General features: G+C 42.4%; 1 gene segment (V, D, J or C); it reads left to right on the top strand.

The window, feature by feature from the left end:
* The first annotated feature begins 23,297 nt into the window (after positions 1 to 23,297).
* LOC144480697 (Ig heavy chain C region, membrane-bound form-like) lies at positions 23,298 to 58,011 on the top strand. The segment is given in 11 exon segments: positions 23,298 to 23,343; positions 23,464 to 23,782; positions 24,189 to 24,229; positions 34,266 to 34,565; positions 34,767 to 35,084; positions 36,431 to 36,739; positions 39,675 to 40,004; positions 46,344 to 46,471; positions 46,612 to 46,619; positions 54,816 to 54,924; positions 57,817 to 58,011. Coding segments are annotated over 11 exon segments (2,103 nt in total).
* Positions 58,012 to 72,089: the final 14,078 nt, after the last annotated feature.

Here is a 72,089-nt window from a genome sequence, read left to right as displayed (position 1 = left end):
CAACAAACCAAATAAATTTTGGAAATCTGAATACAGTGCATCCACCTGTTCTCCTTATTATTATTTAATTTCTCATTCCTCAGTTACTCTCATGGGCAAGTCACAGCTTCCATCTACTGCTCCGAACCTTGGGACCGTGTGGAGCAGAGCAGGGAGCAGACTATTCTGGATGAGGTATCATGAAATGAGGTAGGGCTCATAAATAATTCCAAAGTTAAAGATCCAAAGTAAGGAGATCATAACATACTAGAATTTCAACATCATGTTGAGGGTGAGAACTGGAGTCCCACGCTAACATGCTGGAATTAAACAAAAATGACTACATAGGATGAGGACAAATTTGGCCCTCGTGGACTAGGCAGGAAGATTAAAAGGTGAGACAGTTGATAAACAGTGGCAACTATTTATGGGGATATTCAAGTCCAACTAAAATATATTCCAGAGAGCAGGAAAGGCGGTAAGAGAGGGGCAAGAAATACATGGCTAAGCAATCAAGTTAAGAATAATAAAGACAACAACTAAGACATAACTTATTGCAGAGTCCAGTGGCACAGCAGAAGATTGGGATACTTTTACACATCAACAAAAGGTCACTCAAAATTTGTAATAGAAAGAGTAATGGTCAATAATTAAAGAAAACTAGCGCAAAATATAAAAAAAGAAAGCAAAAGCTTCTGTAAGTACATCAAGAGGGAAAGAGTAGCTAAAATGAATGTTGTTCCCTTGGAAGATGAAACTGGGAATTAATAGTGGAGAGTGCAGAAATGGCTCAGACTCTAAATCAATCTTTTGCCTCAGTTTATGCCATTCGCACCATCCAAATAGCCACAAAAATGCAGAGGTAAGAGATAGGGAGAAACTCAGAACTATCATCATCACTCGGGAAAATTTACTGAGCAAACTATTGGAATTAAAGGCAGGCAAGTCCCCATGGCCCGATGGCCTACATTCTAGGGTCTGAATGGAAATGACATTGGAGATAATGGATCCAGCCGTTACAATAGTCCAAATTTCGTGGATGTGGTAAACTTTCTGCTAGTTTGGAAAAATGCAACTATTACACCCTTATTCAAAAAGGGAGGAAGGCAAAATGTAGGAAACTTTAGACCAATTCGTTTAACATCTAATTGTTGCAATCTGTCATTAAGGAAGTAATAACAGGACATTTAGAAAGTCAAAATGAAATCCATCTGAGTCAGGGTGATTTTTATCAAGGGGTAACCATGGTTGATTAATTTGCTTCCGTTATTTGAAGATGGAACAAACAAGGATGGTAATGTGGATCCTGTTGATATAGTATGGGCTTCCAGAACGCATTTGAAAAGATGCCAGTCGAAGGGTTAATACGCAAAGTGAGTTCACACGGGATTAGTGATCATTTATTATCTTGGATACAGGATTGGCTAATGAACAGAAAGCAGTGTCGGGATTAATGTGTATTACTCACATTGGTAAGGACTGGAATGCCATAGGGTTTGTTGCTTGGGTCCCAACGACTTACAGTCTATATTAATGATTTTGATGCAGGTACCATGGCCAAATTTGCAGATGGCACGGAAATAGGTGGGCAGTAAGTTGCAGTAATAAGCAAGAAATGTACAAGTAAATATGGATATTTTAAGCAAATGAGACAAAATGTGAGAGATGGAGTTTAACATGGATAAGTGTGAAGTTATCCAGTTTGGTAGGAAAAATAGAAAGGCAAATTATTTTCTAAATAGAAAGAAGGTTTGCAGTGCTTCAGTGCAGAGGGATCTGGGTGTCCTTGAATTGTAGAAAACTACTAAGCAGGTTCAGAAGATAATAAGGGAGGCAAATGTAATCTGGAAACTTATTGCTAAAGGAATAGGATATCCAAACAGTAAGTGTTGCTGATACTGCACAAAGCATTAATGAGACCACAGTTAGAATACTGTGGGCAGTTTTGGTCTCGTTACTTGAGGAGGGATGTAGTTGCATTGGAGGAGGTTCACGCGATTGATTCCAGAGATGAAGGTATTTTCTTTAAAAAGTGAGTTTGGGCAGTTTAGGCCGACTCCCTGAAGTTTAGAAGAATGGCAGGAGATCAAGTTGAAGAGTACAACATTATAAAGCCCATTGACACAACAGATATGTAGAGGGCGTAACCTATTGTAGGACAATCTAGAACAGGAGGTTATAGAGTAGCAGAATTAAAACAGAGATGAGGATAAATTACTCCTCTCAAAACGATGAGTCTTTGAAATTCACTACCCCAGAACATGGTGGATGCCGGGACATTGAGTAAACTTAAGGAAGAGTTGAACAGATTTTTAACCAGTCATGGGTTTGAAGGGCTATGGTGACTGGGCATGAAATTGAGGCTGAGTAGAGATCAGTCATGATCATATTAATTGGCGAAGCAGGCTCAACGGGCTAAACTGCCAACTCGTAGTTCTTATAATCTTCCCACAGTCAGAACTGGTGCACAGTCTCGCCACTGTGTTAACTCGCTGTTGTACAGTGAGCTCAGATGATTGCCTGAATTCAATCGCACATTGAGAACATCTGTCAGCAGATGAGATAACTGAGTGACTCCCTTCGCATACTCTGAGCATGTGAATGGTCTCTCCCCAGTGTTACTACGCTGGTGTCTCAGTAAGTTGGATGAACCAGCATCTCCTTCTTTAAAAAGTGCAGGTGAATATTTTCTCTAGTGTGAAAATGGTGGTGTATCAGCAGAAAGCGGCGACAGCTGCTTTAATCAGTGGGTTACTGCCCATCTCTGGGACACAAGGCACTCCATCACGGATCAAAACTCCCAATACACCGAGCACAGGCTCAGGAAAATGTAGGTAGATGATATGCTGCTCCAACATCTGAGCAGCATTTACACAATACCCGAGTGAGAACATCACACATAAAATTGCCGCAATTTTCCTTCATTTGATTGTGTCGCATGTAAAGATACCTCTGAGTCTATTCGTAGGTCAAAATACTTTGGTTCATTTGCACAATTGTGGGAGACCGTCCGATGCCTAACATGGCCTCAGATGTCTCAGCAAATGCATGCTAAACACATACATTTATAGCCCACCTTGCACGTACGCAGGTTCCCAGGCTCACACAGGTTCTCAGGCGATTGAACATCTTCCTGTGAGAACCTTGCTGCCGTGGCTTTCTCTTCACGGTTATCCCAAGGCCATAAGTGTTGTTCTTCTCTGTGAGCACAGGTGGGGTATCTTACTAATGTACAAAGTCACAGTCTTCGCTTAAACAAGTTAATTGGCGAACAACAATTTATATACGTTCGTAGGTACTTGTATAATGTATATCGGTACAGATAATATATGTGAAGGCTTCATTATACGTCACAAAAGACCTAGATATAGGCTCCCATTGTTACACAGCAGTACATAATTAAAGAATACAAAATGGCGGATTAGCCACATTCTTCACCAGAAAAACAAAGGACAGCTGTGCTCGTATCTGTCCTGGAAACATGAGCAAGAAAGCACCCTAACATAAACATGAGTTCTACAATATTTCGCACACAAGCTCTAAATATCACAGAGGTCACTTTGACACTTCGAGTATTGAAGTTCATTGCCCCATTCCCGACTTCACTCCCCCCTGATGGTCGGGTGCCAGGTGGTACATACATGGCCCCATGACCAATTCAGAACCACATGTTATCGGCGAATGGGCCTAGCTCTAGCTCCTTTGTCGGGAGGCCTGCCCCCTCTGCCTGTACACTTGCACTCGGCATAATCCGCGCTGTCACTGTTTTGCAACGGGCGTTCAATAATGCCATACAAACACAGCAAGTAATTACAATTACAATTAATACAATCAATCCATGCACCAGGTACGCACCCCACGACCCGAATCATTGCCCCAGCCATCCCGGAAGGTTATAATTGTGATATTGGTTCCCTTCATCCTGTGTTGTTTTCGCCACGTGTTTAATATGATCTGCTAAGCGAGTTATATTCTCCGAAGCATCGGGAATATACGTACAGCATTCCGAGCCAACAATGGCACATGTTCCATCTTGGGAGGCTAGCACATAATCGAGTGCCAATCGGTTCTGTAAGGCCACAGTCCGAATAGCTACGACCTCTGCTGATATTTCAGAGATGGCCGTGCTCACCTCCTCGAACCCATCCTTAGTCTCGTTCGCAATTATCTCTAGGTTCGAGGCCATCCGTATAAGTTCTTGTGCTGCCTTTGCTGTCCCATAAAATGGGTAGACTATCATGAAGAACCTATCTGTCTCTCTAATGGCTCGCTTAGCGCTAAGCAGGTGTATCTCGGGGTGGTCCCGTAAATCAGTGTAATGGTGAATATAGGGCACCACATATGCCAAATAACAAGATCCTGTCCAATTACAGGGAAGCCACGGATAGGCATTGCTTCCACAGACAAAATAGGTACCATTATATGCAGTCATCTCGCTTACATAAGCGGAGGAGAGGCTAACCGGGACGGTGGCTTTGGGGCACTGGACTGTGACCTGTATCATGGCCCAAGCATCATTCGTGATATCAATCTGCTCTATACAGTAGCTACGGCCAACAGTTATGGTTCCATTTCTTATCAGGCAGATGGATCCCCTCTGTTTATTTTTCACAAAGAAGTAGGGTGGGGAATCTGATCTGTCGTACCTGGGTTGCGAATGCATCTTAAAGGACGATAAAATGCACCCTCCGCCCCCTAACTTTAACATAATATCATTGTTACTAATATTAAACGTACCCTGCATGGTGGTACCCAATGGGGTTTTGAATGTCAGTTGCCTTGACCCTTTCTGGGTTCCATTCTGATTTAAATTACTTCAGGAGCTGACAAAGGGATAGGGAATAAAGGAATCCCTCCCTTTCCTCCGTGCATGGGAATGTGTGAACAGACCCAGCACTTGCTCAGATTCGATTGTGATGCATACAGTTAAGACATAGACACAAAGGTGTTCATACAATAGACAGAGTCATCATTACAGAGATGTTCACTGTGTCCCATCCCTAAATTCTGATAATTCCATCGATATTTGCCCACTATAGCTAACAGGGCCAGGGTCGTGAGAAGTAGCATGAAAAGCATCTTAGCACTTACTAATAACCTGCGCCACCGTTATACAATGGTCCAAAGGCTATACCGCCCACGCGCAACACCGGGCACCTGTCCAGCTTGCTTGGAGGTCAGTCGTTGTCTGTACATTCCTGCAATGGGAGTATATCGCATCATTTCCCAATTAGTTTCAACATATTCTTTCAACTGAGTTTAATGACATTTCCCCCTTATGTCTATACAGGCAAAGGTATCTTACTAATTATAACTTCATACGGCCCATCCCATTTTAGTACAATCCCTGATTTGTCAGGCAGTGTTTTCGAAAGGATGTCAGGGAGCATTTCAAGCTCTCTCTCTCTGCGTCACTTATCTACAAATTGTCTTTTACCAATTTCCGCATCCCTTTCAGTTGGGTGCTTAGTTCCAAAACATATCTCCTGATTTTATATTTTAGTGGACCTACATCGGTCCCACCTGTTATGATGCTTTCTCCATTGATTTTCTTCTAAGACTTGGTTTCGTTTCTCCAATTCTCTTATTTGGATTCTAACTCTCTATTTTTTTCTCGACCTTACTCAATTAGTCCAGTTAACTGATGTATTAGTACTCTTCCTATCTTCTTTGTCTGGTTTCTCTTTTCTTGAACTTAAGCTCAAGATGCACGCATCATTAATTATTTCTCTTAAATGGTTAACTCTCCTCACAACTCTTCCGCTGTAATGTAATGCCCAATTGTACAGTATCAACTGGGGAGAATAGTTTATTAAACTTTGATCTGCTACACCCTATTCCACCACAGGTGGCTCCGGATCGCACACTTTCACTCCTCTCTCTCTCTCTTTCCCTTGTCGAGAGAGAGAGACAGAAACTTACAGCCTGTCTGTGTTTAACCCTTTACTATCACGCTCCAAATTAACCAAGTGAGCCTGATTTGAGTTCCTTCTGTCTTTGCAGTGGCACCGGAGCTGGTGTCTGTCATATTTAACAGGGCAATGTCAGCTACCTTAGATTTCTGGTGATTATCTACACTAGGTCGAGGCCACCACTCCTCTTCCTGTTCACCCGTATTGGGATTTTGGAACAACATTGGCAAGCCAGATACCTCTTTATCTTTCCTTTGATTCTCACATACACTGATCCTTCTTCCCCCTCTTAATTGTTTTGTTGTGGAATTTCTACTCCAATAAGTGGGGCATTCCCTTCTACTCTCTGAATCTCCCCTCTGAATCTCTGTTTTACACTGGGTGAAGGGTTTATAATTAGCTTTTGGCCGCGCACCAGTTCCCCTCCGGGTTACTGGCGCTAAGTTGTATTCCAGCGCTTCCCACTCCTTTGGAGGAGCGGTTGGTCCTTGCGTGGACTCATTAGGAGGTAGAGGAGCAGTTTCCCCTCTTCATTGTTTTACTTCTAAGACTTGGTTTCGTTTCTCCAATTCTCTTATTCTGGATTCTAACTCTCTAATTTTTTCTTGACCTTGCTCAATTAGTGCACGAAGCTGATGTATTAATACTATTCCTATCTTCTTTGTCTTGTTTCTCTTTTCTTTATCTATCCACGTTTTCTGCTGCTGTATGGTCTGGGACGTATCCCAGCCATCCTTTTGCATCCTCTCTATTGATGTTTTTTTCTTTGACATGTACACTTTAATGAGAGAACCTGCAGCTTCCCCTATTACTTCATTATCTGCCGTTTCGCAGACTTCACTACCACCCTTCGGAGCCCTACAATCTCGGGCGAAGTGGCCTGGTGTCTCGCAATTGTAACAGGTACCTTCTGAACTAGTGGCCAACTGGTGAACTAAGAGAACTCCAATTTTCACAAAATTACATAGTATTTTTTAACTTCTCGACTATATGTTTATTTTAACTTCAAGACAAGGAAAAAAGCACATAGTCCGCCCAAGGTTTCACTTCTTCCTCAACATTAAAACATTAAAGCGAACACCAACAAAACATTCACGCAATCACGTTGTTAAACACACAGATACACATGGAAGCTTCCAACATTGATTCAGACTTAAAATCTTAAACTGGGATGAAAATAAAACATGTAAAAATACTGAACGTTGATTAACATTCGCTTTTATTCTGCTGTTTTCCAAACTGTAATTCAATTCAAAACAGAAGTAAATTCAATAAATCTTATCACTTTAATTTTGAACAGTTTGTAACAAACACTTTCCCGAGCATTTTCTTATCTCAATTATATGGATTTGTCAATTTGGTATTATAGGCGGGCACTCCCTTTTAGCGTGTCTGGCATTTAATACAGTTTCATGGTTGGTCCATGTAGCACATTTTAATTAGAATGCATTATGGCCGTATAATGATTCCCAGCATTATACACACACTCTCATCCTACCTTATGTAACTCCCTTCTCTGTTAAGTTTTGACTCTATATCTTAAGATTACTGCAAGTCTTATAACACAAATTTCCTGTCGCGGAAAGGATGGATTAGTTCTCTGCTCATTTCAGAGAGGCGGAGGGGTAAGTTCACTCAGCTGAACATAAACAAGTGATTAATCATCACTTCAAATATGCAGGAATAATTCTTTCCATTTACCTTTTCATTGTCAATTCTATCAAGATTACATTTTGTAACAAAAGCCTGATCCAAACAATCCATTTATGTTCATCACTATTAACGATCTCTACTAATTACGACGTTTGCACTTTCTCACAGACTCTCCACATTCATTCAGACTGTCTATGGCCTCTTGAATCATCCTTGCATTCTCCTCACAATTTACATTCCCAATCAGTCTGGTGCTATCTTTGACAAGATGAGCACGGAGAGAGCATGACAGGATATGAGAGGGAGGCTGCAGCAAAACCCGAGTTCAGACTGAAGGCAGGAGAACATTACAGACAATTTATCCTGGTGGTCTCGTGGAAGGGTTTTAAGCAGCCCAGACAGCTGATGGGATTATCCAAACCTTAGTGACAAAGAAGCTCCATGAACTCCTTACACTGGTTGATGGAGGAGACAGGGGAGAGGGAGAGCCCGTCAAAAGGAGCTAACTTGTCTTAGAAATATTAAAAAGAGCCAGCACAGTGTGTTTCACACAAAGGTGACTTGCTTGATTGTTATCCAGAATATTAACACCTATTACGGGCATGAGTTTAGTAACATCAGCAGAATGTGCCCCCAATGAAAATTATTCAGCCCTGGACATAATTCCCCATTGTTGCATTTTCTTGTGAGCTTAAAAAGACACAACACTGTGTCTATGTAACACAAAGTTGAACATTAACATACATAACTAAATTGGATTTTATTCACCTCAGCAGAAAAAGCCTCCTTTGAACATGGTTCAGTCCTGGATTTGATTGACAACAAAATCCAAGCATGACAGTTACTTGTGAACTCGATGGTGTGTCAGCAGTTTGGACAACTGAATAAATCACATCCCTAACTCAAAGGAGATAAACAACTGCTCCCTTGAGTGAATTCTCTTGTGTACAGTGAGTTGAGATGATCGTCTGCACCCAGTCCCACAGTGCGAGCAACTGACAGGTTTCTCATCAGTTTGTGGATGAGAGGTTGGATAAGAGACATCAGGTTGCTGGAATTTTGAAAGCACTTCCCACAGTCTGAGCATTTAAATGGCCTCTCAGTAGTGTGAATTCTCTGGTGTTTTAGCAGGTTGGAGGAGTGATTGAATCAGTTCCCGCACTGGGAGGAGATAAATGGTCTCTTCCCAATGTGAAAACGCTGGGCTGTCAACAGGTTGGATAACTGAGTGAATCTCTTCCCACACTCAGAGCTGGCGAACGATTTCTCCCCAGTGTGAACTCGCTGGTACAGAGTGAACGGAGATGATCGCTTGAACCCAGTCCCACACTGAGTGCACGTGAACAGGTCCTCATCAGTGTGAACACGTCGAAGCCACATCAGGTCCCTGGTACCTTTAAAGCACTTCCTGCAGTCTGGCCATTTATATGGCATCATGTCGATGTGAACTCGCTGGCGTTTTTGCAGGTTGGATGAGAGAGTGAATGCATTCTCACACTGAGAGCAGGCAAGTGGTTTCTCCCCAGTGTTAATTCGCACGTGTCGTTACAGCCCTGTTGGTCGAGTGAATCCTTTCCCACATTCAGGGCAGGGGAATGGTTTCTTCGCTGGTTTTGCAGTAGGTTGGATGACTGAATGAATCCCTTCCCACATTCGAAGCAGGTGGATGGCCTCTCTCCTGTGTGACAACGCTGGTGTATCTGCAAGGCAGAAGAACAAGTGTATCCCTTCCCACACTCAGAGCAGGTGATTGGCCTCTCTCCACTGTGAATCCGCTGGTGTTGTAGCAGGTCAGAGGAATGAATGCATCCCTTCCCGCACTTGGAGCAGGTGAATGGTCTCTCCACACTATGAATTTGCTGGTGTGCCTGCCTGTTGGAAGATTAAGCAAATCACTTCGCCCACAAGCAGCAGTTGAATGGCTTTCCCCAGTGTGACTCCAGTTTCCAGATGTGTTTCCAGTTCAGGAGGGGATCGGAATCCCTCCTCACTGTCCCCACATTTCCATGATTGCTTCCTTCTGTAACCAGTGCATTTTCCTTCCATGTTCAAAATCCGATGGTATTCAGGTTACGATAAATTGGGCGATTCTGTCTGATACCTGAATTGATGTTCAGTTTCAATTTCCTGAATGCAAATGCTCCCCTTCTAATACCCTGTGAAAGTGATTTAAAACAGAAAAAAAGGAGTGAGGGAAAACCCATAGAAACACAAAGGCAGGTTGTGAAATTGAGCTGAATTCATCTGGAAATCTCTGTGACCGACACAAGAAAAAAAGTGACCATGAAAGCTTCTCGATTGTTGTAAAACACAACTGGTTCACTAATGTCCTTCAGGGAAGGCAATTTCTCACCCGATCTGTCCTCGATCAGAGCAGATATCAAGAAAGTGTGACAACGACAGAAAGAGAAACAGCAATACGAGTGTAGTAGAAACATAGAAACATAGAAAAACTACAGCACAAACAGGCCCTTCGGCCCACAAGTTGTGCCGAACACATCCCTACCTTCTAGGCCTACCTATAACACTCCATCCTATTAAGCTCCATGTACTCATCCAGGAGTCTCTTACAAGACCCTATTCAGTTCGCCTCCACCACCCCTGACGGCAGCCGATTCCACTCGCCCACCATCCTCTGTGTGAAAAACTTACCCCTAACATCTCCCCTGTCCCTACCCCCCAGTACCTTAGAACTGTGTCCTCTCGTAGCAGACATTTCCACCCTGGGAAAAAGCCTCTGAGAGTCCACCCGATCTATGCCTCTCAACATCTTATACACCTCTATTAGGTCTCCTCTCATCCTTCGTCTCTCCAAGGAGAAAAGACCGAGCTCCCTCAGCCTATCCTCATAAGGCATGCCACTCAATACAGGCAAGATCCTTGTAAATCTCCTCTGCACCCTTTCAATCTTTTCCACATCCTTCCTATAGTGAGGCGACCAGAACTGAGCACAGTACTCCAAGTGGGGTCTGACGAGGGTCTTATATAGCTGCATCATTATCCCCAGACTGCGAAACTCAATCCCTCTATTGATAAAGGCCAGCATACCATACGCCTTCTTAACCACCTCCTCCACCTGCAGGGCCGATTTCAGAGTCCTATGGACCCGGACGCCAAGGTCCTTCTGATCCTCTACCGTACCAAGAGTCTTTCCCCTTATATTGTACTCCTTCATCCCATTTGTCCTACCAAAGTGGGCCACGACGCATTTATCTGGGTTGAAGTCCATCTGCCACTTGTCTGCCCAGTCTTGCATCCTATCTATGTCCCTCTGTAACTTCTGACATCCCTCCAGACTATCCACAACCCCACCAACATTCGTGTCGTCGGCAAACTTACGAACCCATCCCTCCACTTCCTCATCCAGGTCATTTATGAAAATGACAAACAGCAAGGGTCCCAGAACAGATCCCTGGGGCACACCACTGGTGACCGACCTCCATTTAGAAAAAGACCCATCTATACCCACTCTCTGAAAGTGAGGGGGTGAAAGTGATGGATTAATATCAGGTTCACAACCTGATGAGAAATTTGACAGAACCTTCCAAACCCTGAAACTTCAGCATCAGGATCGGGGTAGCAGGTGGATGTGTACACCACCACCTCCAAGTCACCCACCATCTTGACTTGTCTGACATCCAGCACTGGGCTAACGGGCGGCATGGTTGCACAGTGGTTAGCACTGCTGCCTCACAGCACCAGGGAGCTGGGTTCGATTCCAGGCTTGGGTCACTGTCTGTGGAGTTTGAACATACTTCGTGTTTCTGAATGGGTTTTCTCCGGGTGGTCAGGTTTCTTCCCACTGTCCAAAGATATGCAAATTAGATGAATTGGCCATGCTAAACTTCCCCGCAGTGTGCCCGAACAGGTGCCTGTGTGTGCGACTCGGGATTTTCACAGTAACTTAATTGCAGTGTGAATGTAAGCCTACTTGTGACTAATAAATCAATAAACTTTATTCTACTTTAATGGAGATTTCCTCCATTTAAAAATTGTGAAGACTGAAGTCATTGTCTTCAAACCCTGCTACAAACTCCACCCCATAGAGACCAAATCCATCACTCTACCTCACAACAGTCTGAGGTTGAACCAAACTGTTCACAACTACAATGAAATATTTCATCACTACCTCACCTTCTGGCGACTTTTCTGTGTCATCTCCAAGAACGGGTTTCCATCACAGTTGCACAAATCGACATGGCCCTGCCTTGTGCTTCTGAACTTCTCCAGTCATTATCTATTCATTCACCCATCACTCTGTCCTCACTTATCCGCACCGGGTTTGTCCAAACCCCTGTTCTCTTCACTGAATCCCTTTCACTCACCTATCACCCTGTCATTGACCTACACAGGCTCCCCATTAAACAGCATCTCAATATATCAATCTTATCCTTCTATTTAAATCCCTCCATGACATTGCTCTTCTCTAATTCCAGTCACACACAGATGTTTGAATCTTTTTTCCACAGACGCACTGACATTCGGGATCTGATGAATCGTGAGACTCTGTCCGGTTTGGATCTGAAGTTTGGTTTGGGATTAGAATCTTTTAATCCTGATCATCAAAACTCCTGCAATAAAACCATTACTGTCAGTCCAGGGTAAAAATTAATAGACATGCATTTCTGTTGTTTTGAGTTTTGTTTGTAAGAATGCTCCCCTTCTAATCCCCTGGAACAGCAGATTTCAAAAGCCATGAGTGAGAGTCCAGGATAGAAATTCACAACATTCCTGGAGCAGAATGAGCCCGCATGCGTCCTGCTGTCTATTGCGCCGATAAAGGTGACGGTCGTTACCCAATGGCTTCCCCACCCTATTTCCAGTCTCACAGATGTTTGAATCATCTTCCAGACACATTTACATTCAGGTTCTCATGAATCGAGTGACTCTGCTCAGGTTTTGACCTCGTGTTTGGTCTGAGATTTCCACCTTTAAATCCTATTCTTCAAATATTCTGTGAGATAATAAGAACACAAGAACTAGGAGCAACAGCAGGCCATTTGGCCCCTCGAATTTGCTCCGGCATTCAACAAGATCGTAGCTGATCTTTTCATGGACTCAGCTCTACTTACCCGTCTGCTCGCCACAACCCCTAATTCCTTTAATGTTCGCAAGTTTATCTATCCTTGCCTTAAAAAACATTCAATGAGGTAGCCTCAACTGCTTCACTGGGCAGGGAATTCCCCAGATTCACAACCCTTTGTGAGAAGATGTTCCTCCTCAGCTCAGTTCGAAATCTGTTCCCCTTTATTTTGAGGCCATGCCGCCTAGTTCTAGTTTTACTTTCCAGTGGAAACAACTTATCTGCTTGTATCTTATCTATTCCCATCATAATTTATTTGTTTCTGTAAGATCTCACCTCATTCTTCTGAATTCCAATAATTGCAGCCCCAGTCAACACAGTCTCTCCTCATAAGCCAATCCTCTCAACTCCGGAATCAACCTAGTGAATGTCCTCTGTACCCATTCCAGTGCCAGTATATCGCTTCTCAAGTAAGCAGACCAAAACTGTACACAGTACTCCAGGTGTGGCCTCACAACATAATCTCATTATTTTAAACTCCACAACTCCAGCAATGAAGGACAAAACTCCATTTGCCTTCTTAATTACCTGCTACACCTGCAAACCAACTCCTTGAGATTCCTGCACAAGGACACCCAGGTCCCTCTGCACAACAGCATGCTGCAATTTTTTACCATTTAAATAATAGTCCATTTTGACGTTATTTTTACTGAAATGAATGACCCCACATTTGCCAACATTATACTCCATCTGCCAGACCCTTCCCCACTCACTTACACTAACTATATTCCTTTGCAGAATTTCAGCTCCCTTTGCACACTTTGCTCTGCACTTATCTTTGTATTTTCTGCGAATTTTGATACACTGCACTTGGTCCCCAACTCCAAATCTTCTATGTAAATTGTAAACAATTGTGGTCCCAACACTGATCCATGAGGCACACCACTAGTCACCGATCGGCAACTAGAAAAAACAACCATTTACCCCCAGTCTTTGCTTTCTCTTAGTTAATTCGTTAATTCTGTTCTGTTAATTAAAGAAATTAACTAACAGAATTAATTAAATTAGTTTAATTAGTCTGTTATAAGTCCAAAATAGAAATTCAGAGACAAACATGTCTTTTAGTTTCAGTTTTGTATATGTCCCCTTCTAATCCCCGAGAAAAGGAGTTAAGTGACCCTTGTGGTAAAATTCGCTTTTCCCCATTGAAGAAATCATATTCTGGTTCACCCTTTTCATTTTCCAATAACTACCCTAAATCTAACTGAATTATGGTGACCATGTACAAAATGAGAGCCCACTGATACGTTTTGCACCTGCCAGGGCTCATTTATTTGGTCCCGAGATAGAATTTGACAACATTCTCTCTTCCTGATGCCTGGAGCAGGATGAGAGCGCCCTGCTCTTTATCTCCCCATGCAGATGGCGGCCGGTAACTGGGGTCTGGGGGCGTAAAGGCGGCCCTGCAATTACTACCCGGGTTTAATGCAATACTGAGATCTATGTGCTCTTATTTTTGGTTTTATGTCTCTACTGAATGATCAATAAAGCCGCCGCACCCGGTCTGCCACCTCCTTTTCCCTCCAAAATTGCACAATTTCTCTCCAATCCGGACTCCAGTTCACCGCTTCCCAGAAAGAGCAGCACCCACGCTGCGCATGGGGCAGTGCGATGTGTGCTCCGCATGCACTCCATGAGACTGCAATGTGCATGTTCAATTCCCAATTTTCCATGGTCAAGTGAGCGGCATATTCAGTTCAGAGTCCACTACTGCGCCTGCGCCAGGAGCATCTTTGCTGACGATTGAGGTGCCGATGTCCAGCAATGGGACTGAAATTCACTTTGTTCTGACTTAGAGCTGAGAGTGTTAACAACTGAAACGTTAATGTCCCTGGGATTTATGAAAGCATTCGATGATGGTTCTGGAGTTAACTGTTTTATTCAGAGAATGATTGTGTCTGGAACTCACTGCCTGAGATCTTGGCAGAAAAGCCCCATTAAATTAAAAGAATACAGCATTTTAAATGTTGCGTCTTACAGAGAAACTGAGCAAGAGCAAGAATATGGCGTTTAAACTGGTTTGCCTGTTTTCTGTCAAAATGGAGTTGATGAACTGAATTCTTTCCTCATGTTTGATTTGATTTGATTCATTATTGTCACATGTATTAGTATACAATGAAAAGTATTGTTTATGTTGTTGATATCGTTATGACCCCCCAGGGACTGTTGATGTTTGAAGTGAAATTCAAACTCCTGGCGATTTTAGAATAGAGTTATAGAATGCCTGTGGTGCAGAAGGGGCCATTTGGCCATCATGTCTGCATCGACTCTCTGGCAGAGTATCCTGCCCAGGCTCTCTTGCTCACCCTATTCCATAGTCTCGCACATTTCCCATGTTAATCCCATGTCTCTTGTAACATTAAGGGACAATATAGTATGGCAAACACACCTGATCTGGACATCTTTGGACTGTGGGTGTAAACCGGGGCTCCAAGAGAAAACGGACACAGACACGGAGGAGACAAGCAAACTCCACATATACAGTTATCTGAGGCCAGAATGGAACCTGGGTCCTTTGCACTGTGAGGCAGAAGTGCTAACCAATGGAATAAATGTCATAAGATTGTCGCTCTCTTCATTCTTTGTGCGGACATTGCTTGAGATGTCCTGGGGATTTCTACTACCCATGTGTCTCCAGACCCACAGTCCTGTGGCTGACTCCAAACTGACTTCTACAATGGCAGCGCAAGTCAGGTTGTTCATTCACAACTATAATTGGAAAATAAATGCTGAAATTGACAGCGACATTCACATCCCAGGAATATAAATATTTTATAAAAATTAGCAATTGGCATTTTATTTATTTTGTTGTGGTGCTAGGTGACAGCAACTATTGCCCCATTCTTTAAAAGTTCCTTTAATTTCTTGAATTAGGTCTCGTTATTTGAGAGAGAAATGATTCACAATGCATAAATCAACTGCAGATGCTGCAAATTCCACATTTTAAAGGAAATGTTGGAACCACTCAGCAGATGGGGGGAAAAAGAGCGGAAATAATGTTTCAGATCAGTGATCTTTTATATTCAATCTATGATAACATCGATTGAGAACACTTTAATTACAAGTGCAGAGTTGTGGGAAAGAGAGGACGTGAGCAGGCTGAACATTGTTAGAGGATGGAAAGCTGGAATGATTTCGTGATAAAAGGGATGATGGTGCAAGACATAATTTACTGATGAGGCAAATAACAAGGAGAACAGGGAGGAAATAAAAGATAGATCTAAAGGAAGTGTAAATCGTAACCGCAAAACAATTACTCGCACCAATATCCAAAAAAAAAGAAGTACTGGTATGAATTGACCTGGATTTTGATTCTACGATATTTTTCAACTGCCTGATCAACAGATGAGGTTATGACCCCTGAGCTTCCACTGAGCTCCAAAGGAAAAGTTTGAGAAGGCAAGGACAGAGAGGTCAGCCTGAGAATCAGAGTCAGATAAGTAAAGTAGAAAACAACTGAATGTTCAGGATCATGTTTCCAAACTGAACGATAATCCTCAAAAGAGTCACGTGATCCTCAGTGCGGAGGAAATCATACTTTGAGACACAAAAACAGAAAAGTAAAAGATCCAGATGTGTGCAGGTTAGGTTGATTTGCCATGCTACATTGACCCTAGTGTCAGGGATTAGTAGGGTCAATATATGGGGTTACAGGAATAGGACTTGTGTGGATTTGTGATCAGTGCAGATTCGATGGGCCGACTGGACTCCTTCTGCAATGTAGGGATTCGAGGAATTAAGGAAATTGTAAAAATTACTGGTGAATACTGTGTCACCCGGGATTCATATCTGGATCCTGGAGTATGGGAAAGGAGGAGGTGAAAAGGCCGATGCTGCATCTGCTGTGCCTGCATCAAAATGTACTGGAAGGATGCCAGAACTGGAAGGTTAATTCCCATACAAAAAGATTAAACAGGGAAAACATGTTTTTTTCTCCTTCAGGAAAAGAGAGGGCTAACCTAATCGTGGTCTTTGAGCTTAATGAAGGTATTGACAAGGTAGACAAGTGGACAATGATTCCACTTGTGGAGATATGGAAATCACCCTCTAATTTAGTCAGCAAAAAATCGCGGGTGGTAAAAGAAAGGCTTCAAATATACAGAATATCTGCGGCATTTGTGAATTGGGAAACTGATTTAAGATGAAGTGTGCACTGATATAGCGCAGTTCTGATGAAAAGTCACATGCCTGAAATGTAGGCCATATGTATCTCTTCACAAACACTGCCAGATCTATTTTCAGCATGTTTTACTTCTATTTAGGATAATCTGCATCTGCTGTATGCTAAGTTCATCAACTAAAGACTGGTCAAAGATCGAAATTCATCACCAAAACGGCTTGTTCATTCTTCTCATAAAGATGCGATCTTGGGGGCACAACAAACACTTGTTCTTCTCACCTGCTGAGACTTCAGTCAGTTTATATTTAGTATCTCAGCAGATCACACTTGGCTCATTTGTTACCGTCACCGAAATGTGATCTGTATGACACTGCACTGACTCTGCGGCCAGATATATACCGCCTAGACAGATGTTTCCATCGGATTGTGGCCTCTGGATTTATTTTCTATTCTAAAGTGAGACATGCGGTTTTGAGGCAGTTGCAGAGAAACAGGAAGTTGTGTTACTCGAGAATGTAACAGTAGGTGTTCGTTGTATATTGTCGCCGTGAACAGTCTTCGTGCCTGAGAGGGTAAGTTCACTCCGGAACATCAAGGAGCAAACCATAGATTATGTTTAGTTTAAGCATTACAATCCCCTCAATTCTCACCTGGAATGGTAAAACATGAACGTTGTCTGCTTCTCACACATTCTGTAAAGGTGGAGGTTGCATGTGAGTTAGCACTGAGAAAACTAAGAGAATATTAACGACATCAAAACTCACATGTGTAATTATTGTAAAATAGAATGATTTAAGTAAATCGTGTGCTGTTGGGGAAAGGAAAGAGCCCAGTTAAGTGAGTTAAGTGACCCTTGTGGTAAAATTCGCTTTTCCCCATTGAAGAAATCATATTCTGGTTCACACTTTTCATTTTCCAATAACTACCCTAAATCTAACTGAATTATGGTGACCATCTACAAAATGAGAGCCCACTGATACGCTTTGCACCTGCCAGGCCTCATTTATTTGGTCCATGATTGCCCCATTCCTTATTGGGCTCTCTGCATACTAACTGAAAACAAAATGTTGTATGCAATTTATGTATCTTGCTCCCTCATTAACTTGCACAATTAAACTATGGCAGTTAATATTTCGTCATTGAAATCACCTCGTGTCACTGCTTTATTGTTTCTAAAGATTGGTGCAATTAGATTACATATTCGACTAGGCTCTGACAATCAACTGAATCAGTCTAAGACTGGACCACGATTTTGACGTTTCGATACACAGCCAAATATCAGAATGTTAAAACACAAACATTGATCAGTTTCAAGTCTTATCTCAGTGGTATAGATATCACCTCTGAGTCAAAAAAATAAATGTTCTATTTCCACAATAGATACCGGACCCTATGATCAAGACCTGTGTCCCACTGTGAAAGCAATGTTTTATGTTCAGTCATTCAAACTTTAAATATGATAGTATTTCGGCCTTAGAAGTAGGATATCCATATTATTACGTGACTGGTAATCCAGAGGCCCGAATTAACGCGCCAGAGTCAGAAGTCCAAATTCCACGATGACAGCTGAATGAATTTCAATTCAAGTCATTAATAGATCTGAAATACAAAGTCTAATGTCATTAATAGGAACCTTGGAAATGACAAATGTTGGTAAAAGCCCATTTGGTTCATTCATATCCTTTACCGATAAGTCCTGCATGTGACTCCAGTTCCAGGTATAGGTTGAGAGGAGGTAGATTTAAAACTGAGATGAGAAATCATAGAAACCCTACAGTGCAGAAGGAGGCCATTCGGCCCATCGAGTCTGCACCGACCACAATCCTACCCAGGCCCTACCCCCACATATTTACCCGCTAATCCCTCTAACCTACACATCTCAGGACTCTAAGGGGCAATTTTTAACCTGGCCAATCAACCTAACTCGCACATCTTTGGACTGTGGGAGGAAACGGGAGCACCCGGAGGAAACCCACGCAGACACGAGGAGAATGTGCAGACTCCACACAGACAGTGACCCGAGCCGGGAATCGAACCCGGGACCCTGGAGCTGTGAAGCAGCAGTGCTAACCACTGTGCTACCGTGCCGCCCGGTACTTCTCTCAGAGGCTGGTGACTTTGAGGACCTTGCTTCCCAATAGCGTCGTGGAGTCCGAGTCGTTGAATAGTTTCAAGAAGGAGATAGATATATTTTGAATAAAAAAGGAGTAAGTGGATATGGGAAACAAGTGAGGAGGTGGATTTGAGAGCAGAAAGAGATCAGCTAAGACCTGATTGAATGGCGCAGCAGGCTCGAAGCGCTGAACTTGCTTGCTTCTTCTCCTAATTCCACTGCTCCGCTGTTCCATAGTGATGTGGTTTATTTAGGATTGGTAATTAATGCTGAGTTTCTCAGTGTTTTTCACTTCCCGAGAACGAATATAAACATGCAAACACAAAGGTAAAATTCTGCGGATGCTGGAATCTGAAACAAGAATAGATCATGCTGGAAAATCTCAGCAGGGCTAGCAGCAGCTGTGGAGAGAGAATAGAGCCAACGTTTGGAGTCAGGATGACCATTTGTCAAAGCTGAACAATGGAAAGTTTTGCCGACGCTGAAATTCTAAAACCCGAATACTGTCCATCAAGTCAGTGGTCACCAATAGAAAGGGAAACAGATTAATCTGTCAGTTGCATGAGCGGATGTAGAAAACTAATAGATAAAATATCAAGAGTAGGATTGTTCTCCTCAGTATCGTCGGGTAATAGTTATTCTGCAACAGAATGTCATATTACCTGGTCATTTATCACATCTCTGTGAGCGATTGTGGTGGACAAATCATCTGTTGTATTTCCAACAATAAAATAGCGACTGAACTTCAACAAACATGCTTCAAAGGGTTTTAACAGTATTGCCACGTGCTGGGGTCGGTTAAAGCTCTCTTTAAATGCAGGTTCTTTCGCCAGGCAAACATTATAAAAAGCAAGATGTGATGTGTTGAAAGTTCTGAGACAACTGTGATTGTCGATCGTTCCTCAGGCAGCATTTTTTATTGTCTTGATTAAATAGTATGAATCGTCAATCAAATTGATATACAGGCATCCTCAAAGATGTTTAATTTATTGCAGCAGCAGAATTTTCAGAACCGAATTCTCAATTCAGCGTGTTTATCTGTTTGAAATAAATAACATTTGCTTCAAAGGTTGAAATTTCTAATAATGTTCTATACCCACCATCAATATTTTTAAACAAAACTGTTTTCAGAAGGAACTGACCAACAAGTGACTGTGTTCATTGAAGTTTGCTTGTCTGAACACTTCATTGAAACAATTGAGGTGTTTATGTAAATAAACACAGAAATAGAAGTCCCAGATTAGATTATGAAGCACAAAAACAGCACAAATATTTCCCCACCAAGACAGAACAGAAATAGAGACACGCATGCAAATAAGTTACACTATTCCTGGAACAAAACAGAAAATGCTGGAGAAACTCAGCAGATCTGACAGCATCAGTGGAGAGAGAATAGAGCCAACGTTTCAAGTCAGGATGACTCTTCATCAGAGTGTTTGCCCTTACTCTATTCCTGTGGCAATAGTTTGTTTGATTTTTTAAAATCATTTAGATGAGAATAAAGAATAGAGTCATGATTATATCTCTGTTAAGAATGATTCTCGTTAATAAAAAATATGATAATACGTCAAATATCTGTGTGGAAATGTCCTTTATTCCAGTCCTCTCTGTCTCTTTTTTCCATCTGCTTCTGTGTGTTTTCTCTCCACGATGACTCTGTTGTTTGTTTCAGCTCTGCTTGTTTCAGCTCTAGGAATGATTGATGGGGGATTTTTAGATTAGAATTCAATCTGTATCCAACCCGTAGAATGCCTGACAAGGGGCTGTTTAATGTGACGATTTAGAGGATGTTTTACATTATTTACATCACTCTTTGCTACACCTGCCCTCGGCGTGTTTGTTAGGGCCACAGTTCCTGTCTGTACACTGCACAAGGCCGTGTCCTTCACTCTGCTTACCTTACATTGACCAGCCCCTCTTTCTGTGGATGTTAAATTAGGGCCGTGCCTCTGTTTATATCAAATAATATTTTGTCCCTGTGCATTTTCAACAAAATTCTCTCTCTGCTCTTAATTAAATGGACACAGTCTGCGTGTCTTGATACCAAATATAGCACTGCTGTTTCACAGCTCCAGGGACCTGGGTTCGATTCCCGGCTTGGGTCACTGCCTGTGTGGAGTTTGCACATTCTCTTCGTGTCTGCGTGGGTTTCCTCCGGGCGCTCCGGTTTCCTCCCACAGTCCAAAGATGTGTGGGTTAGGTTGATTGGCCATGCTAAAATTGCCCCTTAGTGTTCTGGGATGCGTAAATTAGAGGGATTAGCGGGTAAAATATGTAGGGTAATGGGGGTAGGGCCTGGGTGGGATTGTAGTCGGTGCAGACTCGATGGGCCGAATGGCCTCTTTCTGTACTGTAGGGTTTCTATGATTTCTATGATTCTATGATATTTCACATAATACAATTTTCCCTCCTCAATTAGTCATGTACCCATGTCCTTCAGATGAAGATTCACCATCAGCAGAGAAGAATCCTCAATGCAGCACCAGTGCCTTATCCTGGTGTTCAGCTCCATAGTTCCCGATGGGGATGGAAGGCATCTAGAACGTCTGGATGGACTGTAGGTATTGGACTGACACATATTAATCCAGGGCCAGTTTCAATCTGTAGTCAAAAACAAAGATGAGGAAGTCGAAGAAGCTCTTTCAGCTGCATCCTGAGCTGCATCGATCAATTTAATAATTCCTTCCTTCATCAAAAATATTCAGACAGCCAACTAACATCTATTCGTGCATCACTGCAGTGATAGTTCCATTCTTTAGTAGAGGCTGTGCGCCAGAGTCCCTGTGCTCATATTACTGTATCCAGAGGATTGGGCTAATGCTCTTTGGACACAGGCTTACATCGACTGACGGCAACCATAAAAATCCATTGATTGTCGGTCAAGTTCATTTGATTCACCAAATCCTTTAGGAAAGGGTATTCCGTCACCCGCACTTAGTCTGGCCGACAGGTGGCTCCAGGTACACAATAATGTGGCTGAATCTTAACAGCCTTCTAAAATCGTCCAACAAGCTACTGAGACAAGGAAGTCTTGGGGAAGGCAACACATACTGTCTTTGCTGGTGACTCCCCATCTCATGAAAGGATAAAGAACAAAATAAGCAGCCAATTTATTACAAAATGTATCCCGTCCATGAGTCCTTCCTGACAGTCTGTGTGCATTTGTTCCTATGCAGTCAAACTTCGCAAGAATATCATTTATTAGAGTCAGCTTTGTAAGGGCTATGGTTGCTTCACACAAGGTCCCAGAAGAGCTGAGTATCATTCCTTTTGTGTGGGATAGAAGGTTACAGTTTCAAAACTTAAAAATAACGATTCCACTATTGTTGCTGGAAAGATTCGTTGATAAATCCCCGTCATTGGGAGGCACGGCAGCACAGTTGTTAACACTGCTGCTTTACAATGACAGGGAACCGGGTTTAATTCCGGCCTTGGGTGACTGTCTGTGTGGTGGTTGCACGCGTTCCCCGTATAGACATGGGTTTCCTCCGGGTGCTCCGGTTTCCTCTGAGTCCAAAGATTCGGTGGATTGGCGATGCTAAATTGCCCATTAGTGCCAGAGACACGAGCAAGGCAACGTTTCGTGGCGTTACGGGGATACAGCCTGTGTGGGATTGTTGTTGGTGCAGGCTCAATGGGGCGAATGGCCTCTTCCTGCAATGTAGGAAGACTATGATTGACATTGCTATCTGCTTGAAGTTGGCTTGTAGCCAACATGTCAACTCTGAGCAGATCGATCTCTGATTTACACGATAATCATCAGAAGCGTTCTATATGTGACATTCGAGCCATGGGGGTCTGCAGACGGCTGGCTTCTATAATCTGAGGTGTTTTCATTTTCCTTATCTCAAGTCCCACATCGCATATTAATAACCAACTAAACTGCAGACAGAATCATTCTATTCATCACCAGCAGTTAGTTACAGAAAATGAAAAGAATTCCGAAAGTACATGATCATATATTGCTGATATATGGCGGGATCGAAGCCCACCGTTGTTTTAAAACAGATAGCCGCTTTATCGCCTGATAATGTAACTGTTTATTTTATGTTCATCTCATTGATAAGTGTGGAAATAAGTGGATAATTAACCAGCGGCATTTGTTTCCCCAAATAATCCACTGTAACACACAATTTCACACTGAGAAACAATGGAAATATTATAATTAAACCATTCAGCTGAACGAATGCCCCGATTGAGTTCAAATTTACGCTTTTAATAATATTGTAAATCACTGAGCCCATACTTTTGAGGATGTGGAGGTTGGATCTGGAACCAGTCGCCACCTCCATCAGGGAATCAACAGGCGGCGCTGAGAAACCCACGCCATTCTGCCGGGTATTTAAATGCCACTCACCAGTATCGGAACCCAAAATTCCTGGAGCTGCTTTGCTCACTGAATTCCTAACTCAATCATCTCCACAAACTAACAGAAAGATGATATCTGCGATGGTTCTGAGTTTGCTGCTGGCTTTCTTCTCCCGTGAGTAGTTCAAATTCTCCAATTCACTCACTATTAAAGTCACAGTCGATATCTAGAATGTTACAGCCAGCAGTAATTTAATCAGAATTAATCCTCTGTCTTTCAAAATATTTCTTACAGATGTCCATTCGGATGCTGTTTTGACTCAGACGGAGGAAACAACCGGGCGCCCAGGAAGCACGCTGAGAGTGACCTGTAGAACCAACGGGTTCAAACTCGGCAGCTACTACATGCATTGGCTGCGCTATGTTCCCGGGCAGGGCCTGCAGTGGTTAGTTGCCTACTACAGTTCATCATATAAGTATTACGCCTCTGACATTGAGAGCCGATTTACCGCATCCAAAGACACTTCAAACAATATCTTCGCTTTGGACATGACAAACATGAAAACTGAAGACACCGCCATCTATTATTGTGCAAAGGACTACGGCAACTGGGGGGAACACAGCAGTTCATGACAATACAAAAAGTTCCCTCAGTGCAAATTGACTGAGGCTGGCTCAGTGCTTGCTTTTGCAATCCATTTTACCAGTGAAGTATGATTTTTGTTCTGCACTATACGAAGAAAATTGCCTTAAGTTGAAAAACCTGTAATCATTATTCCCTTATCAGTTGATGTTTTCAATAACATGCTCATGCGTTACTCTGTGAAAGATAAAACATTCGGGTCAGCAATCAAGAGTGAACTGGATCCACAAATGCAATTATAGTTTATTAATGATCTATTACCACTTCGCTTTGCCTCTGGATTAAATATTTAAAAAATAATGGTGGTTTTCTGTGTACTACCTGTGGAGCTGTTTTTTGTAAGACCCAGCCCAGAGAATGAAACACAGTGAATCTTTCGACTTCTGGGGGCAAGGGACAAAGGTGACAGTTGCTGCAGGTAAGAAACATGCAATTACATTATTGCTGTTTTATTGGAGCCTTTCTTTTATATTTTGGTCTCTTTTAAATTTTCAGTATCTTTCTGAAATATGAGTTTGGTGGATTTAACATCGAGATTGACTGCAATGTTTAATGTGATTCTGCTGAAAGCGGATATAAAATTTCATTGTTTTTTTTACGAAATGAGCTGCTGTAGGAGTTATTCCCTGGTTGTTGTGATTTGATGTTTATCTGCTGAGATTATTATGTAGCCGGTGCACTTTAAATACCAAATGCTTGTTAAACAATTTGGTCTGTCTGCAATACCTCTCATGGCTTTTGCGTTTTACACGAGCTGCAATCATTTGTTCAAAGTTATAGAATTTCTCCCAAAGTTAAGAAAATGTGTCAATATTTCAATGCTGATTTATTGAACATGTTGTATTTATCGAAATGGTGGTGTTATTATTCCACTTTTTTTATTTAGTTGCGTAATTCATACAGATGGTGACGGCTCGTTTTGCTATTTTGTTGGGGTTTTGTGTAAAGTCGATGAGACTGAGTGGTTCCACGTTTTGTGATCAAATACAAACAGTCTACACATTTCAAACTGTTTGAGGCACGATTGTAGGGAGTTAATGGGCAATTTAGGAGATGGTTAAAAAATGATGATACTTTGGGTCATTTGTTTTTAAGCTTACGATCACAGGTTAAAATAAGGATGGCTTCCTCTCATTCAAAGTATTATAAGTTGTTGCAATCAAAAACTTCTTCATTGAAAGGTTTGCAAATTGGAGAGTAAATCGAGTATATTTCAAAGAATTACCATACTAAGAATTACCATACTAAAACGCCAAAAGTGCTTTTCTAATAATATAATTAATAATCTACCACCGTTCACAATTCTGATTTACATGGTTGGAAAAATTACTAGACTGGGAATATTACTGATTATCCCAGAAACAGCGGTTTTCTGTTTCACAAGACATTTGGAATTATTTTCTTCTATCCGTGATTAAGTTTGCATTCAATTAAATCAGTATTTTATTTAGTGAATTTCGGCAATATATGTTTCCGGTTATGACATCTTTTCCATGCAGCCACAGTTAAAATATCCATTCAATGTCATCTGCAGTTTGATAGCGGGATAATTGTCCCTACAGTAATGGTAAACATTGTCCGAGAGGTGGAAACGCTGACAGTGAATGGATTGCTCGTGTGCTTTTATTTCATGTGTAAGAAGTTACAAACTGCACATAACAAGCATAAGCTTAAAATTCAAACAGGTACATTTAATTGCAAAAGGTTAATATTAGTTTTGCACTTAATAGCAACATCCTCTCTCCAATGGATGTACTGTACACAGGATAGAATTATGGGGAGAAAATCTCAATGAATAAATGAACTGATTATCTATGAGCATGATGCTTATTTTTTTATGAAATGTGACATTAACCAACAAAATCACACTTCTGTTACTGATTCTGTTTCCATGTTATAGATAATCTGAGCGAATTGTTCTCATTATGTTGCAGGAGAATTAATTTGAATCTGATTGAATTAAATATATTATTAGGTTATAGAGATTGCCTTGTCATTATATATAGAACCACTTTTATTGACCACAACCTGCCAACGATTGTATTTATTTACATAGGTAGTTTTGAGTTATGGCGGCATATAAACTCAGTAAGGAGTCTAACAACACCAGGTTAAGTCCAACAGGTTTATTTGGTAGCAAACGCCACTAGCTTTCGGAGCGCTGCTCTCCCACTCACCGACGAAGGAACAGCGCTCGGAAAGCGAGTGGCGTTTACTACCAAATAAACCTGTTCGACCTTAACCTGGTGTTGTTAGACTCCTTACTGTGTTTACCCCAGTCCAACGCCGGCATCTCCGCATATAAACACGACAGTATAAAAACCATTCAAATCATCACGTGAATTGCTTGCTGACAATCGTTGGAATTTATGATTTTAAAGTGTTTTCAGAAATTTGCATATTTTACCACTTCAGTTGTTTCAAACAGGGCAGTTGGAGCACAAGTTCAACACTAAAGTGGAATCAAATTTACGTAAAAATAATATGCGCATCTGAATAATGATTTGAACTTTATATTTAAGACGATAGGTCATGTTGACCGAATTGAGTTCCAAATATTTCACAAATTGACAGGCAGAAACAAACTTTCGAATTATTGAAAACTAGAAAAAATGTTTTTACGTGGGGTCGAAGTCGGCTAACAAGACAACTAACTAGTAATTAAAATAACTTGCAATATATTATTGCTCTTAATTAATTAAGCGCTAATTACCTCATACAATTAGGTAGTTTACTGGCGAGCAAAATATCTAAGGCTTTACTAATAATATCTGCACTGAATTTAGAAATGATGTGGAGATGCCGGCGTTGGGCTGGGGTAGGCACAGTAAGAAGTCTCACAACACCAGGTTAAAGACCAACAGGTTTATTTGGTAGCGCGAGCTTTCGGAGCGCTGCCCCTGATTCACCTGGTGAAGAGGCAGCCTTCCAAAAGCTCGTGCTACCAAATAAACCTCTTGGACTTCAACCTCGTGTTTTGAGATTTATTGAATTACGAAGATATAACATGTCTTTTCGCTGTTTTCTCGTTCAGATGTTTTGTCTCAAATATTTTGTTGATGGCTGATTAATTCATAGAATCACAGAACACCTACAGTGCAAAACTAGGCCATTAGGCCCATCGAGCCTGAATCGACAACAATCCCACCTAGGCCCTACCCCGTAATCCCACATATCTACCTCGTTAATCCCTAAAACCTATGCATCCAGGGACACGAATGGGCAATTTAGCATGACCAATGTACCTAACCCGCACATCTTTGGACTGTGGGACGAAGCCGGAGCACCCGGAGGAAATCCACGCAGACACAGGGAGAACGTACGAAATCCACACAGACAGTGACCCAAGCTGGGAATCTAAGCCAAGGTCCCTGACGCTGTGAGGCAGCAGTGCTGACAACTGTGCCGCTGTGCCGCCCTGATCAGCTTAGATTGTTTTTAATGTGAATAGTTCCTGGTTTGTTTAATTTTTACCCTATCAGCAACCCTTCGTTATGGTTATCGAATTAAGCCATAATTATGATAGCACAGTGGTTAGCACTGCTGCCTCACAGCACCAGGGACTCCGGTTCGATTCCTGCCAAGTCATGTTCTCTGCATGTTCTCTCCATGTCTGCTGGGCTTCCAGCTAACGTCCAAAGGATGTGCTGTTTAGTTGCATTGGCCATGCTAAATTCTCCCTCAGTGTACGTGAACCGACGCCAGTGTGGCAACTCGGGGATTTTCACAGTAACTTCATTGCAGTGTTAATCTAAATCTACTTGTGACGGTAATCAACAAACTTCAACCTTTATGGAGTGCTTATTTTCAGCGAATCTTATCTTTTCCCAGTTTCGTGAATTCAAACAGCGAGGAAGAATTAGTTCAGGTCGAAGGAAGTTTTGAAATGAATATCAGTTTAATTTTTTTTAAAAGATGTACAAAAATGTTTTATCATAATTTAACCGGTGACCAATTTAGAGTCAAAAAGCTTGAATGATATTGACAGTTTGAACAACTCTGTCTTACAGTTTTTGCCTATTCTGTTTCTGGCACTGTGCTGGAAGCAGCAACCTTCCTGAAGGAAAACTTTTGGTTCGTTTTCTCTTGCATGTCAGGGAGAAGAATTTGATGAATATCTTAAAGAAATACTGTATCTGTAAGAAAAGTACAAGAGTGACTTCATGTTTGACCAGGCTGCTCAGAAACGCAGATTGTAACAGCCAGAAAGAACGGTTCAGAAACGACTGTCAGACAGTAAAATGAGATTGGATCGATTATAAAACAGTGCTGTACACGTTTTCCGAGTCTTCGATTCGGCAATGAAAAGGGAATTTTACTCTGTTTACTCCACTGTGTATCAGTTCTGTACCTATTTAACGGAATAGTGTGGGCGGTGAAAGTATTCAATATCTTAATTTTAATCCAGCACGATTAGTTCGGGCCATTGGCAAGCATTTGCTGTCTTTCCCTAAATTCCCCATGAGAATGTATTGATATGTAGCCTTTGAGTAGTTGCAGTCCATGTGGTTTTTGCACATTAACAGCACATTTAAGCAGGGATCCCCAAGGATTTGATTCTGTGACAGTGAAGGAACAGCGATGATATAACAATCAGGGTAGTGTTAGAAACATAGAAACGTAGAAAATAGGTACAGGAGTAGGCCATTCGGCCCTTCGAGCCACCACCACCATTCAATATGATCATGACTGATCATGTATTTTCAGCATCCCACTCCATCTTTTCTCCATATCCCTTAATCCCTTTAGCCGCAAAGGCCACATGCAGCTTCCCTTATCTATATCACCTTAGAAAATGGGTGCAGCAGTCGGCCATTTGGCCCATGCGTTCGCATCTGCTGCTCTTGTCCTTCCAGGTGGTAGTGGTTCGGGGTTTGCAGGTACTAGCGAATGTAAGTTAGCCAACTGCTGCAAACTGAATGTTGTCCATTTGTTTCGCTTGTAAAGTGAGTGCAGATTTAAGGTGGTGGGTTCTGAGCAACCTTTGAGGCACACTTTCTCCTGGACAATGGTAAATTTCTGGACTCTACCATCTTGCTGTTCTCAGCCACCCTCACTCTATCGACATTAATCACATTCATTCACGGACCCTCACTCACATTTCCATACTCACTCGCTCCACACACTCACGCACTCACATACCTGTCTACCTTCACTTACATGGACTCACTCATTCATTCACTCATTCACTCAGTCACTCATACATCTTCCCTGCTGCCATCAGACATTTGAATGGACCTACCTCGTATGAAGTTGATCTTTCTCTACACGCTGGCTATGACTGTTACACCAAATTTTGCGCCTCTCTCCTTTCCTTCTATATGTACGGTAGGCTTTGCCTGTATAGCGCCCAAGAAACAATACTTTTCACTGTAGAATAATACATTTGACAATAATAAATGAAATCAAATCAAATCACTCACTCAATCACTCACTTACTCACTCACTCCCTCACGCTTAATTCCACTACCCGCAACCACCATCTCCAATCTACCTGCTGCTGGACTCCAACCACGCCATCCTCTATTGCTAAAGCCAGCTTGCCAAGGACGAAAGTGATCGGTGTGCTAAACATGCATATTCAACTTGCATATTCAACTTGCATATATTAGAAGTTCAAAGGACTGCAAAGTTACAAAGTTTCGGCACCAATCAGTCTTTGGCATTCTGCACATCTCTCTTCCCTTCTCGCCGCACTGGGCCCAGTATTTAGTGAGTGAGATTAGATTGACTGATTGGGAAAAAGAGACTGAGGGCGAGTGAGTGTGCGTGAGTGAGCGAAGTTGAGTGAAAATGGATGAGTAACTGAGTGAGGCAGCTTCAGTGAGGGTGATGGGCAGCAATGGGACAGTACACCACCATAAACGAAACGTTTGCATCACTGATCCTACGGCCCCAGCCACCCGGCTTCACATTCCCATGCTACCATTGTGCATTTGTCAACCGTTCCAGTAGTACTCAGTGCCTATTTCTAGTGAATTGGCACAAGTAGGGCCTTTCAGGCACTGTAGATGTGGTTCACCCGAACAAATGACTCACATCACTGAAAACTGACTTCTCACAAAATTCAGCGGAGGGTTCGGAGAGATCCACTTCGCCACTGTGGCAAGTATCGCCCAGCTTGGTGATTAGTGAACAAGCTAAATATCTCACTCACTCACATTCTATGGATCAGTACTCAAATTCACGCACCTAAATTCAGCCACGCACCCACGCTTGCTCAATTCACCACCCTCACGTGAGCATTGGTTTTACTAACACATCCATTCCCACCTTCATTCGCTCCTCCACCCATCCACAGCAGCTTACCTACACTAACTCACTCGCATGCCATCGCCATCACACTCAATCTTACTTACACATTCACCCTCACTGAAGCTGCCTCACTCAGTTACTCATCCATTTTCACTCAACTTCGCTCACTCACGCACACTCACTCGCCCTCAGTCTCTTTTTCCCAATCAGTCAATCTCATCTCACTCACTAAATAATGGGCCCAGTGCGGCGAGAAGGGAAGAGAGATGTGCAGTATGCCAAAGAATGATTGGTGCTGAACTTTTGTAACTTTGCAGTCCTTTGTACTTCTATTACATGCAAGTTGAATATGCATGTTTAGCACACCGATCACTTTCAAGCATTACATTTGTATGAATTTTGGCTCGACTAATGTATTTTTGTAACCTTGTAAGTTTAATTAACTGATACTAATTGGGTGTCATGGTGGCGTAGTCGTCGCCACCCTTTGCCAGGTTTGATTCTGGCTTTGGGTAACTGTTTGTGTGGAGTTTGCACATTCTATCCATGTCTGCATGAGTTTCCTACAAGTGTTCCGGTTTCCCCCAACAGTCCAAAGCTATGCAGGCGAGGTGGATTGCCGATGCTAAATTACCCCCTCATGTCCAAAGATGTGTAGGTTAGGTGGATTAGCCAAGATAAAATGCATGAATAAGGATGGAGGGGAAGGCCTATGTGTGGTGATCTTTGGTGTGGCCTATTTCTGCACTGCAGTAATTCTAATCGTGTCCTGATACCAAGTAATGTCAGATGTAATAAAATCCACAACAACAATAGCAAAATCGCGACTAATTCCTTTCCAAGTCAAGATTTGTCATTCGGACAAGATTTGAAAAATATAGCCTTAAACTATCTTAGAATTTTTAACTGCCCGTTTTTTGGGGGGAAACATTGCTGTTATTTTTTTTCTTTCGCTGCTGGATACTACTTCCAACATGATATTGGAATGATGTTCCAGTTATATATTAGGTTAAAAAAAACTATTGAGATGAAGTCATGTGATACACCTGTTTTAATAATGTCCAACAGGACATACTGATATCTTTGGAAAATACGAGAAAGTTGGGCATATTAATTTTTGTTCCACGATATTGCATCCTGTTTCATCTAAAATAAAAACAATCATCAAAACCATTCTCACTTCTATTATATATAAACAATATCACACACTTTATAATACTCATGACTAGTTTTAAGGGAATACAGAAATTAACCTTTCTATGTTTCTTTTGATTTAACATAAATTAACTCATGCCAGGTAAAAAGAGAAAAAAAGAACATCAAACTTCCAATGACTTGTACCAAACATAAAGTCATTGATATGTGCCAGTTAAATAAAGTCTGAGAGAACAAACTCAATATATCAATCATGAGGGCGGGGCAGCATATTTTCCACATCCTAAACACACGAGCAAGGAAGATATCACAAAACATTGTTTTATCTTAACAATAAGTAACAAAAGTGACAAAAACAAAGGATAATGAGATGGATAGTCCAATAGATAAGTGACCCCATAGAAGGTCAGTCAAGCAATAATGTTCAGGCACTCCAGAAGCCATTTAAGAAATTGCCTTGCCTCATTTTACCCAGTCAGAATGCAAGGGCATTATTGACCACATTGCAAGTTGTGGCATCGAATGAATTACTAAGCAGCAGCTTTCCCTGAGCAAGTTGGGCAGCAAATGTGTCCAGAGGGAAGCAGGAGTTACGGGGAGGGAACCTGTGCTACGGAAATGGAAAACAAAAGCTAAATAAACCAGTCCTGTTTTTGATAAGTATTAATCTGCAACTTATTTAGCATGCCCTGAGTTACATAAACAAATGGTCTCATGTTGCTTGTATGGTGAAAATCTCGAATGAACACAATTCGAATTTAAGTTCAAATTATACCAGAGATTACAGTGGGCAGAGAGAAAGTTAAATGCAATCAACAAAAGCAAGCGCACAGATATGGGGAAAAGCATAAATGGGGGGAATAGAAAGAGACTGGGAAAAGCAGAGAGCAGGGAGATATGGCAGTAAGCCGAGGGAAAGCACAACGTGACGGTCATGTGGCAGGGGTTTGGGAAGAGAGCGTAGGAAAAGTGCAGAGAACAGGGTTGACTAGGGAAGCAGGCGAAAGTGCAAATAGGTAGGGGAAAGAGCAATCAGCCGGGTGAAAACGCAGAGAGCAGAGTGAGGAACCCAGGAAAAAGAGCGACGAGAGAGGGGCTGAGGGTGGTAGGGGGTGGTGGGGGGGGGAGCGTGGAAGGGGGGGGGGTGGGCGGGGCGGGGGGGCGGTGGTGAGGGGGAAGCAAATTGTAGAAAACAGAAGAAATTGCAGATAATGAAAAATGCGGAGGGTTGGTGAAAAGAGTAGAGAGACAGCGAAATCGCAGAGAGTGGGGAAAAGTAAAGAGTGCCGGCCGAACGTGCAAAGAGCTGTGGGATGCACAGGGGAGGTGGAGGTAGCACAGAAAACCCAGAGAGAACGGGGAACTTCAGGGAGAGGGAAAAGTGCGGGAGATGCGAGCAAAAGTGCACAGAGCCTTGGAAAATCGAAGAGAGCGGGAGGGGGCGGGATGGGGCGGGGGTTGTTGCGGAGGACTGCGTAGAATTTGGAAAAAGTGCAGATTGTTGAGGGAAGGCGAATAAAGGTGGTGAAAACATTGCGAGCCTGGGGGAATCTCACCGAGAGCATGGTTGCAGGGAGAGTATGGGTGAAGGACAGAGCGATAGACCGCTTCACGGAGCCAGGTGAAAGCACAGGGTTCTGGGAGAAATTGCAGAGAACGGGTAGAAGCACCGAGAGTCAGAGAAAGCATATAGAGCCGGGGGTAGAGCAGATACCGGGGCAAGGTACAGCGCGCCAGGCGAAAGGACGGAGTGCCGTGGAAATGCGTAGAGAACACAGGAAAAGCTTCGGAAACGGGGACGGTGAATGGAAATTGGAGAAACGGCAGAATGCGCAGGGAGCAAGGGGAAGTACAAAGAGAGGGAGAAATTGCAGAAAGCTGGGGGCAAGTGCAGAGATCTAGTGGAAGCATTGATGATTGGAGAAAGGCGCGGAGAGCCGAAGGAAAGCAGAGAGAGCCGGAGGAATACAGAGATCTGGGGGGGTGCGCACAAGTCGTCAGATAGTGGGGAGAGTGTTGTGGGAAAATGCATGTAGCCGGGCGAAGATCTTCATGTTGAATAGCTTAGGAGACTCTATGACAGGATCTGCCAACTGGTAGTTTGTATTTCAGCATTAACGTGTATTTCAGAAATGTTGGAATGACTTTGACTCGTACATATTTTAAAATTTCTATTGTCATTTTTTAGTTTCCATTACGCAACACTCCTGAAGCATGGACATTATTACTTATTATTCACATGTGGTTCATTGTTTTAGTGGTATGTTTCTAACATTTAGGATTGCCATCAGAGAGTTTGTGAGAGGTCGCGGGTTCAAATCCTAGATGAACACTTTCCTGTACAGCCGGGACGGTCGCATGGTGACACAGTGATTAGCACTGCTGCCTCAAAGCGCCAGGGACCCGGTTTTGCACTTTCTCCCTGTATTGGCGTGTGTTTCCTCCGGGTGATCAAGTTTCATCCCCCAGCCCAAAGATGTGCAGGGTAGGTTGATTGGCCGTGCTAACTTGTCCCTTACTGTTCAAAGATGTGTAGTTTAGAGGGTAAATTATGTAGGGTTGCGGGGATGGGGTCTGGGTGGGAGGCTCTACTGGAGTGGTCGCCTTCTTTACTGAAGGAATTCTATGCGTGAGCGGGCTGGGGTGGGATTAGAGATTGGAGGGGAAATCCACCAATTTGACAAGATCCAATTTCTGGAACTGCGGTTAAGTGACGAGATAACTTCTTTATCACAAAAGGCTGACTGAGAAATTGTTCCCAAAATAATGGGTATATTCCTCTGCTCCTGCATTCTGATCCAACGTCATTCGGATGTTGTCATGAGATATAATTGTAATGTGATAGGGGCGGAAAAAAGATGTGAGGTTCTAGAAAGGGAATCCATCGGTACTGATCGAAGAGCCAGTGTAGAGTTTAATTTTCATAGGTTTCAACTTGAAAATGTAAGGATGTTTTTATAAACGTACTCACAATTTTGAATTATTTGATTACTGAATGCACACACATATCAGTCTTACTTGTTCAGTCCGCCATTCTTTCCCAGTGACAACGTCTCCGCCCACTCTCTACAGCCTGGTCTCTTCCTGTCAGCAAGAAGACACATACGGATCCGTCACCTATGGCTGTTTAGCGGTCGACTACACCCCAGAAATTACCAGCCTCATCTGGAGGAAAGATGGACAGTCAATTACCACAGGAGTGAAGACTTTCCCGTCAGTGAGAAACATGAAGGGAACATATACCCTGAGCAGCGAGTTAACCATCGCCCAATCAGAGGAGGGATGCAGCAATATCAGCTGTGAAGTTCAACACAGCGGCTCAGAGAAGAGCATTGAAATGCAATGTAAGTATTGCGGAACATTTGAAAAAGAAACGTTATGATTAGGCTTTATTTTAGCGTCCTGGTTATAATGCTTTTATTTCATCCTTATCCCTGGAATGTCCAGGTATCTGTCTATTGGCTACGATCTGCTAAATTATCAGAACTTTTTGTATATGCTATCAATTTCTTGTGCAAGAAATATCTATAGTCTGTTTCTGGAAGGTCCTGGACGCGTCAACTTCCCTCCAACTGTCATCGTCACGGTGGCATCCAGTAAAGAAATTACAAGCAGCAAATTTGCAACCATCGTCTGTTCAATCATTGATTTCTATCCGAAGTCAATGACTGTTAAGTGGTTGAAGAATGGGCAATCAATGGATTCGGGAATTGTCACGTCGCCAGCCTTCGAAGTGAACGGGAACTTCTCGGTGACAAGCCGACTTACAGTCTCCGCTGGGGAATGGATCAACAACGAGGTCTACACATGCGAAGTCACACATCAAGGGGTCACCAAAAGTCGAGATATCAGCGGAGTTGGGGGTAAGAAATATAATCCCAGGAAGCAATAGATCGTTCAAGAGTTAATAAAAATCAGTATTTTTGAAGGTAGTATAATGCACGGAAAATCGTCTAATTTATTATCACGGAATACATAGAAACATAGATGATCGGAGCAGGAGGAGGCCATTCGGCCCTTGGAGCCTGCTCCGCCGTTCAGCACGATCATGGCTAATCGTCCAAATCAATAGCCTAATACTACTTGGTAGTCAGTGTTTCATTTCAATTTAAGTGCTCTCTTCATATTCAGAGCTATGAAGACGAGCTATACGACGCAAAACAATTAGTCTGTTTATCTCTCCGCAGATACTGGCAGACCTGCCGAGTATTTTCAGCAGGCCCCCTTTTTATTGTAGCTAAACGTCATACTTAAAAATGAGCCGTTCAGGACTGTTTGCCAGAGGGATGTATTCAGACAGACGGTAGGAAAGACCAGAATTGCCTCCACAAATTTGCGCTTGAGAATGGGCATAAATTCAAACTTTCAATGTTGTCGGTAATCTTCTTCTGTGGGACGAATATTAAGGGTGTTGGATAGAATTAAGGTAGCGGCCAGCTAACATTTAATAAAACCTAAGGGATTGGTTTGAGGGGATTAATGGTCTATAAGTTCTCCAATGTCATTATCAATGCTCTGGGGTCAAATCCTCTCCTGAAGGCAGAATAATATGAGGTATATACACTGACAGTTCATTAGCAAATGACCTAATACTGACATTGAGATTATTGTCTACCATAAAAAATACACTTGAATTTTCCTGGCCTTTCACCCCTCCGCCCACATTTCCACCGCATCAAAAAGCTTGAAAGTATTTTCTTTTAAACTGAAACAAATAGAAGCAAAATCATGCGGGTTCGAATTGAAATCACAAATGCTAAGGCAAAAAAACAGAACTAACAGGGTCAGGCAGAGGTTATGGTTAAAAATTCTGGATTTCATTTGACAATCAGTTTGAGTCGACAAAATTTTCATGTTTGACTCATTGGACGAGGGAATATTATGTTCAGCTGAGACATTTTTTCGACCGCACCGATTGATGGAAAGTCATAAATGACTGAGAGATTTTGGAATTCAATGTGCAACATAATCATCACGCAATTATTTAATTTAGATGCCGGGTACTTCAGAGCAAGTACAAGCATGTAGCTAATAATTTGGGATCACACTGAAGCTTTCTTCTAATTATTATGCTTTCTATCAACAATGTTGTTTGATTAACAGTGAGAAACTGATTGGTTAAAAGTGATTTAATCCCCTTTACAGAGTGAAGATGAAATAATACTTTACTCATTTCGAAGATTGGTTGATTTTCATTTCTCTTTCACAGGTCTTTCCTTATGTGCTGATCCCATAATTACTCTACTGCCACCGCCAATAGAACAGGTCTTACTGGGGGCGACGGTGACCTTAACCTGCATCGTGTCTGGTGCTCTTTATGGGGTGAACGTGTCCTGGGCCCTAAAAAATAAGGCTTTGGATCCAAAGATTGCCACACAAACTGGAGAGGATCTTGACAGTGTGGTCAGCAAGTTAAACATCTCAACGCAAGCATGGCTGAGTGGCGATGAATTCTACTGCTCTGTGAGCCACCAGGATCTGCCCAGTACTTTAAAACAATCTATACGCAAGGAAGGGGGTAAGCGGTGATATTCAATCAATAAGTGAGTCATTCAAGTGTAAGTGTAAGGCTCCAAATTTAGTATTCAATGCATTAGTAACTCCATCAACTGGAAAAGCTGAAATTGGGAGCAGCAGCAGGCCATTCAGCTATTCGAACCTGCGAATCAGTTTAACATCTATTATTTTCAAGATGCTGGAGTCAAGAGTTAAAGAAGATGTAGCTAATCATTTAGGAAAGCTGAATATAATGAAACCTCGTCAATACAGTTTAATGGAATTTCAATCATGCTTGACAAACTTGCTCAAATTCTTTGGGTATATAACAGAGAGCGTTGATAGAAGAGAGCCTATCGATGTAGTTTGAACAGATTTCCAAAAGGCACATTACAACTTGCAGCACAAGGTGTTAAAAGCCATGGAATTGCAGAGTGTGTGTCAGCATAAATTGAAACAGGCTTTAACAAAGAAAATAGAGAGTTGAAATAAAAGGGTCCTTTTCAGAGTGGAACAAGTGGGACACTGCAGGGATCAGTTCTTTGTCCACAGTCACTATTTAAATAATTGACCTGGAGGAAGGAACAAAAATGTAAGTTTATCAATTTGCTGTTGAAATGAAGATAGCTGGAAGGGCCTGTTGTGATGACGAAGTTATACTTCAGCAACGAGATATGTAGATAGATTGAATGATTGGCCGAATACTTGGAAGATGGAGTTCAATTTGGGGAAGAGTGGGTCATGCACTTTGGTAGGAGGAATCAAAAGGCGGAATATTATCTAAATGTAAATGGAGACATTGCAGGTGAGTGAAGTCCAGAGCGATGTAATTGTTCGAGTCCAGAAATCTCAAAAAGTTAGCAGGCAAATCCAACAAGTAGTTATGAGGCAAACGGCATTTTGGCCGTTATTACAAAGGGGTTTGGATTTAAAAATAGAGAGGTTTCCTTGCAATTGTACAGGGTGCCGGTGATGCGTCACCTGGGGTACTGCATACCGTTTTGGTCCTCTGATCTAAAAAAGTGTATCATGAGATTCGAGGGAGTCCAACTGAGATGCACAGGTTGATACATGGGAAGGGAGGGTTCTCCTGTCAACATAGACTAAATGTTCTGGTCTTTATTCCATGCAGTTTAGCAGAGTGAGGGGTGCCATTATGAAAATATATTAGATGCAGGAGGAGCTTGGGAGGGTGGATGGTGAAATGTTTTCACTAGCGGGACAGCTTTACAAAAGGGAACATGGCTGCAAAATAAATGGCTAATCGTTTAATATTGAGATACGTAGAAATGCCCACTCGCAAAGGCTGGTGAATCTCTGGAACTCTCTGACTCAAAGGTTGTTGGAAGCTGGGTCATTAGACGTGTTTAAGGTAGAAGTGGATAAATAGTTGAAACATCGATTTCTCTGGGGAAATGACACAGGAAAAGAGTTGAGGCCTGCATAGATAAGCCATGGTAGTATTGAATGGACAGGCATTTTTGATGGGCTAGGTTGCCTATCTCAATAAATTTATTGTGTTCTTGTGCACTGAAATACTCCCAATCCTCAAGTTTGCTACTTTCTCTGGAAAAGATATTCGTCTACTCCTTAGATCTTATATGATCGTTAACTTATTTTATAACTCATGGCTGGGCATATTTCTTCTTGTTATTTTGCGCCAGAAAAGCAGGTATAACGGTTGAAAACGTAAGTGAACTGGGTCTGCAGACTTTAAGGGGCAAATTGAAAGTAGATGAATGGACATTGAATGAATGGCAATGCTCCTGGATTTAAGTTGATTAAGTTGGGATGAGACAGATTTTAAGAGTAAACAATAACACGATCAGTTGAAGCAAATGACCTGGATCAGTGCTGCAAACCGATCTAATGTAATCACGTAAGTTTTCGGAGAGAATGGGTTGCATTCACCACTGTTCCGAGTGGCAAAACCGGGTATATCCCAAAATGGGAAATAGAAACCCTCAAAATTCAACGCTGTAAGAGGAATTTCCCAGAGTGTCCATCTGTGTGTGTGTGTGGAGCGGAGGGAGGGGGGATGGGGGTTCTTATACTCAGCTGAAAGCAACCAGTATAGAGTCTAAGAAGGACAACATATTGTTATGGAGCGAAAAGAAGTACATTACGAATGCGTGCATCAGGAGAAAAGATAGTCAGAAAGCACCAGTCACCCTTTCTGACGTAATAGTCCAAGTATGAGATTGATATACTGTTTTGAGCAAGTCGATTCCCCACCCAGCTAGTCACCCACTGAAGAATCAGTTTACAGTATTACAGATTATAACGTTGGCCATAGCGCTCGAACTGTCAGTGGGCTTAACAGCTCATTATTCCATGACACCTGAAAGGCCTTCCCTCCTTATGAGGAAACCTAATTACGTAAATCTGATAGATTCAAATGTATTGTTATCATATGCAAATTTTAATTGGTAAGGGGAGTCAATTCCCTTGCCTATGTCCAGTCTCATTATCAGCATCAGAAACTGCACCAACCTCGTTAACCATGAGCTAATGCATTCCCGTACATTCCAAAGCCCTGATTAACTTGAGCTGCCTGCCTCAAGCTGATAAAGAGAACTGCTCTCTCTATACTTGATATTCTCAAAAGAATTTGGTCTGTCTATTACTTTCTAATTCCCATCATGCTGAGCAGTTAAATCGCATGTTGACCAAGGTTCACGAGACGAGAATACAGTTTAATGTCATAATACCTGGTTAAATTGTAATTGCACAGGCAAGACTTTTGCATATAATATTAGACACACGGTGAAAACTTATTTCAGATATAAGGCACCTTGTCTACTTATCATAGTAAATTTAAAATGAGGGGCTTTTATACAGTAAACTTGATATTACCCTCCTTCAAAGACCATTCAAATTTCTCTCACCTTTAAGCATCGGTTTAATTTTGCCTAATACTCTTTTTTAAATTGACATTGAATTTAAATTTCCTGCAGCAAAAAACCCGCTGAAACCTTCTGTGTATTTGCTGCTGCCCTCGGCACAAGAAGTCTCCTCTCAGAGATTTATCTCCCTCAGCTGCTTAGTGAGAGGCTTCTTCCCCCGAGAAATCTTCGTCAAGTGGACCATCAATGACACGTTGTTGAATCCCGGAAACTATAAGAACACTGAGGTGATGGCGGAGAACGGCAATCGGACCTTCGTCATGTACAGCCTGTTATCCATTGCATCAGAGGAGTGGGCCAGCGGCGCTTCTTACTCCTGTGTGGTGGGACATGAAGCTCTTCCCCTGAAGATTATCAGCAGCACGCTGAATAAATCCACTGGTAAACCGAGTTTTGTGAACATTTCCCTTGCACTGATGGACACAGTGAATTAATGTCATTGGAAATCTGTCAGTTATACTTTGAACATCAATAAAAGTAATAAAAGCCTTTTCCACCAAAGTCGTTTAAGCATCCACAGACTTCATGTTTTGTCCACTTTGTTAATGTTAGACTTGTTCAGGTAAAGCTGGATATTTACAGATCTCGTACACGTTTCTTCTAAAAACAATGGTCCCAGCTCAGACATATCCTGCGCAAGAAACAGAATGTAATTCATTCAATACAGCATTCTGTAAAATAAGTAGCCCAACTTTCCTTCTGCTGAAAATAATTCTTACAATTTCCCATTTCTGACAAACAGCCACAGTCAATTGGCTCACCGTTTTCCTGCTTCTCTTGTTGTCCATAAAATTATGTCAGCTTTTGTAGCTGCATCTACCCTACTGGGAACTGGAGTGAGCCTCAAACGCACACATGAGCAAACAGTACACAATCAGAAAGAAGGGAAATGGATATTATTAATTCACAGTTCATCCACTCCCACAACAAAGAGAAGCGGGAGGCTATTAGTCAATCCATTGTACCGCACTTCCCAACAAAGAGAGGGGGAACGGCATTAGTTAATCCACTGTACCCCGTCTTCCCTAACAAGAAGGCGGGGGATATTTTGTCGCTCTCAGTACGCCTATTTCATCTTCATAGAATCATAGAAACCCTACAGTGCAGAAGGAGGCCATTCGGCCCATCGAGTCTGCACCGACCACAATCCCACCCAGGCCCTACCCCCACATATTTACCCACTAATCCCTCTAACCTACGCATCCCAGGACTCTAAGGGGCAATTTTTAACCTGGCCAATCAACCTAACCCGCACATCTTTGGACTGTGGGAGGAAACCGGAGCACCCGGAGGAAACCCACGCAGACACGAGGAGAATGTGCAAACTCCACACAGACAGTGACCCGAGCCGGGAATCGAACCCGGGACCCTGGAGCTGTGAAGCAGCAGTGCTAACCACTGTGCTACCGTGCCGCCCTATCTTCAAATAGATGGGCAGGGCACGAGTTAACACTGTACCTGATCCTTTCCAAAACAAGGCGGTGGGAGGGGGAGGGGGAGGGGGTGGAGGGGGTGGGGGGGGCGGGGGGGGATCAGATCACCAATGTTCCTCCACTTACCAATCAGAGAAAACTGAAAGTGAATTAACAAATTTTACCTCCATTGCTCCATTGAAAAATCGAACAAGATCATCAGTTAATCCATTATGCCCCCAATTCCTCGGCAACAGCAACCCAAAGGGAAATTGCTTAGTACACACGATTTCCCACTCCCCGAGGAGGGAGTCTGGGAGGGAACCGACCCCTACCAGAAGGGCTCAGCTGTCCACATAATACGTTAGCTATTAGCTTATTGGCTGAAAGTTTTACATCTCCATACGGCTAAACACGTTGGAAAATATATATTTATGCAACATAATTTTAGAAAGTTTTACCACGCTTGATCCTGTTAATCGTTTGAGAATATTGATTTTAGGCAATTCAAATCGAAGCGTGTGATTGAATTTTTCTGGGGTTAACAAAGTTCCATTCCGGACTTTTATTAATTGCAGTGTTAGATTTTTGCATTGGTTCCCTGATGTCAAATTGTGTCTGACAAGAAACATATATGTTCGCTGAAAACTGAAAATATTCTAAATAATTCACATTGTCAGGTATTGTCAGGAGATCTTTGAATAGAGTAAATGCATGGAATTTATTAATCTGTACACAACTGACATAAAACACACACACACACACACGCACACAGACACACGCCGAAACACACGCTCAAATACATATTCACTCACAGAGATGCGTATACAGACACAACATACATACGAAGACATAAACATACATCAATACACAGTTGCAAACCTTCAGCAGAACATAAATACAACGAGCAACAAACAAACACACGCACGCAAATATACATATAAACATAAAAACGTAGGAGTTTGAAGCAGGGTTAGGCCACTCAGCCCGTCGATTCTGCATTTGCATTCAATAAGATGAACGGAGATCTGATTGTAACCTCAACCCCACATTGCAGCATACCTCCAAGAACTTTGCACCCCCTTGTCAATCAAGAAACTATCTAGCACTGCATTAAAATATTCAAAGATCGGCTTCCACTGTCTTTTGTGGAAGCAATTGCCAGAGACTCATGATCCACTGAAGGAAATAATATCAACCAATCTACGTCCAAATTGTGCGACCCCTTATTTTTAAACAGTGGTCCCTAGTTCTAGATTCTCCAACAAGAGGAAACAGGACCTCCATATTCATCACGTCGAAATGCTTCAGGATCTTAAAGGTTTCGGTTAAAGTCAACTCTCACTCTTCAAATCTAATAAGTAAATATCTAACCTCTCCGACATTTCCCGTTAAGAAAACGCCTTGATTCGTGGAATTAACCTCGTAATCCTTCTCTGAACTGTTTCTAACCCATTGGCAACTTTCCTTGGAGAAGGAGACGACGACTGTACACCTTACTCCAGGTGTGGATCAACAACTCCTTGCACAACTGAAACATAACCTCCTTACTCGTGTAATTAACTCTGCTAAAAGTAAAAAGACGTGCTATTAGCTCACCTAATTAACTGCATTCTAGCCTTTTGCGAATCATGCACTTGGAACTCTAAGCTCCTCTGCACCTCCGAGCTCTGCAATCTCTCAAGTTTAAGATAATAAGCTCTATTTTCTTCCAACCAAAATGGGCATTGTCATAAATTCACATTGTCATACATTATACTCCATTTGCCAGAGTTTTGCCCAAGTGCTTAACATTTTTATGTCCCTTTGTTGCCCCTTTATTGCTTCTTTACAGTTTATTTTCCCACCTATGTTTGTGCTGTTAGCTATTATAGCAACCATGGCATTTGTTCCTTCAGCAATGTCATTTATATTAATCTGAAATAACAATGTGTTCCCAGCATGGATCCTCTTGGCAAATCACTCGTCATACTCTGCCAACCATGAATTACCAATTTATGCCAACTTTCTATGTCCTGTTTACTAGCCAATTTTCAGTCCATGTGAATATGTTGGCCTCTAACCCACGAGCTTTTGTTTTACACATTAACATTTCATGTGGCACGTTAACAAGTTTCTTCTGGAAATCTAACATCCACCGGTTCTCCTTTCTATTTTCTTTTTTGGAGCACATGTGACTCCATCAAAAACTCCAATAAACTGGTGAACCACCATGACTTCCCTTACTAAAAAGTACTTTGCTCTGCCGGATTGTCTTGATGGTTCTCCAAATGCCCTGCTATACCATCTTTGCAAATATCATCTAACATTTTATTCATGAGAGATGTTACGCTAACTGGCTTGATGCTTCCTGTTTTCTATCTCCCTCCATTATTCATTAAAGAAGTTGCAAATTCTATCTCCAAATTTAATTTAACCTTCCCACAGTCAAAGGAATTTTGGATGATTAAAACTTATGCATCAGCTATTTCACTGCCAATGATTTCCGAGAACTTATTGTGAAGTCCATTCGTACCTGGGGATTTGCCAGCAGTTTCCTCAATACCACTTTCCCGGAGATTACTATTTTACTAAGTTTCCCCCTCTTTTCCACCTCCTGTGAAATGGACTTGTATCCTCTGCAGTGGAGACAATGCAAAACTTTTTAAGCTCACCTGAAAGGCGGCAGGGTGACACAGTGGTTAGCACGGCTGCCTCAAAGCGCCAGAAACCCGGGTTCGAATCCCGGCTTGGGCCACTGTCTGTGTAGAGTCTGCACATTCTTCACGTGTCTGCTTGGGTTTCCTCTAGGTGCTCCGGTTTCCTCCCACAGTCCAAAAGTGTATGGGTTAGGTTGATTGGCCATGCTAAATTGCCCCTTAGTGTTACGGGGGATGTTGGGAGATTAATAGGGTAAATATGTGGGGTTAAGAGGGTAGGGCCTCGGTGGGATTGTGGTCGCTGCGGGCTCGGTGGGCCAAATAGCTTCCTTCTGCACTGTAGGAATTTGTTTCTATGATCTGCCATAGCCCTGTTTTCCATTATCTACTCCCCAGATGCTATTTCTAGAAAACAAACGTTCACTTTTTAAACTTTCTCATCATTTAAATACCTATAACATCTGCTACTATCCATTTTTATTTAAGTCGCCAACTTTTTCTCGTACTATAGATGTTCCGTCCTTTTCAAACCGTTTCTTATTCTTGATGTGCCTTATATTCTATCCAACATTTTGACCTACTACTTGTCTTTGTGCAAATAAATATATATTTTTAAATGTATAATACTGCATTTCATCTTTTTTAGTTCACCAATAGATGGTTGCCCATCTCTTTGAAATAAACGTGTCTATTCTTTGTATTCAGAAATATCCCCATAAATGTCTGTCACTGGGCCACTATTGATCTATACGAGAATTTCATTTGCCAGTGCACTTGAGCTAGCTCCACTTTCATGTCCCCTTCATCACCATTATTTGAGATTTTTTTAAAAACTATTCTTGACCACATCATTCTCTCCTTCAAGCTGAATGTAAAATAAATCATATTATGATTGCTGCTGCCTAAGGTGTCTTCACTATGAAATTTGCTGTTAATCCTGTCTTGTTGCACAATGTCACATACTGTAAGTATACCCTGCCCTCTTGATTGGCACCACAACCTGCTTGTCTGAGAAACTATCACGAAAACATGAACTACTAACCTACTGCTATCTCTGTTCGTCTGATTATTCTGATCAATATGTAGTGTAAAATCATCCACGGTTACGTCCATACATTTCTGAAAAGCTCCCACTATACCTTCTTTAACATTCTGTTCTAACCGTGCAATTACAATTCTGGAGTAAGTAACTGAATTGTTCCTCATCTCAGTCCAAACTCCTTCTACATCTGAATTTGTGGAAATAGGCCATTCCTCTCTGATATGCTAACACGATCCGTAATTAACAGAGCTATCGCTCCAACTTTTTTTAACTTATTCCCCTTCCTAAATATCTTCCTAAAAACTATACAGATCCCAGTCCTTTGGATCCGTCGGAAATATCTGTGTATTAGTGATCAGATTGTACTTACTAATTTCTATTTGCGTCATCAATTCAATTTTTTTTCTGCTCAGAGGAATGCCTGCATGCATATGCGCACACACACATATTCACACACATCTGCGCCAAGAAGAGACAGACAATGATATAGCGACGCACATGTGGGACACAAGGAGTCACTTTAACGCACGTTCGCAGACATTTACGCAAGAACACCAATTAAGAAATGCATGATTTAAAGTTTGTTAGCTCGCTTCACAGGTAGGTTACATTAACAAGGCAATAAAGTTACTGTGAAAATTCCTTAGTCGCCACACTCCGGCGCGTGTTTGGGTACACTGAGGGAAAATTTAGCATGACCAATGCACCTATGAGCACGTCTTTCAGACTTTGGGAGCGACCTGAAGGAAACGCATGCATACATAGGGAGAACGTGCAGAGCCTGCACATACAGTGACCCAAGCCAGGGATCGAACCTGACCCGTGGCGCTGTGAGGAAGTAGTGCTAATCACTGAGACACTGTGCCATCGTGCTGCCCACAATGAATACATGCACATAGACATAAAGACACAAACGCTCAGAGTCATATTATTTTGTACAAATTGATTCAAAGACAAAATATAACGAGAGCTGTACACACAAAAACACATAAATCAACATTGGCACCTCGACAAACACATTAACACTCAAACACACATATGGAGGCACAGACAAAGAACAACTGAGGGGAGACTTGAGAACACACACAAAAAATGCAGAAAGAAACAATATGAACACCAGGCTATTTTTGAAAGTATAATTGGAATGTAACTTTTTAACGGACATATTCGCCAAAAATGTCCCTGTTACATAACGACCAACAAAAATACTGAAGTAACGTTATTACTAAGAGATTGATTTTAGTTCATGACGGGTCAAGCAAATCCATCACAAATAAACTAGCAAGAATGGAAAAAACTTCTATGCCAACATTCACAGTTTGAAAATATGTAGCTGAGTGCAGGTCCCTCAATATTCTTCTTGATACGCTCTGCTTAATGATTTCATGAAACTGGTCGAAAATAAACTTATGATTAAGAAATTTTGCCACACCTTCAGTCAAGGAAGTTATTAGTATGTAAACGACACCAGGAATCTGGAATCTCAGGAATTTAAAAGTAGATATACACTGAAATTTAACTTAGAAAATAAAGTAATATCTTTAGAAAAAGAAAGTGTAACATAAACTAAACAATAAGAGGCTGTGATTAATAATCAATCTAATTATATTGTCTTGTATCCTTGTAGATTTAACAGACCAAACCTGGATGGAAAAATATCCAGAAGATAACGGTAAAGGCTGGACAACCGCATTCACATTCATCATCCTGTTCTTCCTGAGCATGTCCTACAGTGCGGCCCTCACCCTGATGAATGTGAGAAGATGCAATCGACCCACACTTCAAACTGACTGAGTCGGTTTGAAAAATCTCTGAAAGTTTCAATGATTAATATTCGTTGTGAAAATGCCCCAAATTAAACACATCTGCTTCAGTAATTTATCTCTCCCTTACAGGTCAAATGGTCAGTTGATTTTTACATTTCGTGAATTTTGCTCAGCTTGAAGTTTCAAGTTCTCTACATGATACAAATGGAATATTAGCTCTTGCCTCCTCTGACTGCAAAATGCCTTTCATTTACGATTTCGATGTGTAACTGAAACAATAATGGACTATAATTATGTTTTTCTTCATGTTTGAAATGTGCGAGATGCTGATGGTCATTTTATAAGGGTAGCTTATAATTTTCCTGTTCCAATTGCATCTGTAAATATGGGGGCGTAACAGTGGGTACCACTGCAGCCTCACAGTGCTATGAAGCCAGGTTCAATTCTGGCCTTGGGTGACTATCTGTGAGGAGTTTGCACGTTCGCCATGTCTCTGCGCTGGTTTCCTCCGAGTGCTCTGGTTTCCTCCCACAGCCCAAAAATGTGCAGGTTAGGTGCCCAGGCCTTGTTAAATTGTTGTGTGGGTTAGGGGATTAGTGGGGTATCAACAGGTGTTATTGTGATCGGGCCTGGGTGAGATGCTCTGTTGCAGAGTCTGTGCAGAGTCTGTGCAGAGTCCGTGTAGCAATGCTTCAGTGGCACAATTGGTTAGTGTGTGGTACTTATACAGCAGTGCTGCCAGTGCACTATGCCCAGGTTGTGAGTTCGAGTCTCACCTACAGCAAATGTTTTCGGTGAGATGATGGCCTAGTGGTATTATCGCTAAACCAGCTGATGTTCTGGGGACCCGCCATGACAGCTGGTAGAATTTGAATTCAACCAACAAAAAATGATCTGGAAGGAAAAATCCACTGATGACCATGAATCCGCAGTCCATTGTTGGAAAAAACCCTTGACTCAGTAATGTTCCCATGGGAACGAAATCTGCTAGGGCGGCACGGTAGCACAATGGTGAGCACTGCTGCTTCACAGCTCCAGGGACCTGGATTCGATTCCCGGCTTGGGTCGCTGTCTGTGTGGAGTTTGCACGACTCTTCGTGTCTGTGTGGGTTTCCTCCGGGTGCTCTGGTTTCCTCCCACGGTCCAAAGATGTGCGGGTTAGGTTGATTGGCCATGCTAAAATTGCCCTTAGTGTCCTGGGATGCTTAAATTGTAGGGATATGGGGATAGGGCCTGGGTGGGATTCTGGTCGGTGCAGACTCGATGGGCCGAATGGCCTCTCTAAAGTTCTCTAAGATTCTAAGAATTGATGGGCCGAATTGCCTTCTTCTCCACTTTAGGGATTCTTTATTTCTATGATTATAACTTGTTTCACTACTGCCTCACAGGTATTCACTTCTCTTTATTTGGGAATCCTGCTTCCTCTTTCTGGTGTTGGTTACGGTTCTCCATAGTGTTGTCAGCTCAGCGCACACGCTTTATGTTCTCAGATCGATGCTTAAATGTTATACTCATTTTAGTTAACTTTGAAATGTTCACTGCAATTTTAATAAAGCTTGATATGAACTGAACTATTAGAATACTTATGCGTGAAGCATTCACCGCGTCAGGGTCCAAGGTGGCTAAACTGACTCCTCTGACCCCTCCGCCGAATTTTGACAGGGGCCAGTCTGCAATGATGTGGATCTATTAAATATGGCTGTACTGAAGCCCTTCCTGCATGATTCATCGACAGAGCTCAATTTTACCTCCTAAGCGGTTTTCCCCACATTGCCAGGGATGTGCATTTCATCGGTCCAGTCTCGGATGTGTTGAAAATCCAGGGTCTTCAGTGAAAGATTCACTGATCCACTCAGCCGTGTAAAGGCACCGTTACCTTGGCCTTTTAATGGTAAACTCCAGAGAAAGAACGATTGAACAGCGAAGAAAACGCCCGTGATTTTACTGAGACTATTGTCTGTCACACTCTGTCAGACAATTCAGCAGCAGAGGCATTGCTTTGCCGGATGCAGATATGTAGAATGTGGAAGAATACCTCTTCCTGAACACTATTCTAGTTATCAATCCCAGAGTCGGTACAGAGTGATGCATTTCTTTTCCTTGCATTTTATGGGATGCGGATGTTTCTGGCAGGGCCATTACTAATTGTCCTTGTACTGCCTGGCTTTCTCGGCCCTTTCAGCGGCCATGTGGCAATCACATGCATTATTGTGGATCTGGCGTCCTTTGCAAGCCAGGCCAGAAGTTTGGCAGATTACTATCTTCAAACAGGACCACAAGGAATGTTACAATAATCGCTGATAATTGTGTTTCAACACAGAGGTTAATCCCCCTTATTGCGCTTCGTAATCTGACAGAAGTGTTTCACAAGATGTTAACTGTTCTACCTTAACGTTTAGATGTTCATTAATATAAAGACCTGACACTCGCTTAAAGTGAGCAATTAACAAGTTATTTTATTTAACCAACCGAAACTTTAACTGAACAAATAACATTTTAATTAACGGACATTTCCGACTGAAATGCTGTTCAAATAAACGCACGGAACATTCATTACCAAAACAGTAATAACATAATTTTTGGTCACTCTCAAATAAATTATGCAACAAGGTTTTATAGCGTGCAGAAGTTTTGGAGTTTTTCGGTAAGCAATGCCTAATTTGGAACCTTTCACTGGTTAGAGCGTGAGTTATCTTCAGACTATCCGAAGCTGGCAGCGTTATAAACTAACTGCTCCAATTGATATAATTGCTCTTGACTGCCTTTAACTGCTTCCGCTGATCTGACTCTGGCTTGGCCCGAGTGATGTTCTCACAGACTAAACTGGAGTCACTGAAGGCAGGCAGTTGAATTCCTATATTTATATTCCTGATGAACAATGCATTTTCTACATCTGGATTGGTTTGATGCTGTCAACAACAGCAAATTCAGATCTGAAAGGTTCCCTTTAGCTGAGTGTTTTCTTTAAACTCATAGGATAACAATATGCAAAAACCTGCAGAGTCTGTTACCAACGCTACCCTGTTGTCTGGCTTTTGGTACAACAATGTTGCACTCTTTTTTACCCTGTTTGCCTTGTATGTGAACATTCAAGCATTGAACACAACCAGTTTTTGAAGGCATTGACACAAAACCAGCTTTTAAAGATAATGACAAAAAAACAGCTTTTAAAGTGACCATGTACTGTTGTTTCCCCTCGAGTATCTTACATTCTTTACAGATATTTTTTTCACCTTTATTAACTCAACTTCACAACAATTGTCATGGCCATATTATTGTGCCTCATTTCCTTTCTAGATTATATTGATCGAATTCGAATTTCAAAGCTACCACTTTGGGATTTCACTCTGCCCCCACAACGTTCGACTAAATTCTCTGTGCCTTGTTTCACTGAACACATACAAAGGCACTGACCTCACATTCGAAACATGTTACTCAGAAATAACACAAACAGTGGGATAATACCCTGAAACAACTATCGATCGGACACATGTTATCGAGTGGAAAGTCGTTGATTCACACAGTGTGTGATCCATCAAGAATAATGGATGACTGTGGATGTCTGGCATCAACAAGCAAGCTTTAAAATTGAATTTTCCCCCACAGAAGGGAGCCTATCAGATAGAAGAATTGTAGCTTCAAAATTGCTTCAAATACACAGAACCTTTGTTCTGTCGATGCAAATAAACCACTGTATGTCAGGTAGGTACTGAATGTCTGCTTCCAATTTTATGAGATGCTAATTACGTTTCCCTCACCTTCTGGTTTCGGTGACGAATTTCTACCTTAAAAGTTCCATCCTCTGTATTACCAAAGCCAGAGCTTACGGAACATCACCCGAGGGATCCTCCCTCCCTGCTCCATGCCCTCCGTTACCACTACCAGAACATACAAAGCAACGCCGAAAGGATCCTCTCTCCCTGCTCTATTCCCACTGATCCCACGGACCCACCCCCCCCCCGCCCCTCCCATGAACTCACGGCACGTTACCCCAGAGATCCTCTCTCTGAGATCCACCCCTCCGCGCACACACACACAAAAACGCACATGCAAACACACACATAAACAAGCACATGCAGACAATCATGCCACATACAAACACACACGTACACACACAAACGCACACACAATCACGCGCACGCGCGCGCGCACACACACGCACACACACACACAAACTAAAATAAGAAAGCAATACAAGGCACTTACATAAGTTGCAAAATCAGAAGCCCTGAAAGTTACGTTTCCTGGTACTAAGGTTGCAAGGCACATATGGAACGTTGCTGCAAGGTCCATATTGCAGGAATAAAATTGATGTTTGCAGAAAGTGTATGAATTTGCTCCTTGACATGCATTAAGCATTCCAGCTTCAAGAACAAAGAACAAAGAACAATACAGCACAGGAACAGGCCCTTCGGCCCTCCAAGCCCGCGCCGCTCCCCGGTCCAGGATTGAATCCTGAATCCAGGATCCCCGCCCAATTTTCCAGCCTATCTACATACCAATATCCTATCCACCGAGCTGTCCCTCACAGCTATGATGCTTTGTTCATCATTCACTTCAAAGATCGAAAATTACAAATAACTGAACAGTTTTCTGCACGCGTTTTACACTGACGCATCACCCCTTAATTGATAAAGATCTTAAATTTAGACAGTGGTCATGTTTCTCAAACTGTGTCACTGTGTACAAAATGTGGAAGACCATGTATACCTGGGCAAGAAAAACACAGGATGGAATCTGGTGTGAAAATCATGCTGGATTTTAATATTCATCACTGAACAATTTTAATAGTTGGCCATAGTAGATATTTTACCCCATTCTTTAACTCATCTCTGAGTTTCCTCTGGGTCCCTGCATATAACATGCATTCATACAGGAACTTAAACGCTGAAGTATATATTCATTTTCCTCTGGAATGAATGCTGATTCACCGTGTTCGGAGCCTGGTAAATTGAACACAATGGAAAGTTATAAGAAACAACAGATATAACAGAATGAAACTTCCTATCACACAGAAGAGTAAAACGATGGACTTTCTCTGCTTCTCCATCTCTGGGTCACTCTGACTCTTTTCATTCTTCTGGGTCCGGAATCTCCTGCCAGAATGTGTCTGACAGTCAAGACATTGAGCAATAGAATCAGAATCAATGGAAAGCAAGGGGTTAAAATGTGATGTATCCACTCACAGGTGACCCATGCAGACAAAGTATTAAATATCTGTTTTATGTCGCAGCAGCGGGGTACATCACTCATTGTGTACAATGGTTCATGAATAAAGTATAAGAAGATGTTCTTTCGACGGCTCAGTGAGCAGACAGGCCCTATCGGTTGTGCTGCCGTTTTGATGGAGCACTTTTTAGTTTTAACCTTCGAGCAAAAAAATGGCCACAAATCGATCAAAGATGAAAGCCACAGTTAACCAAGTAGAACCATCCATTGCTGAATATATTGGTGCAATACAGAGACTGCATATTGGAGTGATCGACAGGGTACTGAATGGAAAATAAATACCAGCAATTCCGTTCAGTATCACAGCTGTTATATTGACGAGCAGATCTATTACTTCCATTGACACCAAGTGGTAAGTTAGACATTTGGAGAGATTGCATTTTCCTTGGGACAGAATCAAATCACCACCACGTCAGCTGCAACAAAGAGAGAAGGGGTAGAGACTGACAGAATGCGTGCCTTAAGAGTTAAAGCTCGAATTCTAAGAGAAATTATCAACTTTACAGGATCCTGCATGCAATCCACATAGAACCATAGAACCATAGAAAATTACAGCTCAGAAACAGGCCTTTTGGCCCTTCTTGTCTGTGCCGAACCATTTTGTGCCTAGTTCCACTGACCTGCACTTGGACCATATCCCTCCACACCCCTCTCATCCATGAACCCGTCCAAGTTGTTCTTAAATGGTAAAAGCATTTACCACTTTATCCGGCAGCTCATTCCACACTCCCACCACTCTCTGCGTGAAGAAGCCTCCCCTAATATTCCCTTTAAACTTTTCTCCTTTCACCCTTAACCCATGCCCTCTGGTTTTTTCTCCCCTAGCCTCAGCGGAAAAAGCCTGCTTGCATTCACTCTATCTATACCCATCAAAATCTTATACACCTCTATCAAATCTCCCCTCAATCTTCGACGCTCCAGGGAATAAAGTCCCAACCTATTCAATCTCTCTCTGTAACTCAGCTTCTCAAGTCCCGGCAACATCCTTGTGAACCTTCTCTGCACTCTTTCAATCTCATCTGTCACATGTTGCCAACTTTGGCATTTGTCATGGGTAATTATTTCTGTTTTTTGTATCGTCAGCAGAATTAACAAGAAAGCAGATCAATAACAGAAATGTTAAATCATAGAATGAAAACTGACAGAGAATAAAACCATATTAAAATCACAGGGAAACTACCATAGAAGCGTGGAATAACCCAAAAAGTTAAGTCATTACAGAAAAGAGCAAAATAATTCGCTGTTGAAAATTTTCTGCAGTCAACATTCTACAAAGACAGTTGCATTGCGGTAACAGTGGGAGAAAGCACACACAATAACAGTACAAAGGCAGAACAGAATTATATTTGCACCTTAATCACATCATGTTAACCAACAATAAAGGTGACAATAATAAAACTTGAAATACATTATCATGGCGATATCAGTTGGGCAATTCATCCACAATAATCTATACAACATTCTATACCAACAGAATGACACGATGCTATGCTAAAAGTAATTCGGTGAAATTAAAAGAGTAATGTGAGAAAATGACAACGGATTCAAAGAAGAATGTATACAGAGAAAGCATTAAGTATATGCAAGGGATGTTAAGTTAAAGAGGATACTTAGAAAGAAAGAAACCCTACAGCACAGAAAGAGGCCATTCGGCCCATCGAGTCTGCACCGACCACAATCCCACCCAGGCCGTATCCCCACATCCTTACATATTTACCCACTAATCCCTCTAACCTACGCATCCCAGGACACTAAGGGCAATTTTTAGCATGGCCAATCAACCTAACTCGCACAACTTTGGATACATTGCAGGGTTAACAGCGTAAAATATTCCAGCACGAATAGCGAGAAATTACACTATCAATATGGTAAGATTATGCCACTAACATACAAAAAACTATATCAACAGGATTTTAAAATATATATATATGTTCGTTCAGGAGACGTGGTCTTCGCTGGCTGAGGCAGCATTTATTGCCTAACTCTAATTTTGCCCTGCAACTCAGTGGCTAGATGTCTGCGCGGAATCTGCACGTTCTGACCATGTTTGCGTGGATTTCCTCTGGGTGCTCTGGTTTCCTCCCATAGTCTGAAAGAATTGCTGGTTAGGAACATTCGCCATGCTAAATTCTCCATCAGTGTACCATACAGGCGGTGGAATGTGGTGACTAGGGGATTTTCACAGTGACTTCATCGCAGTGTGAATGTAAGCCTACTCGTGACACTAAGAAATAAACTTAAACTTTAACATAAACTTCGCCAGGCTCTTTCAGAGGGCATTTCTCCGAGTCTGGAATCACATGTAGGACAGTTAAGTGTGACAAGTTTCCTTTGCTTTAGCGAACCAGATGGGTTTTTATTAGCAAGAAAGAAAAGTTACATTATTTCCAAGCATTCAGACTTCGCGATATGCACGTAGATTCGAACCCCGACCGCCGCCCCCCGACCCCTCAAAACCATTAAACTGGGTGTTTGCAATAGTAGCGATAATACCACTACGCCACCGGCTCCCACTAAAACCTGAAATTGCACTAACAACGAAATGTAATGCCGGTAACTTGCTAAAATTGCACCAAACACAACGGAAAACAATGGTAGCAAAGGAAACAAAGTATATGGATAAAATTAAGAATTTATACCAAGAAATTGGAATGATCAATGCTGTGTGTGCCGAAAATTATATTCCGGTTTTGTCCATAAACTGATGAGCAATATAAAGTGCAATGGAAAATGTATTCCTGTAAATGGAAGAAAGGATGCCCCATGTGGTGGAATTGCGATCCTCTGAAATGGTAGAAATTAGTCAGTTTCCAGGCGATTCCCATCCCGATAATTAAATTCAATACTTTACCTGGTATCCCGATAGCTGCAAGGATTGGGTAATAAATAACAAATGCCTGTTGGTAATCCGTGCATTTCTATAGGAGACTCTGAGCGTGATCTGCACAACACTGAAGGATTGGCACATTTTTTATCCTATGTCATGCTGCAGGGATGTAATTAGCTCATTGGATATTTTTACTTCAATTGAAAAGCGGGAGACAGATTAATACAGTTGCCTCATGACTAGTGTTTATGTTTTGCTGGAATGCAATATTTTTCAGGGAGTTTGACAGGTCTCAAGTGGAAAACCTGAATATTGCCATAGGATACAAACTGTCTTTCTTGCTCAACACATTTGACCTGGATTTTGCGGGCAGGGGTGAATCAAAGGTATTTCAAACTCAACTGCTGTTAAATATGCAGATATTACTAATTCAATGGTTTGTGGCATCATTTCAACCATTGACTGCAGCATGCCCCAGGAACAGAATAATCTGTTAGCCAGAGCTGGATGGTGAGGTTCCAAGGAAGCTGCTCCCCCAGCCACATGAGAAGCCTCACTCGTAGCCCATTGGAGTCAATTGCGAATTCAGACGAACATACAAATTTAGAGCCAGGAATAGGCCACTCGGCGTCCCGTGCCTGCTCCACCATTCAGTAAGGTCATGGCTAATCTAAACCACGATGTTTATCAAGAATCTGTCTAGCCCTACCTTAAAAGGTATTCTGACACTTCTTCCACTGCCTTTTGAGGAGCACAGCTCCGGAGATGCACGATCCTCTGAGAGAAGGTAAAAGCCTCTTGAAGGGCACATGGGTGTTCTAAGAGGTTTTGAATACTTTAGAGCACAGTAGGATGTTTAAAACCTTAATTATTTGAAACCCATTTTTACTTACTTTTAAAACACTAAACAACGCAGAAGTAAATACATCCTGAGGTAAGAAATGGCCTGAATTCTGTATGAATGCCGCCTCTTGGATTGCCAGGTGACATTCAATGTCACTTAGCTTGAGTAACATTTACATCAGTCTTTCCTTTCCATAGCCTCATTTTTGTAACAGAATTGACCAGCTCCTCACCTTCAATGTTCTGGAGAAATCGATTATTTTAGATATCCCTTATAGTCTTGGTTCTTAAGCACAAGTGGGACTCTCTGGGTGTTGTCTTTTTTGTAAATGCAAAATAATTCTATTTTTTTTTCGTTTATAGCGGCTTCCTGGGTGAGGTTTCTGCTGTGCGATACTATTCATGAATAGTATCGTTACGAATTTGAAAATAAATTACCCGGAGCTGTATGAATTGAAAGTTAACTATAAAGGGGCACTTCAATTATCCAAATCTGGACTGCATAGGAATCATACAAGATGACAAGAGTGATTTCCTGGAATGTGTTCAAGATATTATTTTCGGCAGCAGCATGACTTCTCTCTAACAAGACCGCTACTGTGCTGTTGGACATAATTATGTCGAACAGTTAGCTCCATTGCATCAAATTTGAGCAGCAGAGTATTTAGTTGACACTGGTCATTGAGTCACAACGTTTCTGTTGACCATGCAAACAGTCAAGAAACAACCATGAACAGGGATAATCAGTTGAGGTGAAGTCAACATCGATGGCATCAAAATGCATCTGTGTCAAGCGTGGTGAAATCAATTGTTGGGAAATAAAATGGTGGCAGAACAATGGGCCATCTTTTTTTGCAAACATGTTTTGCAAGAAATATCAAGACTTTTTTCCTTGAAGGGCAAATAAAGCCAGAATGCCCTGAATGACGCGAGAGATAGAGATGAAGATGAAAAGGAAGAAGTCGTGTACGACGAGGTTTAGGTCGAAAATGCAGAGGAAATACAGATGAATACAGAAGGAACAGAGGGGATGTGCATGAACCTATAAGAACAGCAAGGAGGGGGAATGAAAATAAATTGACAGCTGAAAAAGAAGAATAGAATACGAAAGCCTGTTCTAAGCATATAATTAACAAAAGGGTGGTTTGAAAAAAAAAACAAAGCGTAAGGCACGTTCGGGATGTACAGGCAGATTTGGACTGGCAGACATGAGAAGTAGCCAATATATGAAACGAGAAATTTGCATCTGTCTTTAAAAAGGAAAAAGCTGTTACCCAGAACGAGCTGAGAGAGGAAGTAACCGACAGACTCAAGTTTGCTTTCAGAAGCCCATCACTATTCCGACTATCCCGTTATTCCCAGAGTTCATCTTACACAAAAGAAATGCCCTGTAGCCGCTATGTGAGATTATGCGCTTAATGCATGTGATAGAAATATCTATCACATGCAATGGGACTCAGTGCAGAGGACATGAATTCAGATAAACTCAAGTTTATCACCAGTTCAATGGAGAGTCTCACTGTTCCATGTCGAGATGAAATATTGAATGAATTGAATTTCATCTTGGACTTAGGATTTACAGGATGTTAGAAGATCAGGATTTAAATATGGAAAGCTCAAAGCAAACATTGTGGGTTAGGTTGATTGGTCATGCTAAATTTCCACGAGCATCGAAAGATGTGTAGGTTAGGGAGATTTAGCAGGGTAAATAAGTGGGGTTATGAAGAAAGGACTTGGGTAAAATGCTCTATTGGTGCAGACTTAGTGGGCTGAATGGCGTCCTTCCGCACTGTAAGGATTTCATGATTATAAGTGTGCCTGCGGAAAAAGATTCAAACATCTGTATGACTGGAAAAGGGGAAAAATCATGTCATGGAGAGATATGACAGGATGGATGAGAATTTTAAATTGAGTTGCTGTTCAACCAGGAGCCTCTGTGGGTAAGTGAGGACAGGGTGATCGGTGAGTGACTGGGACTCAATGAAGAGGATATAAGCAATAGAAGTGTCAATAATATGGAGAGATGCTGGAAATGTGGTCATGGAACTGGACATTAGGCTGTGGTATGACCATCTTCCAATATCTAGGATATTGAGAGCGTCTTTATTACAGGAATTGAACTGCCTTGTTATGTCTGAACCTTAATGCAATCGCATTTACATTTTTATTTTGAATTACGGCATTGCGACAAGGCAGCACAGTGGTTAGCACTTGCTGCTTCACAGCGCCAGGGACCTGGCTTAGATTCCCGGCTTGGGTACACTGTCTCAGGCGATGGTGTTTACCGACTCGGGCATTTTCACAGTAACTTCATTAAACTGTCAGTGTGAGTCTACTTGTGACACTAATAAATAAATTTAAATTTTATATCAACACCAGCTGATAAATTTCTTGCCATAATTTCAATTTGGGCACGTAAAATGTGATCGAATTAGGAAAGAAGCAGAGGTTACTTGGGAACGGTCCTCTTGTTCACCTTTTTCAGTGATCTAACTTATTGCGAAAAATGCATCGATCAGAACTATCGTCCTGGATTCAAACAAAATGAAATCAAAGAAACGACTGCAGCACAAAAAGTGGCCTTGCTTGTCACACCGAGCTCGACTTTGGTTCATTTGGCTATGGTTTGAACTCCCACTCCACAGCTTGAGAAATGTAATCAAAACTAACAACATCACTGAAGTGCTAATGGAATGCTGCACTGCTGGTAATGTCATTTTTCTGGTAAGATATTCTGCCACGATGTGGAGATGCCTGCGTTGGACTGGGGTAAACGCAGTAAGAAGTCTCACAACACCAGGTTCAAGTCCAACAGGTTTATTTGGTAGCAAAAGCCACTAGCTTTCGGAGCGCTCGCTGCTCCTGGACCTTTTATTGTAAAGACTCGCATTCCAACCATTATTTTGTAAATTGAGTTTGTGTCATTATATGCCCTGTTTGTGAACTGAAATCCCACTCACCTGACAAAGGAGCAGCGAGTGCTCCGAAAGCTAGTGGCTTTTGCTCCCAAATAAACCTGTTGGACTTTAACCTGGTGTTGTGAGACTTCTTACTGAGATATTCTGCTGCAGTCTCTTCTGGTGCATGAAATCTTTTTGTTCTGAAACTATTCCGAAGAAAGGAATGATAGTGATCCAAAGTGCGAGTTGCATAAGGTATCTGTCATTCCACATTAAGAATGAAGAACATGGTTGTTACAATTACATTGGTAAATGTGAGATATTATATGTTACCAAGTTGCCCACATTACAAGAGCAATCATTTTAGAAGTACTCAAAATGTTGTAAAAGAATGTGAGATGTTATTTGCCCTTGAAATATGCTATGCAAACTCCAGTATTTGAATATTTTCATAGAAACATAGTAACATCGGAACTAGGTGCAGGATTAGGCCATTCGGCCCTCCCAGACTGCACCACCGTTCAATATGATCATGCACTTTCAATATCACATATTATAGGGCCAATAAAAGATGAAGGTGGGAAAATCTGTACGGAACCAGTAGAAATGGCAGAGGTGCTTAATGAGTATTTTGCCTCGGTTTTCACAGAGAAGAAGGACCTGGGTGGATGTACCGCAGGCTTGCGGTGGACTGAAAAGATTGAGCATGTGGACTTTAAGAAAGAGGTTGTGCTGGAATCTTTGAATGGCATCAAGATAGATAAGTCGCCGGGTCCGGATGGGATGTACCCCAGGTTACTATGTGAGACGAGGGAAGAGATTGCAGAGCCTCTGGCGATGATCTTTGCGTCGTCGATGGAGATGGGAGAGGTGCCGGAGGATTGGAGAATTGCGGATGTGGTTCCTATTTTCAAGAAGGGGAATAGGGATAGCCCAGGAAATTACCGAACGGTGAGTCTAACCTCAGTAGTTGGTAAGCTGATGGAGAAGATCCTGAGGGAAAAGATTTCTGAGCATTTAGAGAGGTTTAGTATGCTCAAGAATACTCAGCATGACTTTGTCAAAGGCAGATCGTGCCTCACGAGCCTGATGGAGTTCTTCGAAAATGTGACTAAACGCACTGGCGAAGGGAAAGCGGTAGATGTGGTTTATATGGATTTTTGCAAGGCGTTCGATAAGGTCCCCCATGCAAGGCTTCCAGAAAAAGTGAGAGGGCATGGGATCCAAGGGGCTGCTGCCCTGTGGATCCAGAACTGGCCTGCCCAAAGGAGGCAGAGTGTGGGTATAGATGGGTCTTTTTCTAAATGGAGGTCAGTCCCAGTGGTGTGCCCCAGGGATCTGTTCTGGGACCCTTGCTGTTTGTCATTTTCATAAATGACCTGGATGAGGAACTGGAGGGATGGGTTGGTAGGTTTGCCGACGACACGAAAGTTGGTGGGGTTGTGGATAGTCTGGAGGGATGTCAGAAGTTACAGAGGGACATAGATAGGATGCAAGACTGGGCGGACAAGTGGCAGATGGACTTCAACCCAGATAAATGCGTCGTGGTCCATTTTGGGATGGGATGAAGGAGTACAATATAAAGGGAAAGACTCTTAGTACAGTAGAGGATCAGAAGGACCTTGGGGTCCGGGTCCATAGGACTCTAAAATCGGCCCCGCAGGTGGAGGAGGTGGTTAAGACGGTGTATGGTGAGCTGGCCTTTATCAATCGAGGGATTGAGTTTAGGAGTCCGGGGATAATGATGCAGCTCTATAAGACCCTCGTCAGACCCCACTTGGAGTATTGTGCTCAGTTCTAGTCGCCTCATTACAGGAAGGATGTGGAAAAGATTGAAAGGGTGCAGAGGAGATTTACAAGGATGTTGCCTGTATTGAGTGGCATGCCTTATGAGGATAGGCTGAGGGAGCTCGGTGTTTTCTCCTTGGAGAGACGTAGGATGAGAGGAGACCTAATAGAGGTATATAAGATGTTGAGAGGCATAGATCGGGTGGACTCTCAGAGGCTTTTTCCCAGAGTGGAAATGGCTGCTACGAGAGGACACAGGTTTAAGGTGCTGGGCGGGGGGGGGGGGGGGGGGTAGGTACAGGGGAAATGTTTGGTGGAAGTTTTTCACACAGAGGGTGGTGGGCGAGTGGAATCGGCTGCCGTCAGTGGTGGTGGAGGCAAACTCAATAGGGTCTTGTAAGAGACTCCTGGATGAGTACATGGGTCTTCATAGGATGGAGGGTTATAGGTAGGCCTAAAAGGTAGGGATATGTTCGGCACAACTTGTGGGGCCGAAGGGCCTGTTTTGTGCTGTAGTTTCTTTCTATGTGTCTATGTTTCTATCCCACTCCCGCTTTCTCTCCATACCCCTTGACCCCTTTTGCTACAAGGGCTACGTCCAGCTCCATGTTGAACATATTCAACGAACTGGCTCCAACAGCTTTCTGTAGTAGAGAATTCCATAGGTTCACAACTCTCTGAGTGAAGAAGTTCTTCCTCATCTCAGTCCTGAATGTCATACCTCTTATTCTTAGACTGTGGCCCGTAGTTCTGAACTTCACCAATATTGGGAAACTCTTTCCACATCTAGCCTGTTCAGTCCCTTCAGGATTTAACGTGTTTCTATGAGATCCCCTCTCTTTCTTCTCAAATCCAGCGAGTACAACGCCAATTGATCCAATCTCTCTTCATATGTCAGTCCTACCATTCCAGGAATCAGTTTGGACTCTCACAGTAGCAAGAATGTCCTCCTTCAGACCAGGAGACCAAAAGTGCACACAATACTCAAGGTGTGGCCTCATCGGGGCCCTGTATGCAGCAAGACATCCTTACTCCTATCCTCAAATAATCTTGCTTTGTTTAATTAATCCGTGTCAGTACTTTGCTGGATCAACAAATTAATCTCAACCCCTGGCCGAATAACCTGGATGTCCTTGTGCATGAATTGCAAAATGTTGGTTTGCAGCGGGTAATTAAGAAGGCAAATGGAATTTTATCCTTCATTGCTAGAGGGATGGAGTTTAAAAACAGGGAGTTTATTTTTCAGCTGAATAAGGTGCTGGAGTACTGTGTAAACGGTTGGTCTCCTTACTTGAGAAAGAATATACTGGCACTGCGGGGGATGCAGAGGCAATTCACTTGGTTGATACTGGAGTTGAGAGTGTTGGCGTACGAGGACAGACTGAGTAGACTGGGACTATATTTGTTGGAAATTTCGAAGAATGACTGGGCATCTTTCAGAAACATAAAAACATTATGAAGGCACTGGACAAGATAGAAGCAGGGAGGTTGTATCCACTGGTGGATGAAACTCGAACTTCGGGACATTGACTGAAAAGAAGGGGGAGCAGATTTAGGTCTGAGTTGAGGAGGAACCTCTTCACCCAAAAGGTCTGTGAATCGGTGGAATTCAGTGTGCAGTTAAGGCTACCTCGTTTAATGTTTTTGAGGCAAAAATAGATTTATGAACAGTAAAGAAATTAACAGCTAACTTTTGCTGGGTCCACTAAAAGATCAACCATGATCTTATGAAATGTTGGAGGTGGCTCGAGGGGCCAAATGGCGTACTCCAGCACTGAGTTCTTACGTTCTTATGATTTTATGCTCTAACATTGCCATTAGTCTTGCTCTCCAATACATTAAGTATTAATGCCAGATTATTGAATTACACGACATCTTTAATGTCTGCCCACAATATTTTCTGTCATCAGGAACACACATTTAACTTATCCTGTCTAATCAGCCAACTGGATCCCCAGGTCTTTGAAATGATGTTCTGAATAGCAAAACATAAATCATGCTTGACTGTAGAAGGCAATATCTGGAATATTAACATTAGGGGAAAAAAATGAGTCGCATAAGTATTTGCAATAGATAATAGAACAGCCGGGGAAGATTGAGCGACTTTGGCCCATCCGTTCTGTACCGACTCTCCGATAAAGAATCTTACCTAGGCCCTCTCCACGCCGACCCCATCCCTCTAACCCCACAATTTAACCAGGGCTAATCCATCTAACAAGCACTTCTTGGGACACTAAGGGACAACTTTTCATGGCCAATCCAACTAACCAGCTTTGGAATGCAGCTGGCAACCGGAGAACCCGGAAGAAACCCACGCAGACACGGGGAGAACGTACAGATTCCACGTAGACTGTCAGCCAAGGCCAGAATTTAACCCAAGTCGTTAAAACTGTGAGGCAGCCATGCTCACCACTGTGCCACCGTGCCGCCAAAAAATAGGAAATAACATCAAAAAGCTCGTCTGCGATTTCAACCCAGGACCTCCTGAATTACAATACCAAGTGGGAAACGTGCTCCTACACCAACGAGCAACAACTGATAATATTTGCGTTCTGTTTTGAACAGGGGAATTTTTGTTGGTACGCAACCACTAAACTACATAAACGATACGTATCACACAGGCTTCATTCAGTTCTGTATACAATATGACACAATGTGCACTGGTTGTGTTCAGTTACAAACTCTTGTTTTTTAAACAAATCAACTGATTTGGAACTGAAAATAAAAGAACATACCACTTTACCTACTTACGGAAGTTTGCTAATACTTCTTTGAATTACTGGGCGGTAAATGCCTGAATTGCAAAAGGCATTGATGTTTGAATGTATATAATGAAAGTTCATACGGGAAATTAACTTAAAAAGAAATCAATGTCAAGGGAGTAATAGAACTTGGAATGTTGCACTGCAGGGAGGCTGAGGTTTACAGCATATTTCTATTCTGTGAAAGTAATCATGGAATCATAGATTCCGACATTGCAGAAGGAGACCATTTGCCTCATTGAGTCTACATCGACTACAATCTCACCCAGGCCTTGTCCCCATAACTCCATGTTTTTACCATAGCTAGTCCCCTTAACAATAAGGGACAATTTAGCATGGCCAAGCCACCTAACCCGCAGAAGTTTGCACTGTGGGAGTAAACCGGAGCACCCAGAGGAATCCCATACAGACAAGAGGAGAATGTGCAAACTCCGCATAGACAGTGACCGAAGCCGGGAATCGAACCCAGGTTCCTGACACTGTGAGGAAACTTTGCTAACCACTGTGCCACTGTGCCCCCTTGTATTGTCAGCTCCTTGTCAGAACAAAATTGTTTCCACGCCCCACCCACACATTCACAGACTTTCGGCTAGATTAAAGTAGTAACTTCAATCTATGTTTAACCTGCACCATGTTAAATATGTCAGTATTTACACAGGGTGAAATTAATTTGATCAAGTCGCTTTTAGATCCGTGTTGTGTCACAGTCAGTATTCAGAAGGCTCAAACTATTATCGTCAGCTCAGTGTCAGAATGGATCTGTCCCACTCTGTCAATACTTAGAAAAGGTTGCAATATTGTTACGCAATACCTGCTTGAGACGAATGATTTGTTCTGCGTCAGGCTTGAAGGATTGTTATAGATTCCGTTTTGGGGCTATGTTTCCTCACATAGATGGTGACTGATATACATCAGCACTGCAATGAAGTTACTAGGAAATTCCCCTAATTATCACACTCCAGCACCTATTCGGGTACACTGAGGGAGGATTTTAGCATGGCCACTGCACCTAACCAGGACGTCTTTTGGACTGTGGGAGGAAACAGGAATACGGAGGAAGCCCATGCAGACATGGGGAGAACGTGCAGACTCCACACAGTCAGTGATCCAAGCCGGGAATCGAACTCGGTCCCTGGCACTGTGAGGCAGCAGTACATATATAGCATATGGCAACCATACAGATAAACATGTTAAAGGTGCAGATAGTGCCGCTCTGGGGGAACGTTTTTTTTGGTAAACCAAACAATAAAAAATAATAAAACAGCATCAATAGTAGAAAGTTAGTTCATTGAAAAAGTAAACATGCCAAAAGCATTCATTTAGAAAACACATTCCGAATAATCCTGCACAGAGAGCTCACCAATCACCTGCAGAGTTGCCTTCATAATCTCACCTGGAACTCCAATCGCTGTAAAGACAGGGTAGTAAATGACTTATAAAGGACCATTTGCTGGCGAGTGCATTTTCTCTGTCTGTTTATCTGAGATGTTTCCAATGTGTGCACTGTGACAGACACGATCTCTTATTTATCAGTGGCGATATACTTAGGTAGCCCCGTGCGCATGTTAGTAACAGAAAATTGAACAAATAATTTACTTTGGTGAGGGCATTTCCTGAAGAAGACCATGATTAAAATCTCATGCAAACATCCAGACAAAAATAAAACCAAAGCAATTATATGCTCACAAGCGAATGCAATTCATTTGACATGGTGAAACAGAGTATTGGCTCTATGCATAGTTAAAGAGCTGGAAATGGATAGATTTTGTAGCACAAAAGGCACAACACAATTCTGCCTTGCAGCTCAAGAGGTCGATGTCAAAGTTGTTCCACAGCACAGTCACTGATTTTTCTCTAACTCTGCTGTCAATTTACATAGATACATTGAAACATAGAAGATAGGAGCAGGAGGAGGCCATTTGGCCCTTCGAGCCTGCTCCGCCATTAATAACGATTGTGGCTGATCATCCAACTCAAAGAACAAAGAACAGTACAGCACAGGAAACAGGCCCTTCGGCCCTCCAAGCCTGTGCCGCTCCTTGGTCCAACTAGACCAATCGTTTGTATCCCTCCATTCCCAGGCTGCTCATGTGTCTATCCAGGTAAGTCTTAAACGATGTCAGCGTGCCTGCCTCCACCACCCTACTTGGCAGCGCATTCCAGGCCCCCACCACCCTCTGTGTAAAAAAATCCCTCTGATATCTGAGTTATACTTCGCCCCTCTCACCTTGAGCCCGTGACCCCTCGTGATCGTCACCTCCGACCTGGGACAAAGCTTCCCACTGTTCACCCTATCTATACCCTTCATAATCTTGTTCACCTCTATTAGATCTCCCCTCATTCTCCGTCTTTCCAAGGAGAACAACCCCAGTCTACCCAATCTCTCCTCATAGCTAAGACCCTCCATACCAGGCAACATTCTGGTAAACCTTCTCTGCACTCTCTCTAACGCCTCCACGTCCTTCTGGTAGTGCGGCGACCAGAACTGGACGCAGTACTCCAAATGTGGCCTAACCAGCGTTCTATACAGCTGCATCATCAGACTCCAGCTTTTATACTCTATACCCCGTCCTATAAAGGCAAGCATACCATATGCCTTCTTCACCACCTTCTCCACCTGTGTTGCCACCTTCAAGGATTTGTGGACTTGCACACCTAGGTCCCTCTGTGTTTCTATACTCCTGATGACTCTGCCATTTATTGTATAACTCCTCCCTACATTATTTCTTCCAAAATGCATCACTTCGCATTTATCCGGATTAAACTCCATCTGCCACCTCTCCACCCAATTTTCCAGCCTATCTATATCCTGCTGTATTGCCCGACAATGCTCTTCGCTATCCGCAAGTCCAGCCATCTTCGTGTCATCCGCAAACTTGCTGATTACACCAGTTACACCTTCTTCCAAATCATTTATATATATCACAAATAGCAGAGGTCCCAGTACAGAGCCCTGCGGAACACCACTGGTCACAGACCTCCAGCCGGAAAAAGACCATTCGACCACTACCCTCTGTCTCCTATGGCCAAGCCAGTTCTCCACTCATCTAGCCACTTCTCCTTGTATCCCATGAGCCTTAACCTTCTTAACCAACCTGCCTTGTGGGACTTTGTCAAATGCCTTACTGAATGCCTTTGACTTTGTCAAATGCCTTACTAAACTCAATAGCTTAATCCTGCTTTTCCCCCTTAACCTTTGATTTCATTCGCCCCAAGTGCAATATCCAGCCGCCTCTTGATAGGAACATTTTTTACTTACTTATTTAGGTTATAGAAGTATATAATTGGCGGCACGCTGGCACAATGTTAGCACTGCTGCCTCACAGCACCAGGGACCTGGGTTCGATTCCCAGTTTGGGACACTGTCAGTGTTGAATTTGTAGTTTATCCCACTGGCTGCGTGGGTTTACCCCCATAGTCCAAAGATGTACAGGTCAAGTGAACTGGCGATGCTAAATTCTCCCTCAGTATACCCAAACAGGCACCGGAGTATGGTGACTCGGGCATTTTCACAGTAACTTCATTGCACTGTGAATGTAAGCATAGGAGGACATTCAGCTCATCCGCGACCACTGTTTTCAAGAGAATATCAGCCTGGCTTTACGTCGCAACCATGCATTTTTTGTATCTTCAAATACTTAATGGACATCCTGGTGAAGGACGATTGAATTTACCTTCATTACATTTTCAGCCAGTGCATTGCAGATCCTACCCACTTGCTTTTCCTTATTGCGTTACGTTCCTTTGTCATTCACCTCAATTCGGTGAGTTCTGGTTCGTGATGCAACAGGGAACAACTGCTGCATAACTGCAGACACGTTGTGTTCAATATCTCCATACAACATTTTCCTTCTTTAGGGAGAATTGTTCATCAATAGCCTTAACGGACGTCCCTCTTTCCTTCAACCATCATTGTAAATTTCTCTACTCCCTCTCTGAAGCATTCTTCCTAAAGATTTTTGCCAAATACTGCAGTTGTGCCCAGACCAATTTTTATAAAGTTTCACCTTGACATCTTTGATTTTATAATTTTACTCTTTACTTTTAAAACCCAGAATCCTGTGTGCTTTAGTAGTCATTTGAGTAACATGACCTGCTATTATGAATATTTCTAAAATCTTGCCGAACTTTTCCTTCAAACCTTATATGATTTTCTGTTAAAAGAAAACTCCTGGTCCAAATGAAGTACACATACTTTGTGCGAAGAGATTGTCCTTGAATTTCTATCAATACATCATTGATGATCTTATAGTGATGCCCCATGGTTCTGATATCCCACAAGTGGAAACATTTTATTCTTCATTCACCTATAAATAAATTAACTAACCTTTAAAACTTATTTCAGTGGCCGATCCACATTGTATTTAGTGGAGTGAACAACCATAGCCTTTTCACGTTTTGCTGATAAGTACTTCATCTTAGTTACATAGAAACATGTAAGGAGTGGGCCGTTCGGACCTTCCAGCTTGCACCACCATTCAATATGACCATGACTGATCATGCACTTCCAGTATCTCATTTCTGTCTTCTCTCCATACCCCTTCATCCCTTTAGCCGCAAGGGCCACGCCCAGTTCCCTCTTCAACATATCAAACGATCTAGCCCCAATAGCTGTAAACGGTACAGAATTCCTCAGTTTCACACCACTTTGAGTTCTCCCTCTCTTTTCAAACATAATACTGACGAATCACATCTTCCAGTACCGATATAAATACGTTGTTTTGCATATAATGTGGGCAGCAGGTCTTTTCAGTGTCAGTTTGCCAAATCTGTTACGATTGTAACACAACGTGTCTGCTTCTCAGTTGCTCAGGGTGTAAATGCATTTGCTTGCTCTGCCATGGGCTTACCAATCTGCAGTTAATATTAATGTTTTGTTTGTCTCAATCCCTAAATATTAATGTTCCCTTTTCAAATAATTATTATCCACGCAATTTTGCAACAGTACCACTGCATGGTGGCACAGTGGTTAGCACTGCTGCCTGACCCGAAAGTGACCTGGATTCAATATCCAGCTTGGGTCACTGTCTCTGTGGAATGTTTACATTCTCCCTGTGTCTCGTGGTTTTCCTCTGGGTCTTCTGGTTTTCTCCCACAATCCGAAAGATGTGCTACTTAGTTGTATTGGTCATGGTAAATTCTCCCTCAAGCGCTGGAGTGTTGCGATTAGGGAATTTTCATAGTGACCTCATTGTGGTAAGCCTAAAAACTTTTAAACTTATTCTGCCAACGAAAAGTTGCACCTCACATTTAGCCATATTGAAACGAATATGACAGAATTCCATATGAAATGGAAAACATTTCAATAAACCAATCACTGCCTATTGATGAATTAGGAATTTTCATTTTCTGCCACAGTACAAGGATTAGGAGAGGTGACAATCACTGCAGCCCCTTCGGTTATTTATTGCAAATGGCTGTACAGGATGTAAATATCAATATCTTAAAGGGCATTCTGCTGATGTTAATCAATGGAATATGCTCATATCTATTTCTAAAGGAGTCAATGAGAAATCACAGTTCCACTGCCTTAAAGCCCTTATATCACGGTAAAGTCACAGCAAGACCGAAACTTTCTTCAGCTGGTTTGGAAGCACACATTCCTTTCCACCAGGAGACAGAGGGTAGAAACCGGTTTACGTTAGCTTGGTGGTTACGTGAAACAACTATTAGTCTTACATAGATATCTGAAATGCATGATTCCACCTCTTACTATGACAGCACAATTAGAATCAGTTACTTGAAAATTGCAACTAAACTGTAATCTGTAGATGCAATGTACCTGTATTTCCACAAAGCAATTGGCAAAGTGCAACATTAAAGGTTACAACAGAAAATCAGAGCTCATGCTTTAATGGAGACGTTAGTATGCATGGATAATTCTTGCCCTGACAGGAAACAGAAAGATTAATTGATTATTTTCAAGTTGGTATAATGGAATGACTGGAGTACCACAGGGATCGGTGCTGCGTTCTCAACTATTTACAAACTGTATCAAATACTTGAATATGGCGAACCAATGTATATTTACTGAGTCGATTGGTAAGAGACAGGCGAGTACATCGAATATAATGTGCTGAGAAACTGAGACATTGAAGAACACTGCAGCAGAATTGGATCATAATATTATAATGCATGAATCACTGGACGTAAGCCTGCATATACAGGAAGTATGATGAAGGCAAATGGAACATGGCATGCTACAGTTCGGAAGGAGGCCATTCGGTCCATCGAGACTGCACTAACCACAACCCCACACAGGCCCATCCCCAGAACCACATGTATTTATCGTAGCCAATCCCCCTGAGACCAACGGGCAATTTAACATGGCAATTCCACCTTAGTCGCATATCTTTGGACCATGGGAGGAAACCGGAGCACCCAGAGCAAACCTACGCAGACGCAGGGAGAATGTACAAATTCCACACAGACAGTGACCCAAGCCGGGAATTGAACCCGGGTCGCTGGCACTGTGAGGCAGCAGCGCTAACGTTGTTGTTAATTGCAAGGTGAATTCAATGTCAAGTTGAATATTTCTCCACTGCTGGTGAGACCACCCCTGAAGTATTGTGAACGCTTCCCGCCTCCTAATATAAGAATAATGAATGATTGTATTGAAAGCAGTTTGGACGAGGCTTATTCGACTCTTTTCTGTGATAGAGATGTGGAATATGTTGACAGGTTGGATATGCTGTTATTGGGGTTTACAATAATCAGAGATGATTATATTTGGTGATGTAACGTTCTGAGCTGACCTGGGCAGCACGGTGGCACAATGGTTAGCATTGCTGCCTCACAGCGCCAGCGACCGGGTTTCCATTCCCAGCTTGGGTCACTGTCTGTCCGGAGTCTGCACGTTCTCCCCATGTCTACGTGGATTTCCTCCGGGGGCTCCGGATTCCTTCCACAGTCTTTAGTCGGGTTGGTTAGGTGCATTGGCCATGCTAACTCCTTCCGCAGTGTACCCGACAAGTTACCGGAGTATGGCGACGAGGGAATTTTCACAGTAACTTCATTGCAGTGTTAATGTTAACTTACCTGTGACATTAATAAATAAGCTTCAACATGGCGAATGCTGAAAGGATGTCTGCCCTTGTGAATGATGCTACAACGAGTGGATACTCCTTCCAAATAATAGTTCTCCCATTTAATACCGATAAATACAGGTGTGTGCTCTCTCAGATGACCATTAGTCCGTTTGATTGTTTTCCCCAGTTGGGAATGCATAGAGGGCCATTGAACAATTTAAGCGTGATATAAATTGATTGTTGCTTGACAAATGGATTCCAAGTGTACAAGAGGTAGGCATGAAAGTAGAGCCCACAGAATAGTCACCCATGGTGTTACTGTTGGCGGGAGAGAATCAAGGCGCCGAATGGCCTACCTTTCTACGAATTCATTTGACTGCATGTGTTTGCATAAAATGTGAAGTGGACAATGACATGGAGTAAAGAAACATAGACAGATTAAGTAAAGAAGGAAGTCGGTGAATGGAGTATGATGTAAGGAAGTGCGAGGTGATTGGCATTGTAAAAAGAATCCAAAATATCTCATGACATGAATCTTATCGGCTTGACTCATCATTCCATGGAATCATGGAATTACTACAGTGCAGGAGGAGGCCATTCAGCCCATGGAGGCTGCACCGACAGCAACTCCACCCAGGTCCTATCCCCATCACCCCACGCATTTACAATGCTAGTCCCCTAACACTGAGGAGCAATTTATCATGGCCAATCCACCTAACACGCACATCTTTGGACTTTGGGAGGAAACCGAAGCACCTGGATGAAACTCACCCTGACACGGGGAGAACCTGCAGACTCCACACAAACATTCACACGAGGCCAGAATTGAACCCGGGTCCCTGGCGCTGCGAGGTCGCCAACTCTTAAACTGACCATCTCTAACTGTCCCTCAAGAACTTTCGAGGCTGATGGGGAAATACAACTCCCAAATCAAAACGGACACTAGAACTGGAAGTTAAACTGGAACAATTTAAACAACAGTCCTATGTGGTAATACAGAATAATTTATACTTTCTTGAATTTGCATTTTGGATAAGAATGCCGCTTGGAAGAGGGTCTCAAACGGGTGGAGAGTTGCAGAAGTGCTGCGGATGGACTCACCAGCACCACCAATTTCATGTTTTCCATGATCACCACTGAATTGGAACCCGGGGCAGGGATGCTGAGTGTTCTCGGGAAATGCACCTGAGTCGCATTCATGATCCATCTCCCAAGCAGTCGCCAGCCAATATACAAACATTGCAAGCTTTTCCTTGGCCTACACCGAGGAGGTCCACACACATAACGGCTGTGTTTTCATCGATTCCCCGTATGATATCCGAAGGCAACCTTCTCTAGAAGACCGACAAACCAGCTAGCCTGGTCAACATTGCAAATGCAAGTTGCCTTGTGGTCGTCTACAATTGGTTAACGTTGCCCTGGTGCTTCCTTAGAAAGTCTGCCTGCCTGGTGAAAGCAGATAGTGGTTTTTGATTTGATTTGATTTAATATTGTCACATTTATTAGTATACAGTGAAAAGCATTGATTCTTGCACGCAAAACAGACAAAACATAACATACACAGGGAAGGAAAGGTGAAAGTGCAGAATGTAATGTTCCAGTCATAGTTAGGGTGTAGAGAAAGATCAACTGAATGTCAGCTAGGTCCATTCAAAAGTCTAATGGCTGCTGGGAAGAAGCTGTTTTTGAGTCCGTTGGAGCCTGACCTCAGACTTTTGCATCTTTTTCCCACGGAAGAAGGTGGAAGAGGGTATGTCTGGGCTGCGTGGGGTCCTTGATTATCCTGGCTACTTTTCCGAGGCAGCGGAAATGTAGATGGTGAATGAAAAGATTTGCAGCTTAGGTTGATAGTCCATGCTAAATTGACCCGGGTTTCAGGGGGATTAGTAGGGTAAATCTGTAGTGTTACGGGAATAGGGCCTGGGTGGGATTGTGGTCGGTGCAGACTCGATGGGCCGAATGACCTCCTTCTGCACTTCGGGGATTCTATGATTCTATGAAAGAGGGAGGTCAACCAAAGAGATATTAGATCTCGAAAAGCCATGGCATGAACTGCATTAAAATCGGATCTTCAATGTTAACATTATCCTGATTAAAGTTTGAGTGAGCTAAATGCATTGACATTGAAGCAAGGTTTATATAAGAGCAGAAGACCATAAGGCATAGGAGCAGAATTAGGCCACTCGGCCAATTGAGTCTGCTCCGCCATACAATCATGGCTGATATTTTT

The sequence above is a fragment of the Mustelus asterias genome, chromosome 30 (assembly GCF_964213995.1).
Source record: "Mustelus asterias chromosome 30, sMusAst1.hap1.1, whole genome shotgun sequence".
Taxonomy (NCBI): Eukaryota; Metazoa; Chordata; class Chondrichthyes; order Carcharhiniformes; family Triakidae; genus Mustelus; species Mustelus asterias.
The sequence above is the reverse complement of the archived record's forward strand: the minus strand, read 5'-3'. Positions and strand labels throughout refer to the sequence as shown.